The sequence below is a fragment of the Trichechus manatus genome, unplaced genomic scaffold, assembly GCF_000243295.1.
Source record: "Trichechus manatus latirostris isolate Lorelei unplaced genomic scaffold, TriManLat1.0 scaffold00142, whole genome shotgun sequence".
Classification (NCBI taxonomy): domain Eukaryota; kingdom Metazoa; phylum Chordata; class Mammalia; order Sirenia; family Trichechidae; genus Trichechus; species Trichechus manatus.
The window spans coordinates 3,324,144-3,396,232 of NW_004444078.1; the positions used below are offsets into that span (position 1 = coordinate 3,324,144).

Here is a 72,089-nt window from a genome sequence, read left to right on the forward strand (position 1 = left end):
TTCATTTGTTTCCAAAGTAGCAAAATAAATCAATTTTTCTTGTGATATTATAGGAAATGTATTAATATCTGGATGGCACAAATGATTAAGTGCTTGATTACTAGCCAAAAGGTTGGTGGTTCAAACTCACTCAGATGTGCCTCAGAAGAAAGGCTTGGTTATCTGCTTTTGAAAGAGCACAGCCTTGAAAATCCTCTGGAGCAGTTCTGTTCTGCACACACAGTGTTGTCATGAGTTGGAATCAACTTGATGACAACTAACAGCAGCAACATTGTTGTTGTTGCTGAGTGCCGTTGAATTGATTCCGACTTATAGTGACCCCTTGTGACAGAGTAGAACTGCCCCATCGAGCTTTCTAGGTTGTAATCTTTACAGGAGCAGATTGCCGGATCTTTCTCCTGCAGAGCCGTTGTGTGAGTTCTAACCGTCAACCTTTCAGTTAGCAGCTGAGTGCTAACTATTGCGCTGCCAGTGCATCTTACAGCAGCATTAAATGTATAAATTAAATTTTAGCCTTAAACAAAAATGTAGAGACAGAAACCCTTTGCCTAAAGCCGGCACCTTGAGTTTGGACTTCTAGTCTCCTAAAATGTGAGAAAATAAATTTGTTTGTTAAAACCATCCACTTGTTGTATTTCTGTTATAGCAGCACTGGATAACTAAGACAGATGACCTCTAAATTAAGGCAAAATGTACTCAACGTTGTACTTTGGCCCTTGTGGGTTTGCTTTGAATTTCTTCAGCTTCAAGTTGAACTTGCATATGAGCAATTGATGATCTGTTCCACGGTCGGCCTCTGGCTTTGCCTTGACTGACGATACTGAGCTTCTCACGGTCTCTTTCAACAAATGTAGTAGATTTGATTCCTGTGTAGTCCCTATGGAAAACTCCACAGGTATTGTCACTGATTATGTTGTTGACAAAAAAATATTTCCGATGAACAGGTCTTTGGTCTTGCAGAATTATATCACGTGATCTCCGGCATCATTCCTATCAACCAAGGCCATGTTTTCCAACTACCAATGCTTCTTCTTTGTTTCCAGCTTTCACATTCCAACCACCGGTAATTATCAATGCATCTTGACTGCGTGTTTGAACATGCGATCAGATTGCAGCAGTTTGTAAAAATCTTCAATTTCTTCATCTTTGGCATTCGTGGTTGGTGCATAAATTTGAAAAATAGTCCTATTAACTGGTCTTCCTTGTAGGGGGTAAGGATATTAATCTGTCACTGACAGCATTGTACTTCAGGATAGATCTTGAAATATTCTTTTTGATGATGAATACAGCACCATTCCTCTTCAATTTGTTGTTGCGAGCATAGTAGAACACATGATTGTAGGATTGAAAATGGCCGATACTAGTCCATTTCAGCTCACTAATGCCTAGGACATCAATCTTCAAGTGTTCCATTTCATTTTTGATGGCTTCGAATTTTCCTTGATTCATACTTTGTACATTCCACTTTCAGATTACTAATGGATGTTTATTGCTGTTACTTCTCATTTTGAATTTGTCACATCGGCAAATGAAGTTTCCAAAGGCTTTACTTCATTAAAGTTGACTCTACTTTGATAAGTTAATTCTTTCCCAGTCATATTTTGAGTGACTTCCAACTTGGGGAGCTCATCTTCCAGAACTATATTGGACAATATTCTATTATGATCCGTAGGGTTCTCACTGGCTAATTTTTGAAGTAGATCGACAGGCCTTTTTGCTAGTTTGTCTTAGTCTGAAAGCTCTGCTGAAACCTGTCCACTATGGGTGACCCTGCTGGTATTTGAAATACCAGTGGCATAGCTTCCACCATCATAGCAACATGCAAGCCATCACAGTATGACAAACTGACAGATGGGAAGTAGCAATCAATACATAATGAGCAACACGTATTTTGGGAATGGAATTCAAATTAAAAAATAATTTACAAATACTCTATCTTTTGGAATAATTCATACTTGGGGGGTGGAATTTATTAATTTTGATGTGTGTTGTTGTTGTTGTGTGCCATTGAGTCAATTCTAATTCATAGGGACCCTATAGGACAGAGCAGAACTGCCCCATAGAGTTTCCAAGGAGCAGACAGTGGATTTGAACCACCAGCCTTCTGGTTAGCAGCCTCAGCTCTTAACTACTACGCTACCAGGGCTCCAATTTTGATGTATAGGAAATCCAAAAGAGACACAATTTTCTATTCTGTTTTACACCTGTCATGAAATAAAGACATATATTTCCAACTTTTCCTTTTCCAACAGAAGACCTAATGTTATAAACTTCAAATATATATGTTTTGGGTTCAAAACAATCATTATTTTATGTTATGTATTGACCTGCGAAAGCAATACAATATACCTCTAGGCAAAGGGTCTTGCAAGACATACCATTTCTTGAATATATTATTGCATCTTGCCTTCTTTGGATTCCTCTTTGCGTGTTCCCTCTTTTTAGACAGGTAGGTTTACACCAGTTGTGAACTGGATCTCAGTGTCTATAGTAACAAGTAAGGATGTCTGGAAAATGTTGAAGTCCAAGTACTGAAGGCTGGCCTGGATTTGAGCAACAGAAGTAGAGGGGGCTCTTGAGTTGTAGCCCCCCAATTCCTTAGGTGCTAGAGGAATCAAATAGGTTTCAGGGACTCCTGAGAACTTAGGTTTCTTTCATTGAATATGGATGTTCCCTGGTGGTTCTGGGCCACCAAAGCCATAGAATTAACACATGTCCCCAGGGCTATTGATGGTTCTGGATATGAGTCTCTGGATAATGGCACACGATCTTTTCAGGTTTAGCTGAGCCCGGATACAACGCACAAAATTAAAGTCATACTGGCCTTAAACTTAAAGTGAATCAACGGACCTACTACATCACTCATTTTTACTTAATAACTCTTTCAATATAAACATTTCACTAATTCGGAAAAAAGTAAGAGACCAGGAGAAAGCTTAAAAGTTGTAATTATAATGAAGCCATCTGGGCCTGGATAAAACTAATAATTACAAATGAGAGATGGAAATTTTAGTCCTTAAAATATGTTAAGGTTTTAAAAAAAGTATTAGGAGTAATTTGCTGTGATTGGAAATGCTTTCAAGTATTTGGATGAAAGGCACCTTGGCAAATAAAAAGAATGAGTTCTTCAGTTAATAAGAATAGTAATTTGACACTTTTATATGAGGAGCTTCAATACATATTAGATATATTAAACATCCCAACACGCCATGTGAGGTTGCTTCTTTCCTAGATGACCACATGGACAGGAACTGACTCATAAAACTTCACAGAACAAGTTACCAACATAATTTGAATTTTAATCTGTGACTTATTCCTAGCCTGGGTAGCTACCCATGGTTATACACCTAGGAAGTGTAGATTCATTAGTCAACGTTTATTGAGTACTGACTATTGAGTATTGTACCAAGCACTATAGTAGGTGATGGGTTTCCAAAGATAAATAAAACCCAGTTTTTTTCTGCCGTCAAGAAGTTTACAGGCTTTCTATGTTCACCTAATTATCCTGCAGCTGCCCACATGATTATTCTGGAAGATGCAGCAGCCTCTTGGGTTTTACCCTGGCTCCAGCCTGGGAATTTGTCATGAAGTATGCCTCATCTGCTGCAAAAGACCTCCTTAAAGTGATAAAAAGCAAAGATGTCACTATGAGGGCTAAAGTGTGCCTGAGTCAAGCCATGGTATTTTCAATCACCTCATGTACATGTGAAAGCTGGACAACGAATAAAGAAGACCAAAGAATTGACACCTTTGAATTATGGTGCTCGTGATGAATATGAATATACCATGGACTGCCAGAAGAATAAACAAATCTGTCTTGGAAGAAGTACAGCCAGAGTGCTCCTTCGAAGTGAGGATGATGAGACTTTGTCTCACATACTTTGGACATGTTATCAGGAGGTACCAGTCCCTGGAGAACAAATCAAATGTGTTATCATGTCTCTTTCTAATTTTTTTCTTCTTTCAATTGAAATGATAAATATTTCTCTGCTCTTGAGCCAGTTGGTTCTTGCCACCTGGTATGCTCCTTAGATTGACTTCCTCTCATAAATTTATTTTATGTTTATTTCTGACTTTGAAGATCAAAGGTTCTTAGAAATCCTCTTCCTTTTTCTGTGAGATAAGTAATCCAGTAATCCTCCTGTTCATTTCCTTGTCTCCCAGACACATATTCCTTCATATGAGACTGGAAGAGACTTTAGAAATGAATACTTCTCACCTTTCATATTCCTTCACACCCTAACTTATTACTTGTTGTTTTTAGGTGCCGTTGAGTTTTATTTATTGCTAGGGATGCCTTATGTCTCTTCAGTTTCCAACAACACTGCTCATAAGAATTAGAGAAACAGCTGTCAACAGCAGTCCCAGGTAGTAATCCTTATTGCTCATCAAATTTTCGTATCATGTGTTGATACTGGACTATATCCATAGCCCAATTAAGATGATTTTTAAAATGATATTGTGGTTTTTCTTTGCCACAGTTCTCTATTAGCAGAGCTAATTAAAATATGATTATATGTTTACACGTGTCTCTGGAATGTGTTTTGGACTTATACTTTAATCTGGGTGTGTCATTCTGGCAATTTTCAATAGTTCTGATGGAATAATAAAGTTTTACCATGAAGTTCAGATCATAAAAGACAGAAGCTGCCAATTTTTCATGTCCTGGGCTTCTGCTTATCTCCTTGCTTTGTACTTCATGTTCAGGATGACCAGTATCTTCATTTGGTCTAGAGAAGCATCAGCCTAAGCAGAGATGATTTCCTCCATTTGTACCCAGATGAGTTGCTGTTGGTTTTACCCTTCCATGTGTGCTGAAATTGGGTAATTAAAATTTTTACCCTAAGTAGAGGTAATTATAAACCATTTTCTTCAGTTTTTGTTAGGCTCTAAGTAGACTATTGAGGGAGCAGTTAAACTAGAAAGATAATGTCATGAGTATGTGGAAAGAAAGAAGTTTATACCAAAAATAACAAGAACGGTTAACATTTATACATAATCTTCTCTAGCTAATCAAAAATTGATACTGTATTTGGAGTTGTTCATGTTTGACATTTAGAGAATTATGCAGTCACATTTATTCCTTAATACTGAATTTACTCCAGTGAAATTATCAAGCCCATCAACAAACCTTTCTCTACATTGTGTCTGTCTCGATACAGCTTACTTATTCCATTTAGAAAGTAAATCCACTGGACAATTTCTTCTGTTTTCACTAAGCCCACTAAATTCTTCCTTTTTGCTTCTCTGAACAAGACCTTGTGAGTATAGAAAGGAGAATAATCCTCATTGTTCATTTGTTGGCTTCTCAACCAACAATCATGCTTTACCAATCTCATTTTGAAGATAAGGTCACCAGCCACCCCTGGAATCTACATAGTAATGATACGTGGCTGTTTGGGTGAAGGGCCTCTTGTGACTTCATGTTTTTTGTTTGTTTATAAAGAACCCCTCATGGATGTAAAAAACTGGAGAACTTGCCTAAAATAGCCCCACATCCTATCTTAAACTCTCTAAGCACTTTCTTTTTCCAGGCAATATCCAGGTATTTTTCTCTCTATTTAAGAAGGAACAAAGCAAACACTTCTCTGTAGTGTCAAATTACTTTATGTCATACAAAAATATTATATAATAAAGCCTTTTTTTGGCAATTTTAAAATTTAATATTTATTATTCATTCATTTACTGAATGCCTTTTTGTGCCCAAACTGTCCCATTTGAAGATTCCAACTATTTTTACAATTGTTCTTTACATAGATAATGGGTTATAGCTCATATTGTAGTCTTATCTCTTTAGGATAAGACTTGTTGATTTCACGAAGAAGAATAGTCCTTAAATCATTGTTCTTCAACTACTTCCATTTATTTATTTATTATTATTAAAGGCAAATCATGCCTTTTAAAATCTTGTTGGATGTAGGGGCTTTAATGTTATTTCTGCATATGAAATTGTTCAGCATTCTAGTTGTAATGCTGAAATTTGTTTTAATTAGTAGATGTTGTTATTTTTCCCTTGATTACTAATGTATACTCAATATCAATGTCAATATTTTTTTTTTCAATATGCGATATTAATACTAAGCATGCATAACTGATAACCAAGATTTAATTAGTGTCCAAAAAACTTTTACTGTCATGTATTGACAGTAAGGAGAGTGGTAGAAATGAGCTGAGCGGCTTGCTGTAGCAGTCACAATCACTTTGTGTTTGATCCTGAAAAACATCAATGCTTGGGAGAAGTCAGATGTTATTTCTTTCTGGTCAAAGAAACTTAACTGTGATTAATTATAATCCTCAGATTTAATTTTTAAACAGTCAAAAAGCAAAGGGTCTTGTCGCTTGAGTTTGTGTCTTTCTTAAAAAGAAAGAAAGAAAAAAAAGCACCAACCAAAAATAAACGAACCAACTAACCAACCCACTGCCAGTCATGAATTTAAATTTAAAAAACTCAGTTGATGAACTGATTGTGTCAGGCTTTACTTCAAAAGTACACCCAGAAATTACATTCTCTTTACATAGATTCCAAGGATCTAACACCCAATAAATTGTAGCATGTGGGGCGGAGGGGAGGGGAGGAGTTCAAAAAACAGAGAGGAATAACAGATAAAAGAGAAAAAAATCAAATAACCAAACCTTCAGATTTTATATAATTTACTAACTAGGAAACTGTAACGGTGCCGCCCATCCTGTATTCTGTGGAATTGTTCCAATTCTACCAGGAAAATCTTACATCCTGTAAACTTCACTTTCATATCTGAATAAATGCTTAATATTTATTAGAGTACTAAAACAAGTTATTTTACGATGAGGGCTAGTTATATTACCACCTTGTTTTTGCCAGGCACATACTCTAAAAAATGTGGAAAACCCACTCACAGATAACTTTATTAAGACATCTTTAGTGGTTGCCTTTTACAGCATATAACATTTAAAAGTAAATGACCTTTAAAATTGCATTGATTAATGGTAGGGTTGCACAGTCAATTATTGTAACTGCTGTCAATAAGTTGTACACTTGTATAAAATTGAATTGGCAGAAGTTGTGTGATAGATATATTTATAACAATGACAAAAAAAAGAGTAGCTGCAACAAAAGAGTAGCTGCTGAGGCTGCTTATGTCCAAAAAACACCTCATGGAATTTAGTTCCTTGGTTTGGAGGTTTAGGGTCATTGTTTCATGGGACATCCAAGTTCATTGGCTTAATAACATGTTTAGTACTTCTGTTCTACCTCCTAGTTCGTTGTGTAGTACCTGGGGTCTTAAAAGCTTGCAAGCAGCCATTCAAGGCACAGCAATTGGTCTGTATTCACCTGGAGCAACAGAGGAAGAAAGGCAGTCGGGAATAGGCGGAGGATATGAAATGTGTGGCTAATTGCCTCCAACTGCAGTCCATTCCAGAGGAACTGAATGGTGCCTGGCTACCATTACTGGACAATTTGATCAAAGATTCCACAGAAGAATCCTGATGAGAACAGGGGAAAATGCAGAACAGAGTTTCAAATGCTCATGGACTCCAGACTTCCTAGAGCCGTGGAGGGTGGATGAACCCCTGAAACTATTGCCCTGAGATAATCTTTAAACCTTAAATGAGAAGTATACCCTGAAGTCTTCTTAAAACCCAACAATAGTTTAGCTTAACTAGTAAAAAAGGTCTGCCTTGAGCACTATGCTCTTTTAAGAACTATTTATATGGGATCAAATTGACAACAGTAACTCGAAAGATTAGATAAGAACCTTAGGGGGCAGTCAGTTTATGTTAATGATGGGGGAACAACTCAGAAAAAGAGAATAAGAATGGTTACACAATTCGAAGAATGTAATCAGTGTCACTAAATTGTACATGTAGAAACTGTTAAAAAAAATAAAAAAAGATAATGTGGCAGATTGTGATAAATGTAACTAATGTCACTGAACAATTTGTGTGGAAATTGTCAAATAGGAACTTAACTTGCTGTGTAAACGTTCACCAAAAACTCAATACAATATTATTTAAAAAAAAAGTAAAATGACCTTTAATTTTAATGTATTCATAATTTTTTTAAATGTGGAAATAAGATGAGTCATATTTATTCTGTATATGCCTATCTTTAAAAAGTATAAATATATATACTCAGACCCACCAGAAGCTCTGTGGGAGAAAAGACCAGACAATCTCCTTCCATAAAGATTACAGTCTAGGAAACCCTATGGAGCAATTCTACTTTGTCATATAGGGTTGCTATGAGTCACAGTTGACTTGACAGCACACAACAACAACATATATTTATGAGTCATGGGGAATCTATAAATTATGTTTTTTATCCTTTTATTCAAATTATAATCTTACGTATTCACTTTAAAAAATTACTGGAAACACTTTCTTCGAAGGAATTTTTATCTGAGACCTCTTACTATGACACAGGCAAATTTTAGTATTTTCAATATTTGATGTCCATCACCTAAAACAGTATATCTGAAAACTATGCAACATTAATCATACTAGTAATAGTTTGGAGAATCCACAGAGCAGTAAATCTCCTTTAAGTCATAGCTACCACATGGACTCCCACACATGTCTGTCAGTTTGTCATCCTGTGGGGGCTTGCGTGTTGCTGTGATGCTGGAAGCTATGCCACCGGTATTCAGATACCAGCAGGGTCACCCATAGCGGACAGGTTTCAGCCGAGCTTCAGACTAAGACAGGCTAGGAAGAAGGACCCGGCAGTCTACTTCTGAAAAGAATTAGCTAGAAAAAACCTTATGAATAGCACGGAACACTGTCTGATATAGTGCCCGAAGATAAGCCCCCCAGATTGGAAGGCACTCAAAAGACAATTGGGAAGAGCTGCCTCCTCAAAGTAGACTCGACCTTAATGACGTGGATGGAGTCAAGCTTTCGAGTCCTTCATTTGCTGATGTGGCAGGACTCAAAATGAGAAGAAACAGCTGCAAACATCTATTAATAATCAGAACGTGGAATGTACACAGTGGCTGCAACAATGGGCTCAAGCATAATAAGGACTATGAGCGTGGCGCAGGACGGGCAGTGTTTCGTTCAGTAGTACATTGGGTCGCTGTGAGTCAGAACCGACGCCATGGCACCTAACAACAGCCACCACATGGACTACTAGTTCTTAAAATTCTGTACTGCTTGATTTAACTGAAAACGGTATCCTGAGGCCAAGCTTGTGTTTTCATAAACAAGTACCTAAAAACCTATTGCCATGGAGTCGATTCCGACTCATAGAGACCCTATAGGACAGAGTAGAACTGCCCCCATGGGTTTTCCAAGGAGCGGCTGGTGGATTTGAACTGCCCACTTTTGCTTAGCAGCCAATCGCTTAACCACTTCACCACCAGGGCGCCCATAAATAAGCAGTTTAAATAAAACTTAAAAAGTTGGATTCACTTTTTTTGAGGGCTCTATAGTACTAGAGCTTGACTTCTAACCATTGGAATCCACCAGCCACTCCTTGGAAACCCTAGGCGGCAGTTCTACTCTGTCCTACAGGGTCACTATAAGTCAAAATCGACTTGATGGCAGCTAGTTTGGTTTGGTTTTGGTTATGGTACTAGAAGGATTCCTGGTGGCACAGTGGTTAAGCATTGGGCTGCTAGCCAAAAGGTCTGCAGTTCAAATCCACCAGCCACTCAGTTGAAACCCTGTGAGGCAGTTCCACTCTGTCCTATAGGGTCACTATGAGTCGGCATTGACTCAACGGCAATGGGTTTTGAGTTTTTGGTTTATGATACTAGAAAGCTGTTTGAATTTTTTACTTCTTATGATTTTTGTCTTTGTGGACATTGATTAGTAGGGCAAACACAAACTCAAGATATTCTTATGCTTACAATAGAAGAAACAAGTTTTCAAAATGAGTCCATCTCTTAATTTATTTCTATTTTTTAGAATAGATTTTCTTCCTTTTATGAAGGCAAAAACCCATTCAAATACACTTCTTTAGAAATGCTGGCAAAATCACAAACATTTTCTGATTAAAACTAAGAAGGATTATTGGTCTTTTTCCTTGAATGGCACTTAATTCAACATTTCCTCAGTTCTCCATTCAACTCTAGCAGTGGTAACTAAAAGCATCAATTCTATGTCTAGTTACAGCCAAAGAATATAGCAGAACACTGGGTTTTAACAATTCCTCCAGGTGATTCTGATGCCACACTAAAGTTTGAGAATGGCAAAAGCCATACCCCACCTCACTCCTTCCTTTCTAACAGAATCCCTATGCAGATATTATTTGGATATCCTATGATCTCAGGAAAAGTGTTTCTAGTTTCTGGCCTAGGAGCAAGCTTGACCCAATACTGGCCAATGAAGTCAAAGAGAAATTCCCTACCATCTCCTGAGGGATATTTCCCTCCCTGTTAAGAGAGTGGATGCTAAGAGAAGCTCTCTGCTCTGTACCTCTACCTACTCCTGTCTTTGAATATGGTTATGGAAGAACATGATGCTTGGGGCACCTGCAACAGTCTTGCAACCCTAAAATGTCCAAGAGAATCCAAGAGACTTTAAACTCTGATATCATAGAGCCACTAAGCCAATATACCAGCAACTGCTTTCTTCCAAACTGTAGGGGGAAATAAACTTCATTTGCTTAAGCCTGCTATTAGGTGAGTATTCTGTTACTTGCAGCTGAAAGCATTCCTAAATGATACAACCAGACATCTGTAACCTATAGCACGTTATCAAAAGTTATACGTGGGTTGATTTTCAATGGAATCCATTTGCTTATTCATTCAGTCAAAAGCATTACATTTCTTAACCAACTACTGTGTGGCTGGCACTGTGCTAGGCACCAGAGATACAGTATTAAGCAAGACTGACAAATCCTCCTGCAGTTTGGGTGAACCAGTCCCAACTATCCATCTCAATGGCTAATTATTCATCTCAATGGTTCTCCCCTCATTATTCTCACCCCTACTTTTAGGATAGATGGTCTGTCTGCATTTACCATACCATTTCCTGCTTGTGAAATCATTCAGGGGCTTGGCCAGTCAGTACCACTACCTCCTTAACAGATCAGAAGGAAGAGAGACACACAATTCTTCAAAGACTGTCAACTTCCAAATTCGAACTTTAGTTTGTAAGCGTGAAGATTTAAAAAGGAATGATTGAAGTCAATGAAATTATAAAGAATGGAGAGAGAGTGAACACGAACTTCTGGGCAGTCTAAATAGTGTTCTTTTCTGAAAGTCTAAAAAATAAATGTAAATAAGTAGATTTTTTTTTCAGATGAGGGGTGATAATGGGTTCAGTTTATAAAAAGCACAGACAGAAAATGTAGAGATCACTAAACAGTCTCTACCAATTTTTTAAGATGTTTGTCCCTAAATTCTGATGATGAAGTAATTAACATTTGAGAACTTACCATATACTAGGCACTACATTTGTGGCATCTCATTTAAGCCCCATATTAACTATGCAAAGAAATGTTACTGTCTCCATTTTACAGAAAAGGAAACTGAGGTTCAGAGGTAATCTCGTCACACAATAAGTGGTGAACTCTTAATCAAATTCAAGTTTGTCTGGAGTCAAACAGCTTATCCCTGTACTATGTTGTGCCACCTTCTTAAAAACGGAGGCAAACCATTATGAGCTTCTAGAAATTGCCCTTTGGTTCCAAAGTCAGAGTCTGAATCTTAGTTTGATGAACTGTCAGGCTGACTTTGTCTGGCATTTATAGTTTTGTTCTTGGGAATAGTTTAAAAACAGTATCAACTTAGCAGCAGCTAGCAAATAATATTTAAGTTCAAAGAGTCTGGACTAAATATCAGAAGGATCTTCTTCCCTCTTTTAATTCAAGACAAATGGATTCCAGTAGAGAAGTTTCCTTTCCCTCAGGAGGGTGACAGAGTTATGCAGGGACAATCTGAACAATATGTATACCCAGAGTTAACCTGGACAGGCATATAAAGATAAATTTATCAGAGATACTTTGACCAGTAGTCCTTTCAAACATACCCCAGAAATGGTTACTACTCCCTTGCTGGTTGAGCTGATGGTTTATATCTATGGCTGGACATTAATTACGTGGCTGAGCTGTTTTTCTACAGACATATTTCGCAGAGAACTAGAAGTGTTAGATATTTTGATCTTGCTTCTGTCTGAACACAACAGCTAGTTAATTGGACCAAAAGGCACAGTTAGGGCACTTATGGGACATTTGTACCATGGCACCTTTATATACTGTTATGGTTTGCAAAGCAGTTTGAGACAAATGGCATTGATAAGTCAGTGTCTGAAATATGCAAACAAGAGAAATAATAAAATTGCCATATACTTGTACTTTAAAAAATGTGAACAGTTTGAAAAGAGAAAAATGTGCCAGATTTTTTTCCTGGGGCAAGATAGCACAATCAAATAAAGCTAGAGTGATACCAATTTAATGTAATTCATGAAATTTTAGGGAGGGATTATTTCCTAAATATCTAATCACCAGCTCTGTATAAGCTTACAATAGATAGATGAATGCATTTAATTTGCTATGATTACAGTCTTGTTTGAGCTGGCCACCTGCTTGTAAAAGGAGACTTAAAAATGGTAATACAGAAGAGACTCCTGTGAGATAAACATGAATCTTCCCTAAACCATTTCACCCTTTAGCCTAGATGATCTACTCTATGAAGGGTTAACATGCAATTAATCATCATTCTACATCAGTCCACATTTACCTCAAAGGACAATAAATTGCACATAAAAAGGAAAAACAAATTAGACATGTCTACAAGTAATTGGTACTAAGAGAAACAACTAAATTCATTTAATGATATCCTACATTCTCATAAATAGATAATTGTAGTCTAGGTGTTTTTCATTTGTGTTTTTAAATTAGTTAAAACATTAATGTTTTCTAATGTGACTTCCTAAGACTGCATTATTATTTTTTTCAAAGGATAGATCCATCTTAATGCTGTGAAGAACGCAAAGTAGAGTACACAAAAAGCACACACCTCATGACCACAAGAAATGGGATCCTAAACTTGCCACAACACAGTAATTGGTCATTACTGCCTATCTGAAGGGAAGGAGTGGGGATCAAAAGGGGGAAACTCAGAGTTCAAGGATACTTTCACTGACATTGATAACCTCAAAAATAATTTTGCCTATAACTTCTGGCAACATATTTTTGGCAAGTCTATAGGTGTGTATAGAAACATCAGTCTTCATATGTAAATGCAATAATGGTCTTCAGGAAACAAAACTTCAAATATCCATTGTTACATTTCAGACAACAGATGGACTAAACAATTCAAAAGCTATCAAGTGCAGAAGCACCAAAGTAGTTACCAAACCATGGTCCCTTATCTGGTAATTTTTTTTTTCCAGTTTATGAATATTTGGATCCAATATATATAAATAAAGTACTCAGATAATAAACAAGGATCATATGTCGCCTTAATGAATATTTCAAAATTCCGCATATACAAGTATTATTACTCTTTTTGGTGGAACATTTTCTAAATATCAAAGATGATTCTAAAAATTTCTTCTAGTACCCACCAAACCAAACCCACTGCTGTAGAGTTGATTCTGACTCATAGCAACCCTATAGGACAGAGTAGAATTGCCCTATAGGGTTTCTAAGGAACAGCTGGCGAATTCAAACTGCTAACCTTTTGATTAGCAGCTCTTAACCACTGCACCAACAGGGCTCCTCTTCTAGTACACCAGTGTTAATTTCAGCATTATTCACAGAAGCCAAAGGTAGAAACAGCCCAAATGTCCATCAACAGATGAATGGATAAACAAAATGTGGTGTGTTTATATATATATATGTGCATTGGAGCATTATTTAGCCATGAAAAGAAATGAAGTTCTAATACATGCTATGGCATAGATGAACCTTGAAAAGATTATGCTATGTGTCATAAGCCAGACATAAAAGGACAGATATTGTATGATCTCACTTATGAAAAATCTAGAAGAGGCATAGAGACAGAAAGTAGATTAGTGGTTTACCTTGGGCTTGGGGGAAAGGGCAATGGGGAGTTAATGCTTAAGGGGTATAGAGTTTCTGTTTGAAGTAACTCTGATGAAGCGTTTTGGAAACAAACCGTGGTGATGGTTGCACAACCTTGTGGATATAATTAATGTCACTGAAATGTACACTTAAAAGTGGTTAAAATGGCAAATTTTTAGGCTATGTGTGTTTTACCACAATGAAAAAATGTATTTCTTCTGGTATCATAGAAAAACTCAGCCTCTTATACCTAATACTAAATCTGTAGCTAATTCTCCTTTATAAATAGTTTTAAAAAACAACCTCATAAATCATGTAAAATCTACCCTGACCATGTCCTTTCTTACAATTCTGTCTCTTATTTCCCTTTACAGTGCCAAGAAATTCCTTTTGACTATTTTTGAAATAACAGCATTTTTATAAAGTCCAACTTCCACGTTTTTTACACTGATTACAAAATTCAGCAGTAATTGGTAAAAAAGAAATCCAAACAAACTAAAAACCACCAAAATATTTTAATTTGACCCAGTTTTCCCTGTTTATACCTAAAAATATAAAATCGAGCTTTTTACCAACCCACCTAACATTATTTTATTCATCTTGTAGCCAAGCAGTGCTCTGAAAGGGGGCTGGACTATCCAGCATTGGGCAGCAGGCACCATATTGAAGTTGAAATTAAGTAGTTCCCCTCTCAGCTTCCTGCCCCACACCCCAGTTTTATGCTAGTCTCAACCATCAACACTAACTTAGTTCCAAAATTCTAGGGGCGCCTGAATCACTGTCATCTTTAAGGGAGCCAACAGGGAAAAAGGCCATATTTATGCTCATTGGAATCAAAAGTGTTGTCTCCGAGCTTATGAGGATGGTGAGAAGCAAAGCGACAAAGGGGAAAGAGCAAAGGATTTGCAGTCAGACAAGTTTAGGCTTGAATCTTGGCTCTGCTTCTCCCTACTTGAGTGACTTTCAGTCAATTATTTAACCTCTCTCAGCTCAGCTTCTTTATGTGTACAATGAGGATAATAACAGTATTACTTCATAGGGGTGTAGTGAAGAAGAAATGAGATAATATCTGATAAGAACCTTGCATAACATCTGGCACTTATATAGTGCTCAAATATAAGATGTCTTTTGTTATACATGTGGCTCAATGCAGATAACATGGCAAGGAAACATTTCTAGTAGTCATCCTTGGGAGCGACCTTCTTATTGTATTTTTAACTCTCATTAAATTCTGAAATAACTCATTCTAGTCAATATTTTCTAATTGCAACAGAGAGGAGGACTTTGTCCTGGACACATGATAAGGATCTTCTCTCTAATACCAGGGTCTTTCTTATCACACTACGTCTGTGTGAGAAGAAATTCAAGGAGTCAGGACTAGGGATCTCCTCTAATCAGGATTTATGCAGTTAGACACCCGTATCTTTTATTATGCTGCTCTCATAATTAACATGCTATTACAATTGGGCATTTTATGAGACTCAGTAAGGAAACATTCAGTAGTATGGAAGTAGCATTTATTGGCATGACAAAAAATAAACAGGTATACTCTTTTTTTTTTTCCATTGAACGCTCAAGTTTAATGGGTGCCAATCCTTGTACTAGTACTGCTAGTGCTGAAATTACTACTAGCAATACGAATATAACAGCATTTGTTCCAAATTCTGCATCCATTCCTTGCTGTAGTAAAAAAAAAAAAAAAAAAAGTAAAAGTTTTAGAATCTGAAATTGTTGCATCTTCAGACCCCATAAATAACAGAAATACAGATCTTGCTTTCTGGATTTTTTTTTTTTTTTTGATGTAAATTATTGGATTGAAAGAGGACCAAGTGATTGTTAGCATCACAGTTTCTGAATGATAAACAAACAAGGTTCTTTTTTTTTTTTAATTGTACTTCAGGTGAAGGCTCACAGAACAAATAGTTTCTTATGAAACAGTAGTACACACATTGTTTTATGACATTGGTTAATAACCCCACAACATGTCAACCCTCTCCCTTCTCAACCTTTCTTTTTTGGTGAAAATATACATAGCCAAAGATATACCATTTCAAAAATTTCTACATGCACAGTTCAGTGACATCGACTACATTCTTCCAATTGTGCTGCTATTGTCACTTTAGATGAAGGCTTACAGAACAAAATAGTTTCTCATTTAACAGTTAGTACACATGTTGCCCTATGACAATGGTTAACAACCTCACAACACATCAACAATATCCTTACTCAGCCTTGGGTGCTGAATCATCAGCTTTCCCAAACAGGTACTCTTGCACAAGAGACATGGACTATGTCCTAAACTAAACATTAAGGAACTCTGAAATTTTTACTCACAGCCCACAACGCAGTCTTCATGAGTAAGTGTATGGCCGGCTCAGTAGGAATCAGCTTCCAGGTGTTGCTTAGACAAAGATATGCTGTGTGGAGTGTCTAAGGCAGAAGATTGAGGATATGAGAACTTGTAAACAGGAGCCCTTTGCTTAGATGGGTAAAGTCCTATGTGCTCTGTTCTGTGAGGATCTTGCAAGCAAACTCTGCAGTTGGAAAGGGTTCCAAGAAGACCAGTTAAAATGATTAAATGCCTGAGAAATAGACCTTGTAAGAAAAGTCTAAATCATCCATCTCTGATTATATAGTCTGAGGAAAGCAAGGCCTAGCAAGGTCTTGAGAATGTGAATGGGATATTGTTGTGGCTAGTGTCTGTCTTCTGTGTTACTGAAGGGAGAATAAAAGACGATGGCCTCTAAATTATAACATGAGTTAGGTTAGACAGTAAAGAAATGTCCTATGGCAAAAGTTGACAGAAACGGAGACATTTATTAAATGGAATTTGTATGTATTTTCTGGTTGTAGATAGTGAAAACTATAAACAGTTCATTTATTTCCATGTTTTAGCTTATAGTCAGTGTGATGGACAACATCATCTTTTTGCTCTTTTCCCATTCCCTTTCTTTTTGGTTAAGGTATTGTATGACCACATTGGGCCCACATTTATTCCAATTAACACTATTACTGAAAAGTGATAAACTTTCCTTCTAGGAATAGATTTCTCTCTCTTTATTAAGGTAGAATTCAATTAACATAAATTCCACCATTTAAACCATTTTAAAGTATACAATTCTGTGCTTTTAGTACATTCACAATGTTGCACAACCATCACCACTGTCTAGTCCTAGAACATTTCACCATCCTAAAAGGAAACCCCTATCCATTAAGTTACTTCTTATTCCCCCCTCCGCCTGGTCCCTGGCAACCACTAATTGGTTTTCTATCTCTATAGGTTTGCCTTGGGAATATATTTCTTTTGGAACCTTCTGAATTCTGCATTTAATTTTCCAACTAGAAATTGTAGACTACTGAGTGTACTTGTGTGTGCATGCCTGTGTGTGTGTGTGGTGTGTGTGCGAGAGAGAGAGAAATAGGCAGAGTCAGAATTCCTGAGAAACTTTGCAAGGTTGAATCTATCTGAAATATTCAAACAAAATGAAGATCGGGGAAGATACTGATCTGTTATAAATGGCAAATATTTCTTGAAATAAGCCCTTAATATTGTGAAAGGCTGCTGAATGGAAATAGGGCTTCATAGCTCCTAAGTTAGGCTAATAAGTTTCACATCCAACAAAAGCTCTGTCCTAGATCTGAGTTCTTCCTGTCATAATTGGTGATAACCCTATTGCTTTTCTTTGGAGCAGTGTAATGGTGACCATTCTCTATTCTGTGTTTGTCCTGGTGAGTATATCAGATGGCAGAGGAAACTTAGGAAGCATGCTGGGTAAGTGAAGAAGCAATTTAAAAATAAAACAAAACTTTTATTTCTCAACCATAAGTACTTGTTATCAATTTTAAATTATTATTATATCTCTATATATATCTTCAAGGCATCTATTCTTTGGTAAACTGATGTAAAACTGACATGGCTTTCTTAGTTACGATTACACTGACAGGAAAGTTGTGTTTTTTGAGTTCTGGAAAAAATGTATATGACTTTTGAAAGAAGTTCTTATTTTTCAACTTGTCAAACGTTCCCTCAGAAGGAGGAATAGTCAGTTGGGTCTTGTGATGTAAGCAGTGCTTTGTAATTTAAAATGTCAAGGCCAGGAGATTTCTGTCATTTTGCACATATTTTGAGGATTTTTATTCAATTTCCATTTTCAATTCCTTTTCATTTCATGAGCTCCAACTAATATATCTTGACTTTTCCCGTTAATTAGGCTTTAGAATTCCCCCGCTAAAGCTCAAACACCTCACTAGTTTTGATCTTCTGGATCTTGCTCATTTTCCTTCCAAAGCATCTTCCCCATTTGCTTCACTGCAGTCTCATCTGTTCATTTCACCGTTCTCAGATTTGGCTCCTGGGAATTCCTTGGTAAAGAGACTCTATATCACCTTTTGAGGTATACACTAACTTAGGTATACACTGACTTAAGTCATACACTGTCTTATTCCCACAATCGTCAACCAGAAGTAAAATTTTTTAACCTACTGAGCCTCCTTTTAGCCACCTGGAATTTGGGGACAGCACAACTTTCCTTCTTGTAGCATGTAATAATTAATGTAAAGCATTTTGAGGTTCTTGTTGCTGAGAGACGCTGTGGCAAATGTGTAAGGTATCATTATCTCTTGTGCCTCGCTTGAGGACCTATCAGAATTCATCTCTAATAACAGATCCCTATAATGTGGAGAGGTATAATCTGCCAGTTCCCTCATTTTCGTGTGCTTTAGTTTACTTCTCAAAGACATGTGGACACATGACCCTATTCTCCAACCTCAAAAAACAAACCAAAATCTCTCTGTGAGCGAAGAAGGGAAAGGACTTGGGAGAGTTACGTGAAAAAATGGGAAAAAAAGAGTTCTTGAAAAGGAAAAAAGCAGTTAACAGCAGTAGCTAAACTGTAAATCCTCTATCTCTGCCCTCCAGACCACATCCCAACCGAATCCTGTAGCACCCCGCCCGTCGGTAGACCTATGGGGCTCCTGATTGAGAGACCAGATACAGGGCATATATTCAGGCGTGTTTCCTTCCACTCCTGGGTGTCAGTTTGGCCTGGTGCTCAGGGTATGGCATCTGGAGTGGGAGTTTCAATGCGTAGGATCTACTCCCGGGGTTTTAGTGAGATTGAGAAGGGTAAGGTAACCGGCCGGCAATAGAGGCTGGTAAGGCACTGCGGGAGGAAAGTAGAAAAGTCGTGGGAAGCCTAAGTCTAGTGTGTTTTACAGTCACTCACCTGCCCCTCTAGGAGGTCACCGAATGACTTTATCTGGACTGGGACAGACCTGGGACACAACTGGGACAACCGGTATGCCTGGTAACTCCTTGTCAGACACTGGGGCGTTTGGTGGGGAGGAGATGCCCCGAGGGAGGGAGAAAGAGAAGGTGAGAGGGTGTAGAGGGAGAAGGGAAGGGAGGATGGTGAAGGGAAATGCTTGGGATGCCTCCTCCTGCCTGCATCTCCAGGAAAATTTGGTGATCCGAGTTTTGACCTGGGGGTGGGTCATTGACTTTCTGCGGGACTTCACCTTTCCAAGGCTTTGTTTACGCCTGTCTAGCAGAGGGCTGGGCTCTGGTGTTTGCACCCCCTTCCTGCCCTTTGATTCTCTTTCTTTGAAGGAAGCCCTGCTATCCAGCCCAGGGAAGGAAAGGCTGCAGGTGGGCCGGAACTGAAAGGACAAGAAAATGGCCTCTGTGAAATGGATTATACTTGTGTATACATTAAAAATGATTTTTATTTAAAGAAAAAAAGGCGCTGCCAAGCCCGGGCTGGAGCCTTTGCACAGTGACCGTCCAGCGGCCGCCTCCTCGCTCAAACGCCCAGGTAGTGAATGCGAAGCGCTTCCTTTAAGCACCTGGCGCTTCGGTTTGCACATAATCTCTTCACGACGGCCCCGCGGGGTCCAAGCACCCTATTCCCCTTCCCAGCTTCCCCGCCTCCCCGAGGCCCCTCCGGCGGCTTCTCGGCGGGCCGGAAAACCCGGCGAGTGGAGTAGGCCAAAGCGAAGGCCCCCGCAGGCCGCGCCGGTCGTTTGTGGCCAGTCGGACGCTTGCGCAAGGAGTCTTCTAAGCAAGGGCGTGCAGAGCGGCGCAGCGCGCTGAGTCGGCTGGAGCCGGGCACTGCGCCGCGGGTACGCCCGCGTGGCCCCAAGGCGAGGGGCGGCCCCGAGTCGGCGGCCAGAAGGAGCTCCGCCCCCATCCCAGTATAAGTGCTGGGCTGGGCTTGCGGCAGCCTCGGCGTTGGTGGCGCGAGCTACTGTGCTCCGGGCATTTCTCGGACGGCTGTTAGCCCCCCACCCGCTTCCATAAGGCTTTTCCTTTCCAACTTCAGCTACAGTGTTGGCTAAGTTTGGAAAGAAGACAAAAAGATCCCCCCGTCCTTTTTTCTTTTATTTGTCGTAGCAGGCGTAGGGGTCTTTTTGCACAGGGCTGTTGTGTTTTTAGCGGTGCTGTCTTCTCTGTTCCTTGCACTCCTGTCAACAACAAGCACCTCGGAAGAGTAGCAGCATCAACAGTAGCAGCAGAAGAGCAAGCGGGGGGCGCCCGGTGTCATGACCAGGGCAAGAGATCAAAACCGCCGGGGAGGATGCTGTGGTGAGTTGTGTTGACCAAATCCGTGTGCTGGAAACACAGGTTGGGTTTTGGGGGCAGGCTCCACGGGTTTTGGGGGTAATGTGACTGAGCTGTTAACCAAAGTGCTTGTAGTTCGTTTGACTCATATTTCTTGGGGGTTGAGGAAGAAAGGTGTGGGAAAAGGTGTTTGCACACAGGCAAGAATGGAGTGGGTTGGGCGGTCTGGATTGTCTTGTGGTAAAAAAAAAAAAAAAAAAAAGTTAAAGAATGTTGAAACAAGAGCTTTCTTCACTTTACGTGAAGTGAGGCAGTTATTGACCAATAGGTAATGCTGAATTTAAGTGAGTAGTGGTAAAGTAAATACAATGCATCCATTCCTAGGTGTCTTGATAGGGTGTACATGACTTATCCCACAGCATAGTTTTTAATAATCACGGTTTAATAAAAACAAATGGTAAAGCATTCTAGCCTCAGCTCACTCAAGTGACTAAATATGCTTATTACTTTTCCCTCTGTATGTGCTTGCAGGATCCTTAGCAAACTACCTGACCTCTGCAAAATTCCTTCTCTACGTTAGCCATTCTCTATCTACCTGGGTAAGTGAGAATATACAGTAATTCTTACAACATATGTTGCACAATTTCATATTTCCTTTCATTCGGGCCAGTTGCAGTAAGCCAGCTTCCAGTTTTGTCATGCAGTTAAATAAATTATCCAATGAAATAACGAAAAAGTTATGTTCACCAAAGATACGTTCCTAGCGGTATTAATAAAAAAAATTCATATACATTGACAAATATCCGAAGACAGGATTAACAAGGACAGGGATATTTACACTGTTTATAAATTGTGTGCTGCATTACTAGGCTTGGTAAATGGTAATATCTACTACTAAGAATGGATGGATGCCTCCTACCTTCTTTTACTTTTTAAATTTATTTCTCTATTTTCTCCTTTTGTTAAAATTTAATTCTAGCATGCTGCACTGTGAAAATACAGAAGAATGGTGGAGCGACTTACGGTTATAGGCTAATAATAGTACTCAAAAATTAATTTAAATATAAATGACCCCAAGAGCAAATATCTGAGTGACAAAAATTTTAGACTTAAAAAATTCTATCTGATGTTAGCTATGTGTAGGGTATCTCAGGCTATCTTGAAAACTATCATCCAATGAACTAAATTGTCTTAAAATCAACTGATGGGTGGCTCTCCCACTGACTTCCTGTGTGGTCTTGGAAAAGTCTCATTGTTTCAGTAGGCCTGGGTTCCTTCATCAACCAAAAAACAACAAAAGAGAATAATTTTGGAAGGATGCTGGATGTGTATTTAATTATGATGATTAGAATCTTTAAAATTAAACAATTACTCTTATTGTTTAAAAGCAATAAATATGAATATATTCTGTTCGTGCCTCATATGTAATATTTAACTGAACCATAAGTAAGGAGAAAGAATTTTGAGAGAACATATTTTGAATGCTATTTTAAAAAAAATTGGAAACTTTTATTGGATTGTCCCTAAGATATGAATGCAAGCTATTGTATGAGGAAATCTGTACTCATGCCCTTGGAAAATTATTAAGTGAGGTTATCAGCTGTCTAAGAAATAGCAGTTCACAGATAGCTATTTAGAAATGTAAGCTCCTGTCTTCCCCGAGGCTTAGACAGGGATGACTCTGCAAATACATGTAAACAAAGTGGAACTGGTGTGAGTTTGTTTCTGTTCCAAATAGCCAAGGATTCTAAGTAGAAATCTAGTTAAACTACCTTTAATAAATCTAAACCAAGTTTGTTTTTCCCAGTTTAACTTACTAAATGTTAAGTATTAAGAGGAGTCCCTGGGTAGTACAAACATTTAAGTGCTCGGCTACTAACCAGAAGGTTAGCATTTTGAACCCATCCCAAGGTGCTTCCAAAAGGTCACAGCCATGAAAACCCTATAGAGCACAGTTTTACTTTGAAAACACATGGGGTCGCCATGAGTCAGAATCGACTCGACAGCAACTGGATGGTGACTGGTTAAATATTAAGAAGACCAATAACAGGTGGTTGAAATAGTATCTGGAATTCTCATCTCATGGTCAGGACCGAGCTCTTAGAAGAAGGTACCTCATTTCCAAATACTGATTAAGTTTAAGGTTTGATTTAATGGACATCAAGTTTGCCAAAATGAGTGCAACTGTGGGAGGTGTTTTTCACATGTTAATTAAAAGTCCCACAAGAAAAGTGACAAGTGCTTTTCCCAATCTTAGAGTAAAACTCTAATAAGAGAACGAAGAGTTCCTGTGGGAAAGGGGGGAAGAAAAACTATATATGGTTTAGCAGACTTCTGTTTCTCACTGCACAGGGGGGCAAAAGGAGCACTACTCTAACTCCAGGTAATCCCATCTTTGGGTTTTGTCTCTTGTTTAGCATTCTGCCTGATTTTTATAACAACAAAATATGTATGTTAATATATTTAAGTATACATATCTATCCGTGTATCCCCCTGGTGCCTCTGCTAAATCATGGTTTCCTACACATTGACCATAGGGATGTCCGGATGGAGGGTTATCTCAGGTTAGTTTTGTGTGGGATTGAATGATTTTATTTCTGACTTAATTTCTATCTGCCAGTGGATCAATACATTTTTACTGTGTGTTATTAGAATGTAGTGTAAGAAGTGGATCCTGTCATCAAGGAACTTATAATTTTGTATGGGCTTTAAAAAATTAATCATGAAAAGATAACTAACAGTGTAAGTCACTTAAAAAGGGGAGCCAGTTGCTTTATCTCAGGGATAAATCTTACATCATTATCCTGTGGACTGTCCCCGTTTGTACCGCAGATGTCTGCATGGCCCCAGCTCTCACTTTGTTAATGTCTTTGCTTACAGAGACCTTCTGTAATCTCTTCCCTATCCGTTCCTTCTTTATTTTTCCTCATAGCACTTACTACCATCTAACCTGTTAAGTGAGCCCCGGTGGTGCAATGGTTAAGAGCTCGGATGCTAACTGAAAGGTGGGAGATTCAAACTCAGCAGCCACGCCACAGGAGAAAGATGTGGCAGTCTGCTTCCATAAAGATTATATCCTTGAAAACCCAATGGGGAGAGGAGTGTGCTTCTTAGTTCAGTCAGATACATGAGACCAAATGGGCGGCTCCTGTCCAGAGGCAGGATGAGAAGGCAAGAAGGGACAGGAACTGGTCAAATGGACACAGGGAACCTGGGATGGAAAGGGGGAGTATGCTGTCACATTGTGGGGATTGCAAACTAATGTCACAAAACAATATGTGTATAAATTTTTGTATGAGAAATTAACTTGAGCTGTAAACTTTCACCTAAAGCACAATTAAAAAAAACAAAAAACAAAACTCCAGCTACACTGCTTGCTAGGGATGTCATCATGCCTCAATCTAATCATCTGTAAGATGGGAATAATAATAACACCACCTCACAGAGTTGTTGAGAGAGTTATATGAGAAAATGCAGCCTGGCACAGAGTAAACATTAAATAAATGTTAGCTATAGTAATATTAGTTGCAGTATAGGAGCCCTGGTGGCACAAGGGTTGGGCACTCCGCTGCTAGCCAAAGGATTTCTGGTTTGAACCTACACAGTGGCTGTGAAGGAGAAGGACCCTGGCAGTCTGGTCCCGTAGAAATTGCGGCCAAGAAGGCCCAATGGGGCAGTTTTACTCTGTCACATGGAGTAGCTATGAATCGCAGTGGACTCAATGGCACCTAACAACAGTAACAGTGGGGGTGGTATAATTAATTACACTGCTCTCCATTCATTCTCTCCCTTAACCTATATTATAAACCAGTTGAGAGATCAACACAGGAGTCAAACTGATGGCCATCTGTACATAATCCTAACAGAGGATTAAACCGCATGAGAGAAGTGGCTAGACTTGTGGCCACTGCTTTTTCTTCAGAATTCACCCCCACCACCCATCCCCCAGTTGCAGGCCTACCCTCTCCAGCAGCAAGAACGTGCCCAAGTGAGAAAAAAAACCAAAACCCTATGGGGCAGTTCTACCGTGTCCTGTCGGGTCTCTGTGAGTCAGAATCAACTCGAAGGCACACAACAACACAACCACTTGTTATAGATTTGTTTTTGGTCTCTGCTCACTGCAGCGTGAGCTGCATGAAAACATGGACATTTATTTTTGTTAACTGCTGAAACTCCAGTGCCTGCAACAGTATTGGGTACATAGTAACCTCTCTTATGAATATTTATCAAGTGGATTAATGACTGTGATCGTTCATTCATGGATATTAAGTAGACATTCTGCTCTCAGTCCAGTAAGGGTAGGTAGACATGTAAACAAATCGTCAAGGTAGGGTGACAGCCTGTGGGCAAGGCAGGAAATGGAAATAAGGAAGGAATGGGTCAGCTTGAGTTGCACTTGTTCAACATTTACTTAGATTCTACCTGATTCTTGGGCTGTTTGTGAGCTTAGAATCTGTTGCTTCTTTAGTTACCCCCTTTGGAAATTGGGGTAACAAGAGCAATTTTATCTCTTTCCCTCAAGGAGGTGGCAGGCTATACAAGGATAATCGAGAGAGAAAACTTTGATTTAATAGCACTTGTTTTGATGGCCTGCTCTAGAGGAATCTAAAACAAATTCTTTTGGAAAAAAGATAGGAGTAAGGAAAAAAAGAAAGAAGCAACTGTTTTAGAATACTATCTCTTATTCTTTATGTTAAGGAAGGAAATTCACTCACTGAAGCTATTTATTATTTTGGGCATTTATGTTTTTTTTTTCTTGGGAGCTGTTCAGAGGAATGGAGATTTGGATAAATTGCCTCCCCGCTTCCTATCTCATTCCATTCTAAAAAAATCTAGATTTGTTTTTATGTTAAAGATTGAGAAAAGAGCTTAATTTGCTATTTTTATTGACATCTCTATTAGCTTGTCTTTTTATTGGTTTCAAACAAATTGTATGTGTGTCATAGATTTTCTGTCAATTAGTATAATGATATTTGAATCTTATCCAATTCCTACTTAAAATTTAATTGCAAAAACTTCCTATCATTTATTTATCAAAGCAAATTGAAAAAATAAGCTGTCTTAGAGATATTAATCATGGTATTGATTAATCCTCAAACCTCTTGAATATTCGTGGAATAACTAATAACACTATAACAATATAGTTGGTAAATCACTTTAGGTTTTTGCAGCTCTTCTATATTTAGTTTATTTCACAACTGGGATGCACCGAACATCCACTCCTTTGCTGATTCCACAAATATTTGTTGTGCACCTACTCTGGTCGTGTTAAAAGCACTGTGCTGAGGGCTAGGAATGTAGCAAGTTCTAGAGCCCATTTTCCAGGCCATCAAGTGAGAACCAGTCTTTCAAACACGGTGCTAAGGGCTTCCAGTGTTTTTTGTTTATTTATTTGTTTTAATGTTTACTTGACCACATCCACCTGATCCTCCAAGGTCCTAATCTTATGTTAATTTTAAATTGTGGTTCAAAATTTTGCTTATAATCCTCTAAAACATGGTTTCTTGACCTTGGCACTATTGACATTTCGGGCTGGATAATTTTTTGTTGTAGGGGAGTGTCCTGTACATTGTAGGACGTTCACCAGCATCCCTGATCTCTATCCACTAGATGCAAATAGTACTCCCAGCCAGTTGTGACAACCTGAAATGTCTCCATGGACCAAATGATCCCTGGAGATGAAAATCACTCCTGGTTGAGAACTGCTAGTCTACACTAAGCTTATTTTACCTGAGTGCTGCTGTTGTTGTTGCTGTGTGCCATTGAATCGATTCTGTCTCATGGCAACCCTTATATAACAGAGTAGAACTACCCCATAGGGTTGCCTAGGCTGTCATCTTTATGGGAGCAGATCTCCAGGTCTTTTCTCCCGCAGAGCCACTGGTGGGTTTGAACTGCTGACCTTTCTGTTAGAAGCCGAGTGCTTAACCATTACACTGCCAGGGCTCCTTGCATGATTGCTAGCATGCATCAATATAAGTTTTGAATGCATAAGATCGTTGTATTGGCTTTATTAACTTTTTAAAATCGTTTGACATACTAAGATAATACTTTTCTTGTCATGTAGTAAATTTATCAGGAGGATGTTAACAGGTTTTGGAAAGAACTGGGAGTGTAAGAACTTCCACATAGGGTCAAATCTATAAAGAACCCAGTCTGGGAATTTAGTTTCCTATAGTGATTCCCAGGGATGACTTGTTAAAGAACATTATTGTCCTTTTTGGTGTTAGCTTCAGAGGCCAGGGATGGAGCCTAAAGTCTCTTAATAAGGTCCATATTGATTTCTTATATATTAATTTACCTGATTCATTTAAAAGCTTCTGTTAAACTCATATCAGATTTTTTGCAGTAATGAATTCCAAAATCCCCTACATGCTCTAGAGTCCATGTGAAAAAATAAGTCTTTTTTTTCCTTTCAAAACCCATCTGAATTAAAACATTACATTTAAATTAAATATTACATTTAAATTTATTTCTGATGTCTAGGTTCATGATGTGCTAGAATTTGCCTTTATTAAGTCCATCTCTCTAATCACTCTGCTGTTGGGTGACTTTGAAATTTATTCATGAAATAGAGCATAGATTTTAGAATGTTAAGAGGTAAATGAAACTTCAGAGATCATATAGTATATTCGTGTTTCTTTATAAATTGAGCATCTGGCTTTTTTCTTGACATTAAAGGCATACTAATGTTTGTGAACTATACTGTCATTTAGTTCTGGTTCAATAGCAAACAAGTTTATGCCTCTCACATTAGGATGGGCAAATTCCAGGCCCAAGTAGAAACCTGGCACACAAAGAAACAGGATTTGTCTCAAAAAACCTCCTTGGGTCAGGAAACTACATTTTTTTTCTAAAATGATAATGAGTTTGTGTGTGTTTCATTAATATCATGGCTTTCAAAATTTACTTAGTAATTGGACAAGAATATTTTCCACAGTGCCAGGATGAACAATTTTAACACCTGCCCAGTGTTCAACCCGTACAAGAATCGTTGACTTTGAAGGTCTCATGATGTAGCTGGAAAGTGCCCTTTTGATAAGGAAGCAACTTCCTGAGTACAATTGCCTAGAAAGTAAAAATATCTTATCAAAGCCTCTTGTTTTCTTATTCAAGGGAGATCGAATGTGGCACTTTGCAGTGTCTGTGTTTCTGGTAGAGCTCTATGGAAACAGCCTCCTCTTGACTGCAGTCTACGGGCTGGTGGTGGCAGGGTCTGTTTTGGTCCTGGGAGCCATCATTGGTGATTGGGTGGATAAGAATCCCAGACTTAAAGGTGAGTGTTGTTTGTTTCTAAAGGGACCAGTGCCTGAGTTACTTCTGTAATAGAAGAAAAAACAAACCAAGATCAACTGCTGTGGTTAATGCAGTGGGTGTCGTGTATGCCCCACCTTGAGGGATTGGGTGCTTGGTGTCAGGATCCCCACATTGAGGGTCCTGTAGCTCCTACAAAAAGTTGGGATGCCAGGACACTTGAGGTAATTATTTTTTTTTTTTTTTTGGTATCTGACTGTTCATAAATTCCAGATGTTAATGATTAACATCCTAGCACTTTCCTGGGAACCATGTCAAACATTAAAAGTTTGCTTAACTCTGGCTTCCTTTGTAAGCATGAGTACCTCTAGTGTGATGTTCCTAGGATGGCTTTAATATCCGTCCTCTGAGTTACTGTGTTTCATATAGTGGTGTCTGTGTCTGTGGTGGGGGGAGAATTGAAAACTAAATATAGATTCAAGGGAGAATATCTGAGCCTGGATCACAAACAGCTGAATTATAATTTCTTTTTAGGGAAAAAGGAGAAATAATAATATATTAACATTTATTCCAGAGCATTAATACTAAGATTATTTAGTTTTATACAGGAAAGAGAGAAAATGATTGAGCAATTTAATCATCCAGGGTATAGGGCAGTGTGGATAATTATTGAGAGCAACATTCTCCTGAATTGCCCAGTGGGTCATGCCAAGACCTGGCATGTCTGCCTTAGACATTGGGGAAAGACTGAGATAGTGTCAGTTTCTTTCGATGACTGCCCCTGGGTACAGAACAACCTGGATTATCAAATTCTAGGACTTGATAATTATTAGTAAAATGGTCAAAACAAACATTTTTTTCTGTTTTGAGAATGAGTAGACCAGAATGCATACAGAAAAATGTTCTGTATTCTAGAAAAAAAAATTCCTGGTTATTTAGATCATCATACATAGGAATCTTTAGCCTTGTGATTGTTGAGTATTATGATTGTAGCTGGAGCCCTGGTGGTGCTGTGGTTAAGCTCTCGGCTGCTAACCAGAGGGTCAGCAGTTTGAATCCACCAGCCACTCCTTGGAAACCCTATGGGGCAGTTCTGCTCTGTCTTGTAGGGTCACTATGAGTCACAATCGACTTGATGGCAATGAGTTTCAGGTGTTATGATTGTAGGTTAGGGAAAAATGCTGAGTTGGATGAAGAATGTGGTGGGATAGCAATCTCCCACTTGGTCTGTGTAATCAGCATATATGTCACCCTCCATAAGAAACTTCCCTTGGTGTTTCTAGGCTGAGTTAATCATTCCTCCCTCTCTGAGCCTACAAAGCTTTGTTAATACCTCTGCTATTGCACTTATACTGTTCTAACTCTGTTCACGTGCCTGTCTCCCACTCCTGGAAGCAAAGAACCTCATTCAGTTGATATTTAATCCTAGCACAATGAATGAATGCATGAATGAATGAATGAGTTATATGTTGGGATTTTATTTCAAACCATTTTCAGAAAGCAGTTTATCTTGAAGCTTTGTTATGATCTTTCAAGCCAGTGTGAGCTTTATCATCCTTGAAGACAAGACCTGTAATTATACTTTATGTATCCAATGCTCTGTATTTTTCAAAGTGCTTTCATAAGTATTTTATTTGAGCATTATAATGACCCTGTAAAATAAGAAGGGCAGGTATTACCATCCTCACTTTACAGTCACAGGCACTAAAGCACTGAAATATTAGGTATCTTTCCCTAGATCGTCTACCTAGTGACAGAGAAAAGACTGCCAGGTATCCTTACCTGGTGTTCTTATCTGTCCTCACTCCAGTGCTTTATCCATATGGCTGCCTCACTGTAAGAAAGCTCGCATTTCCTGCGAGGAGAGGTATAGCTTAGAATTTCTTAGCATATGGCGTTAGTATGTCAAAAGAAACACACTGCTGCTTTATTCTTGACAATGTTTTGTTTGTCTCTCCTATTTACGCATTCCATCATATCTTTTCAGATTCAGCTGGCCATGTAGGAGGTTATGGAGTCAATAATCTCCTCCTTAACCTTCTTCATAACCTCCTACATATTCTTGTTTTAGCTAGAGACGCACTGAAGCAACGAATAGACGAAAGATGGATCTTCTCTGTGTAGTAGTTCTGTTTATGTCAGTAAACTTTCCAGAGAGTAAACTAAATGAAAATCTAGTCATTATGAATGACTTCAACTGATAGACAAAAAGTTGTGGGTACTTCATCATTCTGTCTGCAAGTTTTACTGGTGTAGTGTCATCTGCTTGCTCATAGTGGGAATAGTTGAGGTAGTTGAGGCAGGATTTACTCCAGGAAAACCTTTTCTCTTGTAAGAATTATGCATATGCATTAAAGTAGTAGAACAGTGATGTGTGGATAAAAACAGCCCTACTGAGGAGTTTGGTATAGTGAACGCCTTGTTTCTCCCTCTTCGCAGTGGCCCAGACTTCACTGGTGGTACAGAATGTTTCGGTCACCCTGTGCGGAATCATCCTGATGATGGTTTTCTTACATAAAAACGAGCTTCTAACCATGTACCATGGATGGGTTCTTGTAAGTTTTCAATGACATACTTGATTTCAGAACATGGAACACCTGGTAGTGGTAAAAGATGAAAACCTTTGGAGGATAGTAGGTGTCTTTTTGCAAATGTGACTTTTAATATTGATGTTTGCATCTACTTTAATATCCCCTACAGTTTTTTTTCCTCATAACAGACAGGTACTTAGTATTATTTGAATTTAAATTTTGTCCTCTTGGTTTTTAATGACGTTTCTACAAATTTATTATAATTTAGCTGTTAGTTTTCAGCTCATTAGTATTAACCTGTAATTGGTTCACAATTTGTAAAAAATGTTATATATATGTCGTGATTGTGCTCCTCCAGTAGTAATTGGTATTTCTGTTTGAGGATGTTGACTTGATAGCTTCTCATGCATGCTATGATTCCATGGTACCTTGAAGGAGAAGAGGAGAGGGGTATGCTGGGATGGAAAACAATGGGGTTTGATGTCACTATTGAAACTTTCATGCCTATTTGGATTGGTAGTACAGAATTTCAAAACTAGAGAGGACATTAGAAATCTAGTCTAGTCCTTCATTTTATTGATTAAAAAACTAAGGCAAAGTAAGGTTAGTTGATTGCCCAGTGTCATGCATCTAAAAAGTTTTTCAGAGCTCCAATTTAAATACAGATCTTCTCATTTCCTCTTCAGTGTTCTTTTCAGAGGAGACATCTGTAGGAAAAATGTTTAAAACCGCCAGTGTGTTAACATTTTATGATAAACTGTATCACATAAATGTACACAGGTTATTATAATTTTTGTATTATGTATACTACAAATAATGTGGAATAGGAAGATATATGCCCTTTAACTTGACCAATGGTATTTATTGTTTCATGTGTACAAAGTAAAATGATTTCTTATAAATGAAATTAAAACCAAAATTTTATTATTATGTCACCAAAGACCATTTTAAATTACCTTGTACAGTGAGGTAGGTACAGTGTGGTAATATAACTGACATTTTAACTCAACTTTTTCTTGTAACTCCTCAGACTTCCTGCTATATCTTGATCATCACTATTGCAAATATTGCAAATTTGGCTAGTACCGCTACTACAATCACAATCCAAAGGGACTGGATAGTTGTTGTTGCAGGAGAAGACAGAAGCAAATTAGCAGGTAATTTGTTTTTCTCTTTCAGCCAAATTTCTAAATCAATAGAAATAAATAAGACTGTGACTTTTTTTTATGGTTCCAGATATTTTTTAAGAATAATGAGTTGAAAGTATTTTTCTTTTTCTTTACTACATTGTCAATTTCAGTACAAAGATTTATCTCACTTTTATAAAATTAATTTATAGGATAGCTAATTTCTTTTTTATTTTATGAAAACCTGGAAGATAGAAGAACACTCTTTTTCCACTCTCTTTTTTATTCTGTTAACTATTTCTAAATGTTTGCTTAATACTTAGAACATGAAAATCTGACATGGGATAAATACTGTATCAGTCATACAATGGATATTATTTTTCTCCAAGCCAAATGGAAACAACTTAATTCTAGGAGAGACTCTAGACTTTACTTTCTTCACTTTAAAGTTGTAATTTATAACCTTTATTACATTATGTATGAGCTAATAGAATAGGTGCTGTTACAAATACTAAAGAAATAGAAAACAGAATGCAATTTTTAAGATGCTTACGACCTTAGTTATCCATTGGAAACATACACAAATGGCCAAAGAAAGACTGAACAATGCTTACGAAGAAATATGTCCTATTATATCATTATTACTTGGGCTCACAATAACCTACCTCATTTTATATATTATACATGCCCCCCATAAAACACACAGGCACACACTGGATTGATAATTACACAAGGTGAAGGAGAAAGAGTACACTTAGCTACTGGTCAGACTAGCTGAATCAACTCTGCTGGTCAGTGAGATAATAGATATCATGGATATATTGCCCAATCATCCTGACAGACAATACCCTGATGACTTAAATGGCTTATCCCAGGACACAAAGGCAAGATTATATGCTGGGGTTACCAAGCAGCTTTGCTTGACTAGACCATGTGATTTAAAAAAAAGAAGAAAAAAGGTTGAAAGGAGGTGGTGAGAGAAAGGGAGCAAAGTTTGTGGAAGGTCTAGAACAAGCAGAATTTGCATGGGTCGTCACTTTGTGGTAGCAGTATTGTAACTGAGATAGAAATACACAGTGATTACAGTGGTTAAGCATTAGGCTGCTCACCAGAAGGTCGGCAGTTCAAATCCACTAGTTGCTCCTTAGAAACCTTATGGGGCAGTTCTACTCTGTCCTATAGGGTTTCTGTGAGTCGGAATCGACTCGATGGCAGTGGGTTTTTTGGGTTTTAGGGTAAATTTAGCACATGTGAGTCTGGACTGTAGGAGATTCTTTCTGGAGCTCGAGTAGTGATTCTCCTTGACTTTTCTTCCTTTGATCGTTTACTAATAAGGAATAATTCCTTATCTCTTTTTGTCTTATCGAACTATAAGAAAAGGCTTTGTCCTTTGTTTATTTACTTTCTCTTTTTAACATACTATTTTAAGTATGTAAAACATGTCCATGTTTTAAAATTCGAAACATAAAAAACCATGTTGTTAGGTGCCATCGAGTCGATTCCGACTCATAGCGACCCTATGTACAACAGAACAAAACACTGCCTGGTCCTGTGCCATCCTCATAATTGTTGCTATGTTTGAGACCATTGTGCAGCCAGTGTGTCAGTCCATCTCATGGAGAGTCTTCCTCTCTTTTGCTGACCCTCTACATTACCAAGCATGATGTCCTTCCTTCTCCACGGACTGGTCCCTCCTGATAACATGTCCAAAGTACATGAGATGAAGTCTTGCTATCCTTGCTTCTAAGGAGCATTCTGGCTGTACTTCTTCCAAGACAGATTTGTTTGTTCTTCTGGCAGTCCATGGTATATTCAGTATTGTTCGCCAACACCATAATTCAAAGGCATCAATTCTTCTTCGGTCTTCCTTATTCGTTTTCCAGCTTTCTCATGTATATAAGGCCATTGAAAATACCATGGCTTGGCTCACATGCGTCTTAGTCCTCAAGGTGACATCTTTGCTGTTTAACACTTAAAGTCTTTTGCAGCAGTTTTGCCCAATGCCTGTGTTGTTTGAATTCTTGACTGCTGCTTCCATGGGTGTTGATTTGGATCCGAGGAAAATGAAATCCTTGGCAACTTCAGTCTTTTCTCTGTTACCATAATGTTGCTTATTGGTCCAGTTGTGAAGTTTTTTTTTTTTTTTATGTTGAGGTGTAATCCATACTGAACGCTGTGGTCTTCGATCTTCATCAGTAAGTGTTTCTCACTTTCAGGGAGCAAGATTGTGTCATCTGTGTATTGCAGATTGTTAATGAGTCTTCCTCCAATCCTGATACCACATTCGTCATGTAGTCCAGCATGAAGGTTGAATAAGTAGGGTGAAAGGATACAACCCTGACACATTTCAAAAGCATAGATTTTGAAAATAGGTCCCATATGTGTTTGTTGGAATATATTTTGTGAAAAGTGTTGGCTTTTTAAAATATTTCCTCTCACTTATCTAAATTTCTTAACCGAACTCATTTTCGTTCCTCTAGTTTTTCAAAACATATATATCTTGATATATTTTCAAGAATAGCTCTACAAAGAGAATGTTACTCAGAATCTTTAACTTGTTCTCAATGGATAGATAGATACATAGATACATAGATAAATCCCATATAACTTTGTAAGGTCCCAGAACAAGAACAACAAAAAATTTGACTGGCCATCTCTCAGCTGTTCCTCTTTATATGATTATTATTGCAGCTTGGAAGAATCTAGGCCAACCTGTTGATTTTCTAACGTTCTAGAATTTCTCAAGCATAAGTCTGTTGAACTCTTGTCCATTGTAAGTTTTTAGCAAGTGGCGTTCTTCCACATCCAGGCAGGGGTGCAGGTTAGTATACAAGTGAAGGAAAACCTATGGGCTGTCTTTTCTGAAGTTTAACTTCAGAATTTGTGTTATTTAAAATCCATGCTTCAAAGCAAGATACAGAAACGTCTTTAGTTTAGGGGGTCAACAAGGATCTAACTATGAATTTTTGGTAAGGCAGAGTAAAAGTTGAGCCAAGAAAAAGGAGGAAACAAAGGGAAAATAGAAGAGAGAAGGGAAAAAATATACCCGGAAGTGACTTAAGCTGGTGCCGTGGGCACCTTTGACATTTTTGTACACAGACACACCTTCTCCAGTCAGGAATAATTTAGGTTTATGCAAGCTGATTTTTGAGGATTGCTGGAAAAGACTATTAGAAACCCCAAGCAGGGGATTGGACAACGGAAGGCTGAATCTTTGTGTGTTCTTAGTGCCATGTGTACATGTGTATAGGTGAAGAAGAAGAGGTGTATGCATAAAGAATAAAGCTGAATGAGCTGAAGGCTAACTGTTCCCATTGACTTTTGATATCCCAGTGTTTCTTGATTTCGAAGCAGGTTTTAAAGTTGGAAACTGTATCACTGAGGGTAAAGACCAGGAGAAATTTCCCTGAGAAGGTTAAAAAGTTTTAGAATTTCGGTGGCATCAGGCCAAAATACAGCTGTCACCATCCAGTTTAGAAAACCACAGAAAATATATTGTTTTTCGTATAAAGAAATACTGTTAAGTAATCTGTTAGCTAATTTGTTTAGGTATTTTATTTAGTGGTTTTTATTTTTTAAACATAGTCTTGTGTCATGACCCTTAGCCTCTCCAACCTGTTTAAACTCGCTTCCGTTTCCCAGCCTTTTAACTCCATCTGCTGCTTTACTTCCTTCCCTGTTGCCTTTGTGAATCACTCTTTATTAATAGCTTCTGAGGTTTTTCTTGCTTACTATTCTAAAACAAAATCTGCTACTAAACCAAGTATGGCAGATAAATTTCATGTTTGAATTCAATTGATTAAAAATTGTTTTTGTTTTTGTGTTATACAAGCCTATTAGGTGCTATTTTCTAAGCAAATATGTTTTTTAAATTGTTGTGATATTGAGATATCATATCCGTTTATAATGGCAAGGAGGCCTGGTGGCGCAGTGTTAAAGCCTGGGCTGCTAACTGAAAGGTCTGTGGTTCGAAACCACCTGCCGCCCCACGGGGGAAGGATGCGGCAGTCAGCTCCTGTAAAGAGTACAGCCTTGGAAACCCTACGGGGCGGTTCTACTCTGTCCTATTACAGGGTCACTGTGAGTCGGAATTGACTCGATGGCAATGAGTTTATAATGGCAAATAGTTACTTAATGTCATATTCTGGTCCACAACTGTAGCTGAAAACAGTTAACTTGGAATTATATGAGCACACATTTGTGTGCTATTATAAGAATTAATATAAATCTGTAGAGAGCATATATTTGAACATTCAGAAGACTGATTCTTCTCTGTCCTGTTACCAGTAAAATGATTAGGTTTTTTTTTTTTATTTAACTCATTCTGCTTTGGAAGAAAAAAAAGCTTTTTTTGCTGAAACTACATTTCTGCTGACTCCTAAGCATTATTAACTTCCAAAGTATGATGTTAAAGATAGAAATTCATGGCATTGAGAAGCTCCATATGCATTTGAAAATTCAGGTATAGAAATAGAGTAACAAATAGTTTTTACTAAAATACCTTTTTTTTTTGTTATTGTTCTGGACTTTAAGATTCAAGTGTATGTTTTCTTAATTTATTTTATCCAGTTATTTGGATCACTTCTGTACTTCCCTGTTAGCATGTAAGTTGGAACCTTATCAATGGGAGGCAGATGGAAGTTAGTGAAGCCTCTGAAAACTGGTCATGTGTAAAATCAGTGAAAATTGCCTTTGGCTCTCAAGTGAAAGGCGAAATATGTCAAAGTTCTCCTGTTATCAAGTAAGCATTATGTACAGCAGGACTAATTGGAAGGTAATTGAGGACCAGAAAGAATCAGAGAAAGAACAAAGGCAATTTTCTGTTACTTATTAGTCACGTACTACTTTTCCCTTAAGGGCTCCCTTAAAGACTTGCCTTTTTAATCTTCACTCTGCCCTGTGAAACAGAGAATGAGAAAGTATATCATTGTCTTGACTCCTCTCCTTCATTGTCTTCCGCCCCGACTCAGCTGTATATTTCCATGGTCATACCCTAGACTTGGTTATCACCAATAAATCCTCTCTTTCCATAATTTCAACTTTAGGCACCCATCTCTTGAACAAACACCTCCCATTTTTCCAGCTCAACCCTTCTTGTACTCCAATTCCAACAATCCTCCCACTTCATCAACATCTATAAGTATTTGATTCCAGTACCTTTCGCCGGTTCATGACCCCTCTCTTATCTCTGTTCCTTACCCTGCTTCAATGCACTTGCCTCCTCTACTTTTGTTATGTAAGACCTTGGTTAAATCCAATGCTCCACAGTTGAGCATGGCTGGTGAAAAGTACATATCCTTGCTTACTGCTCTTATTTAAAGTTAGTGATTGCTGGGTTCAAGTTGGCCCTTTCATGTTGCTGGGTGATCATACCATTTTCCCTGGTCCCTTCCTTCTCTCACTTTCCTAGACGACTGTCTCAATGTTTTCTTCTCTCTCCTCATACATTCGTTACCTCCTCCCACATCCTCACTTCTACTGAAGAACTTGCTTTCTATTTTATGAGAATATGGAAGAAATAAGAAGAGAACCTCCCAGTGCTCCTACTATCACATCTCTCTTCCTACCTGTACCTAAAGCCATATACGTTGCCCATATTCTTGTTACTGTTGCTATATTGTTTGTGCTCCTATCTAAGGACAACTGTTCTATTTGTGTAGTAGATTCAGATTTCATCTTTCTCATATATTGTATCATTCCCATCAGCATATAAACATCTATACCTTTGCCCTTTTAAAAAATCCCCATCTTTCCCACACTTCCCTGTCTATCAGCCCACTTCTTTGTTCTCCTTTTTAGCAAAACTTAGCAAAAAGAATTGTTTATGCTCGTTCTTTTCTGTGGTCAGGACGTTGCTTTTCATAAATCCAGGAGGAAAACATTCACACTGTGCTCTGGGGGGTGCCACTTACTTAAAATAGGATATAAATGGTGTCCCGTGGAGTTGTGCACTTAGTATCTTAAACAAGCTTCAGACAGGCATTTGCCCTTGCCACCCTACCAAAACTTCTGGAGGTGCCTGATATCCACCATGTGACCACATCTAGTGCTTCTCTCAGTGCTCATCTATCTTGACCTATCAGGAGCACATGACACAGTTGATTACTCCCTCCTCTTTGAAACACTGTCTCCACTTAGCTTCTAGGACACCACACTCTCCTGCATGTCTTCCTGTTTTCCTAGTTCCACCTCACCTTCTTGACCTCTGAACTTTGTTGTGACCTGGACTCATTCCTCAGACCTCTTCTCTTCTTGGTCTACATTCACTTCCTTGGTGATCCCTCCAGTCTCATTGTGTTAAAAATCAACAAGCCAGCAATTCACAAATCTGGCCTATACTTCTTCCCTAAACTTCAGGCTTACATACTCACTGCCTGTTTTCATGGCTTCTCAATTGTCAGTTGCTGTTGTTAGGTGCCGTTGAGTTTGTTCTGACTCATAGCTACCCTGTGTACAACAGAACAAAACATTGCCCTGTCTTGAGCCATCCTTACAATCGTTTTAGCCCATTGTTGCTGCCACTGTGTCAATCCATCTCGTCGAGTTTCTTCTTTTTTTGCTGACCTTCTACTTTACCAATCACGATATCCTTCTCTAGGCACTGTCCCTCCTGATAGCCTGTCCAAAGTATGTGAGATGAAGTCTCGCCATTCTCACTTCTAAGGAGCGTTCTAGCTGTACTTCTTCTAAGACAGATTTGTTTGTTCTTCTGGCAGTCCATGGTATATTCAGTATTCTTTGCCAACAGTATAATTCAAAGGTGTCAGTTCTTCTTCAGTCTTCCATATTCATTGTCCAGCTTTTGCATGCATATGATGCATATGAGGCGATTGAAAATACCATAGCTTGGGTCAGGTGCACCGTAGTCCTCAAAGTGACATTGATTATCAGTAGGCCATTCAAAATCACATGTCCAAAATCAAATGCTTGATTCTTCTGAAGTTTTCCCTTTTTCAGTAATGGCAACTCTGTACTTCCAGTTGCTTAGGCCAAAAACTTGAGACTCATCCTTTTTTCCTCTCTTTCTCTCACATCCCATATCTAATCTGTTAGCAAGTCCTCCTCATTCTACCTTTCCAGTACATCCTTGACCTATTTTTCCCCATTTCTATTGTTAAAAACCTGTTGCCGTCACTCCGATTCATAGCGACCCTATAGGACAGAGTAGGGCTGCCCCATGGGGTTTCCAAGGAGTGACTGGTGGATTCAAACTACTGATCTTTTGGTTAGCAGCCTAGCTCTTAACCACTGTACCCCCAGGGCTCCATTTCTATTGTTATTACTCATCATTTCCCACCTGTCTTCTTGCCTGTACCTCTGCCTACTGCTCCACTTCCATTTATCCCACCAGCTTTTCTCAACAGAATGAAACTTTTAAATTATAAGTCAGACTATACTACCTCTCTGTTCAAAACCTTCCAAAGATTTCCTGTCTCATTTGCGTAAAAGCCGAAGTCCATATAATAGTCCACAGACCCTATATAATTGCTCCATCTTCCCTTATTCTCTGACCTCATCTCTTCCTGTCTTCTCCCTCCCTCACTCATTTCTAGCTCTACTGCCTCCTTGCTGTTCCTCCAACACTCCAGGCATGCTTCTCCTGCCCTAGGACTTTGCCCTTCACTTGGTCTGTCTGAAGTTCTCTTTTGTTGATAACCACATGGCTCACTCTTTTGCCTTTTTCCTTGTCAGGTTTTGCTCTAATGTGCCCCTTTTCCAGTGAGTCCTTCCCTACCCCTTAAAACAAGAAATCCTCCTTTTCTTCTGAGCCCTTGCTGTTCTTTTCTGCTTAATTTTTTTTTGCCATAGCATTTAATGAACATCTGATATATGCTGTATATTTATATGCATGATGATTTATTATCTTTCTCTTCATACTAGAATGTAAACCCCATGAAGATAGGGACAAGTATTCTTTGTTTTTCTTCATAGTGCCTAGAACGTTGCCAGCTGTTAATAAGCATTCAATAAATATTTGTTGAATACCCCTGGACACCCTTTTGACTCAGTACTGAAGTCACTCCTGAGGTTCACCCTTCAGCCAAAGATTAGACAGACCCATAAAACAAACAATTATACATGTAGCTCAACCATATATATGAGACTAAATGGGCACACCAGCCCAGGGGCAAGGATGAGAAGGCAGGAGGGGACAGGAAAGCTGACAAATAGAAATGGGGAACCCAAGGTCAAGAAGAGAAGAATGTTGACACGTCACAGGGTAGGCAACCAGTATCACAAAACAGTATGAGTATTGTTTAATGAGAAACTAATTTGCTCTGTAGACCTTCATCTAAAGCACACACATATGCAAAAGAATGAGATTATATAATAAAAAAAATTTGTTGAATAAATGGATGAATGTAGAGTGACTTGTATTCATTTTAAAAGTTGGTGCTAGCCTAATTTATAAAATGCCAAGAAAACAGTGATTTTTAAGGCATTTTTAGTATGACTTGATCAAAACAATAAATGTTTTTCTAACAAAATGCTTTATCCCCAGAGTGCTTTTAGAAATTTACATAGTAGGAATCTACCCTCTTAGTTCATGTCCTTATGTTATATAAGTAGAGCAGTCTCTCTTTGATAGGTTTGCATAGTTATCTATCTCTTTCATCTGCCTCTGTAGATATGAATGCTACAATACGAAGGATTGACCAGTTAACCAACATCTTGGCCCCCATGGCTGTTGGCCAGATTATGACGTTTGGATCCCCAGTCATCGGATGTGGTTTCATTTCAGCATGGAATTTGATGTCCATGTGTGTGGAGTACTTTCTGCTCTGGAAAGTTTACCAGAAAACCCCTGCTCTAGCTGTGAAAGCTGCTTTTAAAGTAGAGGAAGCTGAATTGAAACAGCTGAATGTACACAAAGGTAAACTCAACAAGATGATCAGTCCTTTTATTCTGATGTTCAGACCTCAAATACTGGTGAAGACCAAAACTATTTTGAGTTTGCATCAGGTTTTATTACCACTGAAGACCTGTATTAGGCTAAATAGATCACTTTGGTGGATGAGGCAAAAGCCCAGGGTTTAGAGGATATGGGGAACAGCCCTGGGTTGAACCTGAAGGGACTGAATGGGACCCTGATCCTTTTCCTTAACGTTTGCTGTAAACACAGACGAGTGACTAGTTGAGGCATAGCAGGAAAAAGTTGAACCATAAGAGTGGGAAGAACAGTAGAAAAAGAGAACAAGAGAATTGCTAGGAATCTACGAAGGAGCAATTACATGGCCATTTGTTGGCCATTTGTAAGACAGTGAAAGGGAGTGAGGACATGAAGGTGGGCATTTACCAAGAAGAGAAGAGGAAGTTGGGCTTCTAGGCAAATAAAATCTTAACAAGGCCCCAGAAAATAAGATGCTGTGTTTTCCTAGACTTAATAATTTTTGTATTTTATCTGATGAGTTTTCCTGCCAGTTAACTTTTAGTGGGAGTATAATTTCTAAAAGAGAGAGGGAGAAGTAAACGAGGAAGGGGAAAGAGGGGAAGAAGAGAGAGAAAGAGAATATCAATCAATTGTATTTTATTTATTTAACATAAATGTTACTCGGAGATTGTACCTTGGCTGGAATTCTCAGATTATTAGTAAAAGAAAAGATATTTTTTAATGTAATAACCAAGGGTACACATGGGAAAAGGGGAAGAGGAGAAGAAAAAATGCCAAGTAAGATGATTAGCTTATTTTTTAATGCCCCCCAGCCCCCTAAAATGACGATATTTATTTATTAACAGATACTGAGCCAAAACCCCTGGAGGGAACTCGTCTAATGGGTGACAAAGACCCTGACATCCTTGAGCTTGAACACAAGCAAGAGCCCAGCTGTGCCTCGCAGATAGCTGAGCCCTTCCGTACCTTCCGAGATGGATGGGTCTCCTATTACAACCAGCCAATATTTCTGGCCGGCCTGGGTCTTGCTTTCCTCTATATGACTGTCCTGGGCTTCGACTGCATTACCACGGGGTACGCATATACTCAGGGGCTGAGTGGCTCCATCCTCAGTATTTTGATGGGAGCTTCAGCCATAACTGGAATAACAGGAACTGTGGCTTTTACTTGTCTCCGCCGAAAGTGTGGCCTGGTTCGGACTGGTCTGATCTCAGGGTTTGCACAGCTTTCCTGTTTGATCTTGTGTGTGATCTCCGTTTTCATGCCTGGAAGTCCCTTGGACTTGTCTGTTTCTCCTTTTGAAGATATCCGTTCTAGGTTCATTCAAATAGAGCCACTGCCCACAACTACAACTACAAAAATACCTGGAACCTTCTCTACAACTGAAATGCACGTGTCAAACGGGTCTAGTCCTGCTAATATTGCCATAGAGACGAGTCCTAAATCTGTGCCCATAATCTCTGTCAGTCTGCTCTTTGCAGGCGTCATTGCTGCTAGAATTGGTAAGAAATCTCTTTTTGTATATTAATGAACTAAAGTGTCATGTTAGCATGTGGGTATAGAAAATTCACTAATAAGTGACCTGAAATATTCCTTTTGATACTAATTTAAGCAAAATCCATTTATATTTCTGTACAATCTAATTTTTAGTTATGAAATTTTTATTTTACAGTTAAAAGAACTGTGTGTGTGTGGTGATATATACATATACTTTCTTAAAACATGTTTAGGGTTTGAAAATATTTTCTAAATGAACATCTTAGGTATTACTCTTATAATTTAATTCATTGTTAAAAAAAGATATTAGCTATGATAATTTTACTGTCATTTAGCAATTTAGAGTCTATATTGCTATAACGCTACCAAAAGAACTGTAATTCAGAGACTATTTCTATGGGATGAGGTAAAAAAGATAGTGTTTTTGGTTTAAAAAAAAGGCATAGTAGTTAAGGAAAAAAAAAAAATCCTTCAGAGGTCCTCTGTGGCTGATGTGTATTGTATACTTTGCCACACAAATGGATTTTATAGCTCTGAAAGGAAACTCAATGTAAAGTCTTCTTACAAAGCAATATTTAAGTAATCATTAACAGAGTACTGTCGAATTATCTCTGACCAAATTCTTTCTTGAAATGAAACCGTATTTATCTTGTGGTACAAAGCATGTTCCTTAATTTATCAAAGACATTAATATTGAAGGAAGACAGCTTTATTATAGAGGCTTTAGAACCCAAGCAGTAAATGTAATCATGGTTCAGTTTCCTCACTTTAACCATAGCTATCTATTAGTTCCATTTAGTTAAATCTTTCAAAATACTAGTACTTGTAACAGGATTTATTATGTTTCTGATTTTAGAGTTTTTCTTTTGTAATATAAATAATCACAGAAACACAGAATTTAAAAGTTTGGAGATTAGGGAGTAAAAAAATCATTTCTTGAAGCCATGAATAACCTGGGATTTATTAGTGAAAAATAATTCTCTAAGGTAAGGCTGTGGTTAAAAATATGTAAGTGACTTTAAGGCAGCAGAGGAGCCCTGGTGGCGCAGTGGTTAAAGTGTTCGACTGCTAACTGAAAGGTCAGCAATTTGAAACCACCAGTGGCTCCACAGGAGAAGGATGTGGCGGTCTGCTTCTGGCAAGATTTACAGCCTTGGAAACCCTATGGAGTCACTATGAGTCAGAATTGACTCGAAGGCAGTGGGTTTTGGTTAAAGCAACAGGGCCAAAATATGTATTTTGCACATGTCAACAGATTTATACCTATAAATCTGAAATGTATGGTTCTAAGTTAACATTCAATCTTTTAAAAAAATTTTTTTTTTAATAGGTCTTTGGTCTTTTGATTTAACTGTGACACAGCTGCTGCAAGAAAATGTGATTGAATCTGAAAGAGGCATTATTAATGGTGTCCAGAACTCTATGAACTATCTTCTTGATCTTCTGCATTTCATCATGGTCATCCTGGCTCCGAATCCTGAAGCTTTTGGCTTGCTCGTATTGATTTCAGTCTCCTTTGTGGCCATGGGCCATACTATGTATTTCCGATTTGCCCAAAAAACTCTGGGCAGCCGGCTCTTTGCTTGTGGTCCTGATGGAAAAGAAGTCACAAATGAAAATCAAACTAATACATCTGTTGTGTAAGACAGTTTAACTGTTGCTATCCCTGTTACTAGATTATGTAGAGCACATGTGCTTATTTTATACTTTAAAGTTCCTGTAAATTGTTGGTGTATCTCTCTAGTTTTACCACAGCTATGCCTTGAGGGCTAAGAGCTGTTTAATGAGAAACCTAAGTCAGCAGAAATGAGCTGGTTAATTTCCTTCCATTTAGACATGGAAAAATAATACGAAAAAGAAAAACTCAGTTTACCTATGGGAAATAAACTGGTAACACCAAGTTTCCCTATTTCTCATGAACATGAAATTTTACATAAAGGAGTATGTGAATTAAATTATTCTTTGGCAGATATTTATTATCTGTACTAGAATTCAGATATGTCAGTTTTCCCTAAAACTCACTCTTACTCAAGTAAGTTTATTTTTTGGTATCCTACTCTCATTTATGTTATAAAAACAAATTCTGCTCCAAGTATGAAGACTAATGTTTGATAACCAGTATTATCATTACTGATCCTATTGATCTTAAATGATTTGCATGTACATGGAAAAACTAAATACTTAGCTAGAATTCTTTAACAGGGCTTATGGCTTAACTTGAGGTAGCACCTTCATATTTTTATCCGCATATAGGGCAAAATATTTTAATAAGCATGTGTAGCAATGCCTAAAATGGCTATATGTAAGCTGCAGATAGAAGCAAAGCTGTAAAGTAGATTTATAACACAGTGGGTATATAAGAACTTCCCGTATGCCTATAGTTTTCGAATATAACATGCTAATAGTTTGGCCATAGAAACTAGAAGCTAGAAGTCACACAGAAGAGTGAGATCCAAATTTAATTCATGCCACCATCATTAATGATCTCCTCTAGCTTGAAAAAATAGGAGTAAGTCTTACGCCTGGTAAGTTAAACGTAGAAGGAAAGCCCACACTTGGATAGGTTTTATTTTATAAATCATTTGATTTACTTTTAACACACTCAGCATTTTTGCTTTTACTGTTTTGTATTCAGGAGTTACTTTTACATAGTTGTAGAGCAAGAATGTTCATAAATGTATTCCTTTCAAAAGTCTTTGAGAAGAATGGAAGAAAAAAAAGAAAAGAAACAACCTTTTGTATATATTTTTAAAAACTGTTTTACAAGCCATTTTGCAACATGCCCGTACCGATGTGGTACTTGCCTTAACTGTTTATGCACTTTCACAGAGACTGTAATACGTTGCTGTGAGCACTTTCTTTGTCCTTGAGGTTTAATCTTTTTCTTCTTTCTACAGTATGACATAATGATTTGCTACATTGTAAAATCTTTGGAAAATATTTCTATATAAAAATATTTTTAAAATCTTGATTTGTTTTTTCCTGAATTGTATTCCTCCTTATTTAATATTGCGTTTGTTACAGAACATCTGTTTTAGATAATGTTATGTTTTCTTCTTTGGGGCTACAGTTTCATAATAATTCACAATTTTTAGTATTATCTCTCTGCTCATATTTCTAGTTTTTAGTGGCCTGGATAAAAGTGTAGTGTATATGAGACCCATCACTCATTCTTTGACCTTGAAGAAGTCACTTTAAGCTCTCTGTGTTCTATTTTGTCTTCTGTAAGTTGGAGATGATACCATAAAAACAACCTTACCTACCTCACAACTTTCCTGATTGTATCAAATAAGATAACACACATGGAAGTACTTTGTGAAGTACAAGACTACTGCGGTAGTATTACTAGAGGTTGGATCTAGGTAATGAGTCCCCTCAGCAGGGTAGAGGCCTGCTGATACTCGAGAGAGAGTAGAGGCACATTTACTAAAGACTTGGTCTGTGACCTCACTATGATAGGTCCCGGGGAAGCAAATATGATTCAGACATAGTTGATTAAAGTCTCATTTCCCTCCAAAACTGGGATCTTGTGAACTTTTGGCGTCTCTACTGATCTGCCCATGACTTCCGAGCAGACAAGAGATGCCTCTGTGATGTTTGGCTCAGTCTTGAGTGGGTCATGTGCTCCCTCCCTCAAGGGTCAGCTGGGGTTGGAGATTCGCTCTGAGTGTTTACAGCTGTAACTGAAGGCCTGTGGTCTGGCAAAATGAGTAGAATCATATTCTCAGCCCCTAATATAGGCACTTTGCCAGACTGTAGGCCCAGAGAGAGAAAGAGAGGCCCTGTGTAAAAGGAAGGAGATGGAGTTGGAAAGTTAATTGGAATTTTTGTAGCTGCTGCCCTTATCTCTGCAGACTTCTCAAAGCAGAAAGTCAGAGTAGTGGAGGAGAATCACTGCTGGTCTAGACAGCCTTTGCTGTTTACTGCCCTAGAACATAGAAGTAGGGCAGGGGTAGGGGACGTGTGTGTCTGTGTTTGGGTATGTTTCTAAATAAACTCAAAAACACATTGCCATCAAGTTGATTCCTACTCATAGCGACCCCACCTAACAGAGTAGAACCGCCTTTTTTTGGTAAACTTTTATAGAAGCAGACTCTGCTACATGTTTCTCTCGCAGAGCAGTTGGTAGGTCCAAACTGCCAGCCTTTCATTTTGCAGCCAAGCACTTTAACCACTGTGCCACCAGAGCTCCTTCCATGTGTCTAAATAGAACCAAAAACCAACCCCTTGCCATCAAGGTAATTCCAACTCATAGTGACCCTATAGGACAGAGTAGAACTGCCCCATAGAGTTTCCAAGAAGCACCTGGTGGATTTGAACTGCCAACCTTTTGGTTAGCAGCTGTAGCTCTTAACCACTACACCACCAGGGTCTTATGTGTCTAAATAGGAGGCACAAATTTAAATACCTACAAGGTAATACCTACAGATATTACACACGAGTGAAGTGGATTAGATATAAGAAAATATTCTTTTATTTAATAAGTAATTGCATTTTACAAAAGTATCATTTACTTTGTTAAAAACAAGTTCATTGCGCTATTTCATGCTTTTCTCAATTCCGTGCAGGCTTCTTATTGTGGTTATCAAGTTGGTTCTTTTAGCACAGACACTTTGCACAGGAAAGTAGTCTTCATTTCCACGAAGAAATATGCCTACTCCCATTTTTCTTGAAACACATAGCTTGCTTGATCTACGTTTCACTGTCCGCTCCCCTGCTTTAAAAAAATTAGAGATAAAGGTATAATATAAATTACTTTCTTATTTACTATAAGACAAAAGCAGTGCAAGAGCTGTGCTGAGTGCACTTGGCACTGGAAGTCCTGTTGGGGAGGCAGTAGGGTGTGGTTGGGTCTACGGAGAGCTGGAGAGCGCACATCCAGAGAAAGGGGTAGCTGCAGGCAATTGCAGTTGCTGTGCAGGAATGTGGACACTGTGTTGTCAGATCTTTTAATTTTTCAAGGGAAGTTGGGAATCCAGACTTTTGTGTGAAATCTTCAAATTATTAAATGCTGGCAACTAGTTTGAAAATGTTAAAAACATTTTGCTGGCCAAAGCACATCTATGGGCTGCCAATGAGCCACCTAAATGGGCTGCCGTTTTTTGAGTTTTTTGCTAAAGGGATGATTTGTAAGCAGGAGAATGGTATTGAATAAAGCTAGTAGATGTAGGAGAAGAGGAGGTGTATATAGAAAAATTACAGAATCAGGAGAACAAGAAAGAACTGGGCAAACATTTTTGTGGTAAAAAATGTTAAGCTGGTAGACATCCTTTATTAGAGATCATTTAAGGTCCAATTACCTGTGCATTTAGTACCCGCCATATAATGTTAATGAAAATTCTGCCACATAGTTCCTTTATTACATGTGTGGGTTGCACTGTTGAGTTGTAGGATAAGGATGATTAAAAAAAAAAGTTTGAATTATACAGATAGTGCACTCCTATTTTAAAGAAAGTACAGAATTGTAAAGAGTCAAAATCCCCTCTTCCCTTCTCACTCCTCTAATCCTCAGAAGTATCCACTGTGAACACTTTAGGGGTGTATCTTTATAGACCATTGCTTTTTAATGATTTTTTAAAAATTCCTATTTATATAATTGGTTGGATCACCAAGATTATTATCGATCCCTATCTATATCTTCTGTCTACCTACCTACCTATCTATACAGACATAATTTTTCCCACAATTCTAAGGAGGATTAAAATAAAAACCATGTTTGCATTAAAACTGTGATACAGAAATTTAAAAAAACACATAGAACAGAGGGAAGTAGGTATAAAAATTACCTAGATTTACGCAGTTAAAATTAATATTTAATTATTGTGATTTATTGAGAATCTGTTCAGCCAAGACTGAGTTTCACCTTTTTCCTTCCAAATGATAAACTGTTTATAACTGAAGTTAAATGTTACTCCTTCTTTTATAATGTCTCCTTTCTTCTCTCTTGATCTACTTTTCAGAGTAATATTTGCTATCAGGACATTTCTATTTTACGAGATAGCAATTTAAAAATAACCTCATGACAGCACACATACATTTATCACGAACAAGTCTCGACTGGCTACATTTAGTCATACTTTAGAAGTTAAGTGATTTTTTTTTTTCCTTATATGAAGACTCGTTTACAGTTTCCAAGTCCGAAAGGGAGCAAGCATTTTATCTAAATGGACAAATGGGAGATCAAAGTACAAGTGCTTTTTTGCACATTCTTCACCCTGGACTCTGTGTGAGTTAGTATATATTTTTCTATTTGAACATTTTCCTTATTGCATTTTACTAGGAGAAAAGTGCACCACAAAGTGCCTGAAGTAATTATGTTCAAAATTATCTTAGGGAGCAGTTGTCCTTAAGTCACATATGCAGTTGCAGTGATGATAATAGCTAAGATTTCTATCGTGTACATTATAAATAACTTTTATGAAAAGAAAAAGAGAAGAATTCTCATCACTGTTTTGAATTCTGATAGCATTTCCTAGACCTCTAGGCCCTTAACTGCAAAAGAAAGCAAGGGAGAGAGTGACAGAGGGAGAAAAGGAGGGAAGAAGGAAGTCACAGCACCAGATTTTAGTCAAAAAATGGGTCAGTGGTGCACATGTGTTTATCAACCCTTTTTCCTCAAATATCACTGAAGTTACAGGAAAAGAGTTCCAAAAAACTTCAGTCTGTTCTTATGAAAACAGGGTAGGGTGGGATCATCAGCAGATCAAAGACCAATTTCTGGCATAAAGAAGGCAGGACATATTGACACATAAGCCCTATCACAAAAAGCTGTAGCATAGGTAAAGCCACCCTTCCTGGAGTAGCTCAGTTGACAGGTATGGAGAGCCAGGGAAGGAAGTGGGCAGAAGGATTGCATACAAAACAGCTGCTCCTTCCCACCCATGCAGCGTGTGTGTGCAGTGCAACTGATAGAGGTGACACTTGCAAATGCACAACTAAAGAAATCAATTAGTCTGGAGAGGGCTGATGCTCCTAGTGAGGGTGTGGGCACCCCAGGACAAAGCTCTTTTGTTCTGACATTGAGAGTGGAACCCTGATTGCCTTTATGCTCTCTACCCACATATCTTAAAGAAGCCTACCTATTGACAAGACTTGTCCACTTACATAGAAATTTTTCCAGCCAGAGTGATATCTATTGAGAAAAAACAACCTACTCAACAGCAGAGGAAATCCACATGTGCTACTTGAATTCAGCAACCTAGTCTTTCATAAATATGAAAAGATAACCAATAATAACCAGATATATGGGGAAGACCCAGTAGCATCAAATAGTAAGGCAAAGATGAATAATAAAAATAAAAGTGATGGGTCAAAAAAAAAAGATACTTCAGGGACAAAATTTTTTTGGTGAAAATTTTAGGTAATATCTCAGAGAGATTTAAGAAGGAATGGTATCTATAGAGTAAAGACATGGTGTTATGCAAAAAGAGAACAGGAGTGAAATTGAAAATATGATTGCCCAAAAAAATCCAATAAATAGGCTGGACTTAAAACTAAAGCAAAAAGATAAAAATATAGAAACTATGAGAGAAAAATAAGTGATCTGAGAGTTAAATCCAAGATATCTTTCTACTGAGAAATCAAATAAAAGTTAGCAGAAAAATGGAGGAGATGAATTGAGGGACGAGAAGGAGGAGGAAGTAAAGGATGATGAGGATGAAGTAGAAGAGAAAGTAGAAGATGAGGAGAAGGAGGAGGAGGAGAAGAAGAAAATTTCTCTGAGCTGAAGAAATTTAGTCCTGTGCTCGAACACAAACAGCTCTCTGAAACTGGTTTGCATGTTGCTGTGATTCTAGAAGCTATGCCACCAGTATTTCAAAGACCAGAAGGGTCACCCATGGTAGACAAGTTTCAGCAGAGCTTCTGGACTAAGACTTAGAAGAAGGACCTGGCAGTTACTTCTGAAAAAATTTGCTAGTGAAAACCTTATGAAGAGCAGCAGAACATTGATTGATATAGTGCCAGAAGATGAGTGTCTTGGGTTTGAAGGCACTCAAAATACGAGTGGGGAAGAGCTGCCTCCTTAAAGTAGAGTCAACCTTAATGACATGGATGGAGTCAAACTTTCGGGATTTTCATTTGCTAACGTGGCACAGCTCAAAATGAGAAGACGCAGTTGCAAACATCCATTAATAATCGGAACATGGAATGTATGAACTATGACTCTAGGAAAATTGGAAGTCATCAAAAATGAAATGGAACACATAAAGATTGATATCTTTAGGCATTAGTGAGCTGAAATGGACAGCTATTGGCCACTTTGAATCAGACAATCATATGGTCTACTATGCCAGGAATGACAAATTAAGGAGGAATGACATCACATTCATCATCAAAAAGATCATTTCAAGATCCATCCTGAAGTACAATGCCGTCAGTGATAGGATAATATCAATATGCCTATAAGGAAGACCAGATAATACGGCTATTATTCAAATTTACGCACCAACCACTAATGCCAAAGATGAGGAAATTGAAGATTTTCACCAAGTTCTGCAGTCTAAAATTGATCAAACATGCAATCAAGATGCACTGATAATTACTGGTGATTTGAATGCAAAAGCTGGAAACAAAGAAGAAGGATTTGTAGTTGGAGAACATGGCCTTGATGACAGAAACAATGCTGGAGACTGCAAGATAGACTTTTGTAAGACCAACGACTTCTTCACTGCAAATACCTTTTTTCAACAACATAAACGGCAAGTATACATGTGGACCTCACTGGATGGAAAACGCAGGAATCAAATCGACCTACATCTGTGGAAAGAGACCATGGAAAAGCTCAATATCATCAGTCAGAACAAGGCTAGGAGCCAACTGCAGAATGGACCATCAATTGCTCATATGCAAGTTCAAGTTGAAACTGAAGAAAATTACAAGTCTGTGAGAGTTAAAATACAACCTTGAGTATATCCACCTGAATTTGGAGACCATCTCAAGAATAGATTTGATGCACTGAACACTAATGACCAAAGACCAGATGAGTTGTGGGATGACATTAAGAACATCATACATGAAGAAAGCAAAAGGTCATTAAAAGACAAGAAAGAAAGAAAAGACCAAAATGGATGTCAGAAGAGTCTCTGAAACTCGCTCTTGAATATAGATAAGCTAAATCAAGTAGAAGAAATGAGGAAGTAAAAGAGCCAAACAGAAGATTTCAAAGGGCAGCTCAAGAAGACAAAGTAAAGTATTACAACAAAATGTACAAAGACCTGTGCAGCCCCTGTGGCACAGTAGTTAAGAGGTTTGGTGCTAACCAAAAAAAAAGAAAAAAAAAAAAGGGTTGGCAGTTTGAATCTACCTGCAGGTCCTTCGAAACCCTATGTGGCAGTTCTACCCTGTCCTATAGGATCACTATGAATCGGAATTACTCGATGGCAAAGGGTTTTTTGGTTTTATGGTGCAAAGACCTGGAGTTAGAAAACCAAAAGGGAAGAACACGGTTGACATTTCTCAAGCTGAAAGAACTGAAGAAAAAATTCAAACCTCGAGTTTCAATTTTGAAGGATTCTATGGCAAAAATATTGAACAATGCAGAAAGCATCAAAAGAAGATGGAAGGAATACACAGAGTCACTGTACCAAAAAGAATTGGTCGATGTTCAGCCATTTCAGGAGACAGCATATGATCCAGAACCAATGGTATTGAAGAAAGAAGTCCAAGCTGCATGAAGGCATTGGTGAAAAACAAGACTCCAGGAATTAATGGAATACCAACAGAGATGTTTCAACAAATGGACGCACCAATGGAGGTGCTCACTCGTCTGTGCCAAGAAATTTGGAAGACAGCTACCTGGCCAGTTGACTGGAAAGATCCATATTTGTGCCCATTCCAAAGAAAGTTGATCCAACAGAATGTGGAAGTTATTGAAAAATATCATTCATATCACAAGCAAGTAAAATTTTGCTGAAGATAATTAAAAAACGATTGCAGCAGTACATTGACAGGGAACTGCTAGAAATTCAAGCTGGATTCAGAAGAGGACATGAAACCAGGGATATCATGGCTGATGTCAGATGGATCCTGGCTGAAAGCAGAGAATACCAGAAAGATGTTTATCTGTATTCTACTGACTGTGCAAAGTCATTTGACTGTGTGGATCATAAGAATTTATGGATAACATTGCAAAGAATGGGAACTCCAGAACACTTACTTGTGCTCCTGAGGAAACTGTGCATAGACCAAGAAACAGTGTTTAAACAGAACAAGGTGATACTGTGTGGTTTAAAATCAGGAAAGATGTGACATTGTATCCTTTCACAATACTTATTCAATCTGTATGCTGAGCAAATAATCCTAGAAGCTGGACTACATGAAGAAGAACGAGGCATCAGGGTTGGAGGAACACTCATGAACAGCCTTGATATGCAGATGACACAACCTTGCTTGCTACAAGTGAAGAGGACCTGAAGCACTTTCTAATGAAGATCAAAGACCACAGCCTTCAGTATGAATTACACCTCAATATAAAGAAAACAAAAATCCTCATAACTGGACCGATAAGCAACATCGTGATAAATGGAGAAAAGATTGAAGTTGTCAAGGATTTCATTTTACTTGGATCCACAATCAATGCCCATGGAAGCAGCAGTTAAGAAATCAAATGACATATTGCACTGGACAAATGCTACAAAAAAACCTCTTTAAAGTGTTGAAAAGCAAAGATGTCGCTTTGCAGACCGGACCGAAACCATGGTGCGCCTGACCCAAGCTGTGATATTTTCAATCGCCTCATATGCATGCTGTCATGGTTTGAATTATGTCCCCCAAAAAATGTGTGTATCAATTTGGCTAGGCCATGATTCCTGGTATTGTGTGATTTTCCTGTATGTTGTAAACCTGCCTCTATGATGTTAATGAGGGAGGATGGGTGGCAGTTGTGTTAGTAAGGCAGGACCTGATCTACAAGACTGGATTGTGTCCTGAGGCAATCTCTTGAGATATAAAAGACAGAAGTGAGCAGTGAGACAGGGGGACCTCATACCATCAAGAAAGCAGTGCCGGGAGCAGAGTACGTTCTTTGAACTGGGGTCCCTGCGCCGAGAAGCTCCAGTCCAGGGGAACACTGAAGAGAAGAAGGCCGACAGAGAAAGCCTTCCCCTGGAGCTGACACCCTGAATTTGGACTTTTAGCCTACTTTGACTGTGAGGAAATAAACTTCTCTTCATTAAAACCATCCACTTGTGGTATTTCTGTTGTAGCAGCACTAGATAACTAAGACACATGCTAAAGATGGAAATGAACAAGGAAGACCAAAGGAGAATTGATATCTTTGAATTATGGTGCTGGCGAAGAATATTGAATATACCATGGACTCCCAGAATAACGAAGAAGTCTGTGTTAGAAGAAGTGCAGCCAGAATGCTCCTTGGAAGCAAAGACGGTGAGACTTTGTCTCATGTACTTTGGACATATTATCCAGAGGGACCAGTCTCTGGAGAAGGACATCGTGCTTGGTAAAGCAGAGGGTCAGTGAGAAAGAGGAAGACACTCAACGAGTTGGACTGACACAGTGGCTGCAACAATCGGCTCAAGCATAGCAAAAATTTCGAGGATGGTGCAGGACCAGGCAGTGTTTCTTTCTGTTGTACGTAGGGTTGCTATGGGTCAGAACCAAATTGATGGCACTTAACACCAACAACATACTTGTGGAAGTAATCTTGTTTGGAAATACTGTTTTCTTTGCCACGTTAATTAGATCATAGCTGAGTAGGGTGGGTTCTAAATCTAATCGCTTCTGAGTTTAAAAAGAGCTGTTTAGATACAGGGGGTGTGGGAGAAAGAGGGAGACAGATGCCATGTGAAGACTGTCTACAAGTCAAGGAACCAAGGAATGCCGAGGACTACATACAAGAAAGGAGTAGACATGGCCAAGACCCTAATAAAGACTTTTACCCTCCAGAACTGTGAGAAAATAAATTTTTATTCCTGAAATCCACCCACTAGTGATATTTCTGTTACAGCAGCACTGGAAAACTAAGACAAAGGGTAACCAATAAAAGAACTAAAAAGTATGGAATAACCAATGAAACCTGGGAGAAGGGTTTTGTTGGAGGGAGAATGCAGGAAGTACTGTGAGATGAATTACATGTCTTTCATAGTGAGGTATTGAAAGATATTTTCCAAGGTTGCTAAGTCAGGAAATAAAGATGTATTAGTAGTGCTGAGAATTAGATATAGCTGATTTAATATTGGCTACTCTAGCTGATTCTAATAGTTACCTAAGTTTTTATCCATACATTCATGAACAAGCTAATTCTTCTCAAATATAATTCTTTTTTTTTAAATTGTGCTTTAAGTGAAAGTTTACAGTTCAAGTCAGTGTCTCATACAAAAATTTATACACACTTTGCTATGTGACCCTAGCTGCTCTGCCTGTAATGTGACAGCACACTTCTCCTTCCCACCCTGGATTTCTCCTGTCCATTCAACCAGCTCCTGTCCCTATCTGCTTTCTCATCTTGCCTCCAGACGGGAGCTGCCCATTTAGTCTCGTGTATCCACTTGAGCTAAGAAGCACTCTCTTAGCAAGTATCATTTTATGTCCCATAGTCCAGTCTAATCTTTCTCTGAAGAGTTGGCTTTGGGAATCGTTTCAGTTCTGGGCTAATGGAGAGGCCAGGGACCATGTCTTCCTTGGTCCCTTCAGCCTCAGTCAAACCATTAAGTCTGGTGTTTTTACTAGAATTTAAGTTCTGCACCCTACTTTTCTCCTGCTCTGTCAGGGACTCTCTGTTGTGTTCCCTGTCACGGTGGTCATTGGTGGTAGCCGGGCACCATCTAGTTCTTCTGGTCTCAGGCTGATGGAGTCTCTGGTTTATGTGGCCCTTTCTGTCTCTTGTGCTAATATTTTCCTTGTGTCTTTGGTGTTCTTCATTTTCCTTTGCTCCAGGTGGGTTGGGACCAATTGATATATCTTAGACGGCCACTCGCTAGCTTTTAAGACCCCAGATGCCACTCACCAAAGTGGGATGCAGAACATTTTCCTAATAAACTTTGTTATGCCAATTGACCTAGATATCCCCTAAAACCACGGTTCCCAGACCACCACCCCTGCTACTCTGTCCCTCAAAGTGTTTGGTTGTATTCAGGAAACTTCTTAGCTTTTGGTTTAGTCCAGTTGTGCCGACTTCCCCTGTAGTGTGTGTTGTCCTTCCTTTCACCTAAGATAATTCTTATCTACTATCTAGTTAGTGAATATCCATCTTCCTTCCTCCGCACCCTCGTAACCATAAAAGATTTTTTTTCTTCTGTGTTTAAACCATTTCTTGAGTTCTTATAATAGTGGTCCCATACATTATTTGTCCTTTTGCGACTAAGTTCACTCAGCATAATGCCTTCCAGATTCCTCCATGTTATGAGATGTTTCATAGACTCATCATTGTTCTTGATTGTTGTGTGGTATTCCATTGTGTGAATATATCATAATTTGTTTATCCATTTGTCTGTCGATGGGCACCTATGTTGTTTCCATCTTTTTGCTATTGTGAACAGTGCTGCAATGAACATGGGTGTGCATATATCTATTCGTGTGACAGCTCTTATTTCTCTAGGTTATATTCCAAGGAGTGGGATTGCTGGATCGTATGGTACTTCTATTTCTAGCTTTTAAAGGAAGCACTAAATTGATTTCCAAAGTGATTGTACCACTTTATATTCCTACCAATGGTGTATAAGTGTTCCAGTCTCTCCACAACCTCTCCAGCATTTATTATTTGTTTTTTGGATTAATGCTAGCCTTCTTGCAGTGAGATGGTTTCTCACTGTAGTCTTGACTTGCATTTCTCTAATGGCTAATGATTGTGAGCATTTCCTCATGTGTCTGTTAGCCACCTGAATGTCTTCTTGGCAAAGTGCCTGTTCATATCCTTTGCCCATTTTTAAATTGGGGTTATTTGTCTTTTTGTTGTTGAGGTTTTGCAGTATCTTGTAGATTTTAGAGATTAGATGCTGATAGGATTTGTTTTAGCCAAATTTTTTTTCCCAGTCTGTAGGTTGTCTTTTGACTCTTTTGGTGAAGTCTTTTGATGAGCATAAGTGTTTGATTTTTAGGACCTCCCAGTTATCTAGTCTCTCTTCTGGTGTTTGTGCATTGTTACTTATGGTTTGTATTGTGTTTATGCCGTGTGTTAGGTCTCCTAGCATTGTCCCTATTTTTTCTTCCGTGATCTTTATCGTTTTCAATTTTATATTTAGGTCTTTGATCCATTTTGAGTCAGTTTTTGTGCATGGTGTGAGGTATGGGTAGTTTCATATTTTTGCTAATGGATATCCAGTTATGCCAGCACCATTTGTTAAAGAAACTGTCTTTTCCCCAATTAACAGACTTCAGGCCTTTGTCTAATATCAGCTGCTCATAGGTGGATGAATTTACATCTGAATTCTCAATTCTGTTCCATCAGTCTATGTATCTGTTGTTGTACCAGTACCAGGCTGTTTTGACTACTGTGGCAGTATAATAGGTTCTAAAATCAGGTAGTGTGAGGCCTCCCACTTTGTTCTTCTTCTTCAGTAATGCTTTACTTATCTGAGGCCTCTTCCCTTTCCACATGAAGTTGGTGGTTTGTTTCTCCATCTCGTTAAAAAATGCTGTTGGAATTTTGATTGGGATTGCACTGTATCTGTAGATCGGTTTGGGTAGAATTGATATTTTCACAATGTTGAGTCTTCCTACCCATGAACAAGGTAGGTTTTTCCCCTTATGTAGATCTCTTTTGGTTTCTTGCAGTCGTGTCTTGTAGTTTTCTTTGTGTAGGTCTTTTACATCTCTGGTTAGACTTCATCCTAAGTATTTTATCTCCTTGGGGGCTATTGTAAATGGTATTGATTTGGTAATTTCCTCTTCGAGGTTCTCTTTGTTGGTGTAAAGGAATCCAACTGATTTTTGTATATTTATCTTGTATCCTGAAACTTTGCTAAATCTTCTATTAGTTCCAGTAGTTTTCTTGTGGGTTATTTGGGGTTTTCTGTGTGTAAGATCATATCATCTGCAAATAGAGATACTTTGACTTCTTCCTTACCAATTTGGTTGCCTTTTATTTCTTTTTCTAGCCTTAGTGCTCTGGCTAGGACCTCCAGCACAATGTTGAATAAGAGTCGTGATAAAGGGCATTCTTGTCTGGTTCCAGTTCTCAAGAGGAATGCTTTCCGACTTTCTCCATATAGGATGGTGTTAGCTGTTGGCTTTGTATAAATGCTCTTAATTATGTTGACGAATTTCTCTTCTGTTCCTATTTTGCTGATAGTTTTTATCATGAATGGGTGTTGGACTTTGTCAAATGCCTTTTCTGTATCAATTGATAACATCGTGTGGTTCTTGTGTTTTGTTTTATCAAATACAATTCTTAATGAACCCAACAATTGAGTTATTGAGAGAAAAACTTATACTGTTCATCTGGAAATATACGTTTAGGAAGGAATAGCCAGACTTTTTCAAAAGTCTATTATTGTGATATGTTAATGATGATTGAATTGACTAAATATATAACAGATTCCCTTCTTTTGAAAATGAAAACTATATTTGTGTAGTGTGGATGGAAATGATTGTGTGGTCTTAGAACTATATCTAAGTCAATTTCAGTGTTTATAATATAAGCATATGCCATAATGTGTCATAATATTCTGCTTTCCATCATATGCAATTTTGTGTTGACTGTAACTTGTAGGTTATTTGCATCTGGTACTTCTTTTTCACTATTCTCATTTCTAATTATCCTTTCTTTCTTTAATATTCTGTCTCTTTTCTTTTCCTGGCAGTGTTTCATTCACACACCCCAATTTTTTATATTTTTTAAAACTTTAGACCTTTGATTTTAAATAAGTCCTCAGTAATGCATACAAGCCTTAAAAACAGTTTTATGCAATATGTTAAGTTCAAAATGGTGACACGTGCTTAACATAATGTGTTGTAGAAATGCTAAGTTTAATTTCCAAAATATTAAGTACATAAACTTCAGAGTGACACAAACTGACCTGACACTGTCAACGAACATTTATGAGTCACAGCGTTCATGTGATCATTAAAAGCTGGTGTTTTCATTGGCTGGAGGAGTATATGAAAACCACACTCACCAAAACACAGAGAGACAAGCCTAATTTAGATGAGGTCGCTACCTGAAGAACTAAGAATAGAAACAATGCAAAGTGATTATCTCTAGTTGGTGTAACTAGGGGTAAAAGCTGTTACTTTTCATTTAATACTGTTCTGTTCAATTTTTTTTTTAAGCAGCCATAGCACCAACACCACAAAGTTAACACCATCCCCTAAAATATGTTGATGAATATATTAACATTCTGGATATGGACTTTAAGTCCTTCAGCTTTTAACCAATTTCACATAGAGGGCTCTTCTTCACTCTTGGGGTACCTGATGTATTATCTAGTTCCCTTTTCGTGTATTTTACATTTCATGCTAATATCTAATTGTAGATCCTAAGTAGAAACCATTTCTATCTGTAATTCATATTTGTTACTGTAGTTTAAAAGCACTAACCTCAGGACATAATTGGGATCTGACTAAAGGAAAGCCTCACATGGTGAAGTTAACAGACTGGTAAGAGCTTATTGTGAAACACACTTGAATGTGGCTCAGTGCCAAAAAACATTGTTTTTCCATATCAAAACAGAGACAGAGTTCACTGGAAAATTTGAAGTTGAAATGAGGCATGCCTACAGCAGAGCCCTCGAGCAAACACTCTTTCAGCTATTCCTCACAACTACAGTCACTGCAAGCAATCACCTGTTGCTGAGTAAATTACTAACATTTCAAGTTTGCAAATGCAGAAAGGGAGAGTTCCAGAAAAGCAGGCATGTTCTTAGTATCAAATCATTGTCAGTCATTGTCGAGACCAGACTTAAAAAGCAGCATTCCCATGAAGGATCGTGAATCATCTTAGTTAATTGATTGAGACTCTACATCTTATTCGAATGTACACAAATCCATAAGAAAAGAGGTCGTTACTTTGCATTTTCCCCACAGTTTATTTACCCCATTAAAACCATTGGAACAACACATCTTAATCTCATAAAGGTCAAACCTTTTGTTCATTACAATGTCTCACCTTACGGGAGGTTCATTTGAATTGTAAAATAGTTTGAGACATTGAGTGTCTGCTATGTGCCAGTCACTGAGCTTGGCACAGGGAAAACAAAATAAACAGGAGGCTGGGAATATTCAAGACCTGACCATTTAGTGGGGAAGGGAAACATATACTAATAAATATCTGTACATTGTAACATGGATGTTCTGTGGTTGAGATGTGCATAGGGTGCTATGGGAGGTCAGAGGGCAACATTTAGAACAACCTGGGGTTAGGGAAGGTTTCCCGGAGAAGATGATGCTTCAGTTGTTTCTGTTCTGTTCCTTTGTTTACTGGTGTTTTCTCATTAAAAAAATTCAGAATAATACATGAAAATATAAATCAGAGAGTAAAACGCAACCTGCATCTCTTTACCCAGAGCTAATCACGGTTGACGGTTTGGTGAATACCCTTCCAGGTATGTGTGTGTGCACACAATTTTATTTAAATGTGGCCATACTCTACATGCTGTTCAGTATTGTCTAGCAGCTTTTCTAGAGGAGCGAAACCGGTGAAGCATAATATAAATATATATAGCATATAAAAATATATACAAAGAATGTTACTTCAGGGAAATGGTTCATGCAATTGTAGGGGCTGGCAAGTCTAAAATCAGTAGGTCAGGCAACAGGCTGAAGGACTCTGCTGGCTGGCTCATGGGATTGCAAGGGCTGGAGAATTCAAAACCTGCACGCCCCTCAGGTGGCAGGCTGAAGACTTCTGCAGGCTTATGTCCCAAGAACCAGAGGTCAGGTGATGAGAAGAGTACAGGGTTGAGAGAGAGAGAGAGAGAGAGCTTTGGCAGAACACCCACTTATATACTAGAGGCAGCGCACATCCCCAAGGAAACTCCCCTTTCAACTGATTGGCTGCTTACATCAGATCACGAAATGGAAGGTGATTACATAGTGTCTGCCAGATCACTGGAAATCATAGCCTAGCCAAGTTGGCACATAACATTAACCAGCACGAATATCTTGATATATATTTTTTCATTCAACAGTATATCCTGGACATTACTCTAGATCAATGAATTTAAAACTATAACACAATTTTTTATGGCTATATAGTATTCCATTATATTTTGTGCTTTAATTTGTTTAGGTAGTCCCTTATCAAAAGACAGGTTATTTCCAAATATTTTGCTGTTTTATATAATGCTGCAATTAACATCATTGTATATATAGCTTTAGGTACTTGGGAGATGATTGATCACAGATAAATCCTGGAACAACTGCTAGGCTGAAAGTTACACACATTTAAAATTTTGATTCACAAATAACAAACTTCCTTCTAAAACATTTATCCTAATTTAGATCCCCTTGTTCTGCTACACCTTTGTCAACAGTGAATTTTGTCAATCTACCGGTAGTCCCGTAGAGCTGACACCCTGAATTCAGACTTCTAGCCTCCTAAACTGTGAGAAAATAAATTTCTGTTTGTTAAAGGCATCCACTTTTGGAATTTTTGTTATAGCAGCACCGGATAACTAAGACAACTGGATTTATAAATATAGTCATAATAAAAGGTAATAATAATGAAAACTAAAAAAAAGAATGATGTATTCAACTTATATCAGAACCGAAGGAACTCTATAGTAAGTTGGAGACTACCTGTGTTATGACTGCCAATCTTACCGATGAAAAATTACATCTTTTTATTTTAATGTGCCTTATTTTAAGCAAGTTTAAACATCTTTTCTCATATTTTTGCCTATTTTTATTTCTTATTTTAATTATTTGTGCATGTTTTTCATTGGCATGTTTATCTTCATCAAATTGCTTTGTAAAAGATCTTTGTACGCTGGGAATATTAGTGCTTGTCTGTCATAAACACTGTGATTATTATTTCACCTCTGTTTATTTTACTTTATGGTTTAAAAACGTTTTTGAGTTAAAAATGTTTCTATTTTGATTTTGACTTTTGTATAGGCTTTAGAGAGACTTTTCCACATCAGTATTTTTGAAAGCAACTGTTTTTCCTCTGGCACATTTATAGTTTTATTTTTTATATTTAAATATCTAAGCTATCCAGAATTGGTTGTGATATAAAAAGCTAAGTAAAATTCTGCTAGTATCTATGCTGAATGCTGTTTTCCCTTGCTGTATAGAATAGTTATTAAGGGAATAGGTCTCAGAGTTAGGCTGTCTGGGTCCACTTCCTAACTAACTGGATAAACCTGAGCAATTTACTTCACCTCTTTCTGTTGCTGTTTGTAAAATGGGGGCAATAATAGAACCTATCTCTTGTGGTTGTTGTGAGTAGTGAATATGTTAGCATATGTAAAGGGCTTAGAAGAATACCCGGCATGTAATAACAGCTCAGTAAAGAGTATTTGTTACTAGATACTAAATTCAAATGTATGTTGCTGTTGTTGGGTGCTGTCAAGTCGGTTCTGACTCATAGCGAGTGACCCTATGTACAACAGAATGAAACACTGCCCATCCTCATGATGATTGTTATGCTTGAGCTCATTGTTGCAGCCACTGTGTCAATCCATTTCGTTGAAGTTCTTCCTCTTTTTCACTGACCCTCCACTTTACCAAGCATGATGTCCTTCTCCAGAGACTGGTCCTAACTGATATGTCCAAAGTATGTGAGACGAAGTCTCGCCATCCTCGCTTCTAAGGAGCATTCTGGCTGTAGTTCTTCCAAGACAGATTTGTTCTTTCTTTAGGCAGTCCATGGTATATTTAATATTCTCTGCCAACACCATAACTCAAAGGTGTCAATTCTTTTTCAGTCTTCCTTATTCACTGCATGCATATGAGGTGATTGAAAACACCATGACTTGGGTCAGGCTTACCTTAGGCCTTAAAGTGTTATCGTTGCTTTTTAACGCTTTAAAGAGGTCTTTTGTAGCAGATCTGCCCAGTGCAATGCATCGTTTGATTTCTTGACTGCTGCTCCCGTAGGTGTTGATTGTGGATCCAAGTAAAGTGAAATCCTTGACAAGTTCAAATTCAAATGTATATGTGGGACTATTTCTGGACTCTATTCTGTTGCACTTACTGGAATCTAGAAATTCATGGGGTCAATACCAATAAAGCTAATTATTATACCTTTATAACATATGTGTGGACAAATTTCTTTCTTAGTTTTTCTTTTTCAGAATTTTTCTGATTCTTCTAACATATTTAGATGAAATTCAGAATCATTTTGTCAGTTCCTGACAAGAACTGAGATTTTGATAGTCCTTGTAGGGAATAGATCCTTTTAGGAAGATCTGATTTCTTCATAATTTTGAATTTTCTTTTCCATTAACTAGGTTTGTCTTTCCATTTATTCAAGTCTTTCTTTGTGTTACTTAATAAAGGTTTAGAATTTTCTTCATATAGGTCCCTCTCATTTCTTGATGCTGAATATCTGAGCTGAATCTTGAAGGATATCTAGTTTACAGAAGTGAGCTAGACAAGGGGGAAAATTGTCTAGTAGTGTCTCTTTAGCTGCTAGAAATCATAGTTATGCTTGGATCAGTTTTAGTTCTATAAATAATGTTGTTTAGTTAACTCACATGAGATATAAGCAGTGAAATGAACTGAAAAAAAAAAAAAAAAAATGTGGTCTTTCCTGAAAAGAAGTGGAATGGAGCTGGCAGCCAGCATAAGAAATATTTATGCAGCTGTTGCCTGAACTAGTCCAAGAAAACTTCTAGAGACTATTAATAATATAAATGTTCAAGTAAAATACAAAGTCCAATACGTTTTCAATCTAAGTGCATGAACAGAGGAATTTGACTATGGGTAGACGTGTGTTTGTGGGTGTTTTGAACGGAGCTGGACCTAGGTAAGTCTGTGAAGTAGTTCCAGTTTTCCTTCATTTGCCATTTGATCTTGTTTTCAGCCCAACCCACCTTAACCTCAGAACTGTGGACTTGGAATACCATTGCTGGGGTTTAATCTCCTGCCTAGATACTTGCATTCTGTGCCCTGTTTGAGCTAACACTAAACAGAGGCCTCTCTCAAATGTCTAGTCATGAATAGCTGGTCATAGTCAATCTGTGCTTCGCCAAGTGATGAAATAAACAAAATACCTCCCCCCAACACACAGACTGTACCTCAAAGCACTTTTATTCAGAATTTCCCTTCAGATGTCAGAATTTTAAAGAGATTTATGATCCTCCACTCCATGGCTTTTTACTGCGATTCTCTACATCACCTAGGAGTATAGTTTTGTACCCTACCCTCCTCCGCCCCCAGCCCTTAAAAAATATTCTTTATGTTTGGGTAAGGGAATTCATTTCATTCTCAAGGCACGCCTACAACCCAACTGGTGGAAAAATAATAATTAGGCTGTTGCTTTTCTCTGTCCTACCAGCCTGATTAATGTTACATCTCCCATGAGACAACCAGGAAGACAAATATTTTCCAGTATTGTCCTGGCAGCTTCATTAATAAAGTAGTTTCTTTTATTATTCATCATGGCCTTACAGAAAATTCTAAAAAGGACAGTTAAATAGAGTAAAAGAATTTCTAAAAAAGAAAAAAACTCATTAACTTATGCAAAAAACTACAGAACAAAAAATGTTCTAAAATTAGATGGTGATGGTTGCACAACTCTGTGGATATACTAAAAACCAGTGAATTGTACACTTTAAATGAATGAAGTGTATTGTATGTAAATTGTATCTCAAATAAAGCTGTTTTCATAAAGCCATAGAAATCTAGATACCTTAGTGTCAAAAAAATAAGAAACGTAGTTATTGGTTAGCTTAATTTGAAGGAGTAACTGATTGCTATGAATAATAATAGCTAAAGTAGATTGATTACCTTCCTTGGGCTAGGTAGTCCATGTACAGTCTCATTTAATATTCACAATAAACTTATGAGGAGAAGGTAGAATAAATAAGCCTTTGGCTTTAAAGAATACAGAGTTTGGAAGAATCCATTTCTGGTGAAGGGAACCATGTTAGAAAAAAAGAAGAGGGCGTGAAGAGCATGATGCTTTAAAAAAAAAAGCAAGTAGTCTACTTTGGCTAAAGAAGGAAATACTGTACAGCTGTGGCAGGAGATAAGGGGAGCCAGAGGGATCTGTCCATAGTACAGAGGTCACAAATGCCAGTTCGAGATGTCTTGGTGATAAATTTATAGACAACAGGGGAACCAATTAGATTTTTTCAGCTGAGCATCTGGAAGGTTAAAGTGGAAGAAGCAGATATAGTTTAGAATGGAGCAGAGAGAAGCTGAGATAACAGGAAGGGATATAACCCACCCAGGTGAAAAGTAATGAGGGCTTTGGACTAGGACTACAAGATAGCGAAAGACAATTTACATATCAGAGGTAGAGACAACAGGATTTCTAGAAAGGCTGGGTGTAAGAGAACAAAGGGAGATGATATGTATGATCACCACAAGGTTCTGAGCATGGTTGAGTACAAGAATAATAAATTAACAGAAGCAACGTAATGGAGAGGAGAAGATGGCACAGAGAGGAGGATGATATGATGCATTCAGGTTTAGTTTTGCTGAGTTTCAGGGGCAGACAACCAGAAGTTTTGGTTTGTAGTTAGAAAGAGAGGTCAAGCCTAGAAATGTCAAAGTAGGAATCAGCTGTGTAATCATTGGCGACAAGGAGTAAATGCAGTTGCATTTGTCATGTACGGTCACAAGGGAGAGCAAGAAAAGAGGATAGAACTGGAGTATAATTTAGGGGAAAGTCTACACGTAGTGACTGGAAAGAGAAGTGTGATATACTGAAGATGGCAGAGTGAGAATAAGGCAGGAGGGGAATCAGAAACGAAGAGGCAATCATGTGAGTTAAGAAGTTTGAAGGAGGAATGCCAAAAATGGCTAAGGTTACATGGTGATGGGGAGAAGGTCACTTGAGTTGTTGTACCAAAAACCTACCCCCAAGCAAAGCTTTCTCCATTCTAAGAAATAGCCTTAACTATCTTAGCTGAAATTTCAGCTCTCATTCTTTTTAGTTCTTAAAATAAAGCCTAAGAATTGTGACTCTGTCCATTTCCAGTTCTTGGAAATTGATCTCTAGTAAAATCTGAATTACAATGTCTGAATATTGGCAAAATTTTCTATAGCTTTTACCCTGATAAAGGCCCATCATTTATAAATATGTGACCTCCCTCCAAAGGCCGAGAACAGAAAGGATGACATATGCACTACATAGAAGAGAAAAACATTAGTTTACAAATTTTCTCTTTCTCTTTTTCCTTTAGCCTGATTTTCCAGAAGATGAAAAATTGGTACTAAATATAGGTTTTGTCAGGAGTCCCTGGGTGGTGCAAACAGTTAAACACTTAACTACTAGCCAAAAGGCTGGAGGTTCGAACCCACCCAGAGGCGCCTTAGAAGACAGGTCTGGTGATCTGCTTCTGAAAGGTCACAGCCTTGAAAACCCTGTGGAGCAGTTCTACTTTGCACTCATGGGGTTACCATGAGTTGGAATGGACTCAAGGGCAACTAACAACAACAACATGGCTTTGGTCAAAAAAACAAGTAGACCAACAATGTATTTCCCCAGGAGCTGCCACGTTGAAATCTCCTGTACCACACAGAGAAAAGAGTGGCTTAGTTTACTCTTCAAAAACTGTCTTTATGTAAGTGGTTAAAACTGCTTCATTTTCCAAATCTGCCATATTTTCCAAATCCAATTCATTTCCCAGAGACAGTAGTTCTTTGACTAGAGTTTACACTGAGAGAGAACAGCAAGTTTTGGAGACTAAATCTCAGCCATTACTAAGGACTACTTACCCTTCTAAACCAATCCAATAATAGAACTGGCCTGTCCACAATGATTGGCAGTTGCTCAGCTGAGCCATCAGAAGTGTTATAAAAATAAAGCCAGGTGAAGTTGCCTGTTAACAAGTGAAGGCTCTGAATAAGTGTTTTTAACAGAGGAAGTGATTATGATTTCTGGAAATGTAATGCTGGTGCTGCCTTTTGATATTCAATGTTATTGGAAAAAAATTTCCAACTGACATTTTGTAAAGTGGCCTTTTGTACAACTTTAGACATTTACAGCTCATCATGGTTGTGCTTGGCTTGGCAGAAGAATCTCCCTACACAGTGGAAACATTTTTTAGTAGTCAGGTGGCTGAGGAGGTGGTTTCCATGGCAAAGATACTTTGTTTTTGGTACCCTTTAAGTACATTCAGCATTATACATTTCTTTTTACAAGGTCTTTAGAAGTTGTTCTGTGGCTAAAGCTTTTTCTCTCCAGAAAGAACAACCCAGATACTGGATAGCATACTCAGGGTTTAAAATATGATATTATAAAACATTAGATAACTTCGTCACCGGCAAACATGGCTAAAATCTAATTGATGCTCCTCTTTCTGAAATTAAAAAAGTCAGGACTTTTAAGTGATCATTATCTGCAGAATAATTATTTATGTACAAGTAACCTATGAAATAATACTGTCAAAGCAAACCTGCATGAACCCAGAACATGGTGCCTCACTGGTGACACTTATCATGGTGATCTTGTCCCTCCTTCCAACTTGCCTGTGGACATACTCTTCTCTCAGGTTCATTCCAATTCTCCGTTCAATGCTTTTTAGAGATGAAGATAAAACTAGTAGTTTTACCTGGACAGATTTTTAAACTTCGAATTGCTGTCCAATAAGGCAACTGTCCAAGTCAGTAAACCGGCAGGGGAAGAATAGCATGACCAGCTGTGATGATTGAGTATTGAGAGAAGCAGGTCAGCCATAAATAACAACAGCCAACTTGAAGATAACCCACACTTGGCTCTTTGGGAATAAGAAGGACAGTAAGGACGGTAGACCGCATTCTCCTTCTAAAAGGGGCAGCTGCTATTCAGCCAATTTCTGCCATGGAAAGGAGGCCAATCCTGGGAAGACCTCCTGATTGTCCAAAAGAAGCCAGAAAGAGATTTTTTTGCATGTTACATCTTCTGGTATTCAAATGTTGGAAACTATATTAGCTCCCTATTGCTGTTGTAACAAATTACCACAGACTGCGTGGTTCAAATAACACAAATTTATAATCACAGCCTTGCTGGTCAGAAGTTTGAAATGAGCTCAGGAGTTCCAAGGGGGAATCTTTTCCTTGCCCTTTCCAACTTCTAAAGGGCTCCTGAATTTTTTGGTTTGCGGTCACTTCCTGTATCTTTAAAGCCATCAGCATAGCATCTTGAAATCTGTCTTTGATGAAAACAGGACAAAAATACTAAGTGCTAGAGATGGAAACAGGCATGTTTGGAAAGAACTGTTACAGATTTGTTGTAGAACTGTTTCTCAAAATAGCATATGTTGAAATTCTAAGCCCTGCACTTGTGAATGTGGCCCTGTTTGGAAATAATGGTTTTTATTTTGTTATATTAATAAGGTCATACCCGGGTAGGGTGGGTCCTAAACCCATTTCCTTCTGAGTGGTGTCTTATAAAAAGTGGAAACAGACATGGAGAGGAGAGATCATATGGGGAACCATCTACAAGCCAAGCAACACTCGGGGCTGCCAACAAGGAAGGATCTTCTCCTACAGCCAATGTCCTGATTTGGACTCCTAGCCTCTAAAACTATGAGATGATAAATTTTTCTTCCTTAAGTTCCAAAAAAAAGAAAGAAAAATCTTTCTCTGACTCTTACCTCTTGCTTTTGTCATCACATCTCCTCTTACTCCTACTCTCCTGCCTCCCTCTTTCCCTTATTAGGACCCTTGTGATTACATTGGTCCTACTTGGATAATCTAGGATAATTCCCCATCTCAAAATCCTTAATGTAATCACATCTGCAAAGTCTTCTTTGCTTTATAAAGTAATATATTCGCAGATTCTGGGGATTAGGATGTGGACATCTTTGGGGGACTACTATTCTGTTTACCACAGAAGCTGATTCAATTTTTTTAAAATTTCAGGACCAGATAAAACCTGTCAGTAGGCCATTGTTTCTTAAATTCTGGTTATACCATCTCTGAGAGTGAATGTTCTTCAGAGATGTGTGTATCTTCCTCAACAGTTGTTCACTGGATATCTGAAGAAAGAGGAAAGTCTGCAGCTCACGTTCATAGGAAGCTCTCAGAGGGGACCTGGACATGACGCAGCCACATCCACTCTGGATTCTTTGTATAATGGAGAATTCCAGTGTTTAGTGGAGCACCTCAGGCATTTATTCTAGACGGAATGACTTGGGGGTAATGAACAGTGAGGGAAGGGCAATCATTGTGATTAAAAGTGGGATTTTCTAAAGTCGGACATTCGCATGCCAGAGATTACAAGAAAGATACAGATCTCAGGATGGGCAACAGGGTATGAAGTCTGAGTGAGTCCATTTGGAACTTCTGAAAGGGCTTAAACTTGTTAGATGCTTTGCCCCTGGATTATTTATATTAAACTAAATTACTCTCTTCTTTGCCCAGTGTTTTCAGTCAGTTCAGCAATTTGGTAGACTATATACCCCTACAGCTTTGTGGGGTGACACTACGGAGAACAAATGGGCAGAGCAGAGAAGAGAAGAATGGTCTGTCTCTTCTGCTGGCCCCATGAGAAGGAGTGGCAGTTTCTATCAAAGAGGACTATGATTGCAAGTTCTAGATGATTCCCAGCTGCAAAGTTAGCTATGCTGGATGCCAGAGCTTAAAGAAATGGGGAGGACAACTCCTGGGTGTATAGGTCAGGAAAGATGTAGGAGATAAAGCTTGTCCTGAATACACCAGAGGCAGATGTCTCAGTGCTGGGAGGTGAGGAGGTGGAAGAGGTGAAAGAGTGAAGCTGACACAGGTTACAATCGCTTGTAACATTTTATGTGCCTGCTAAGATAACTCTGTACGAATCAGAAATCTGCCTTTGCCTTTGACTAACACTTTTGGTAAGAAGAAAATCCTGGTGATCTACTTCCAAAAAATCAGCCAGTGAAAACCCTATGGATCACAATGGTCTGATCCCATGATGCATGGGGTCTCCATGAGTCAGGGGCTGACTTGACACAAATGCCAACAGTTTTGCAAGTTTTACATATTGGCTTTCCAATAATATTTCAGTGGAATTTAGGAGACATCAGAGTGAATACTAGTTCATATCATTATAGTCCATTTCAAATATCAGCAGAATAATTTTTCATTCACATCTAACAGAGCTGTTGTCTGTGGCCTCTTTCAGATCATGGTTTCCTCTTTAGTTCCTGCAACTTGAAGAGTTCTGAACTTTTCCCTAGGGAGAATCTTGGGCCTAGATGCAATCTGGCACAATGAATGTGATATTTTGTGTCCTTTTAACAACAATCTGATAAATCAGGTTGCTTTTCAGCTTTGTTGGCAGCTTGTATGGATCTGGCAAAGACAGAATTATGGCACAATGATTGAGCAATCTTTTCACAATGATTTATGATGTGCCTAGGTCAAAGCTGAAGCAGATCAGGTGGATTGGATTAGAATAGTGCCTGCTTGGAGTTTCCTTGTCTACTAGCAAGAAGACTTCTTTCCAGCTTTTTCCTAAGTATTAGACTTTTTACTAAGAATATGTGTACACACAATACAAAAACAATCTGAGGAAAGACACTGTTGTAACCCCAACACCTTGCTCAGTGTGGACACTAGGTATGCCCTCAGCGAAGGAATAATGTATAAGTGGAGTCCAGCCTTGGTTATGTCAAGTAGCATCTGTGTCACCTTGGGCAAATTACTTAATCTGCTAAATAAGGGAATAACATCTACCTCATGAGAGTCTTATAAGGACTAAACGAAGTAATGAATGTGAAGGTACTCAAATTCTGAAGTGTTACATAAATGTAATGATTTATAATTATATGTGATTTAAATCAGATTTTACCCTTTTTTGTGTGGTGTTTTCTTTAGGGGAAAATACTAATAATCTCATTGATTAACTGGTCTAGGGGCTTTCTAAATGATTATAATACTTACTTATCTAAGGGCATCTTAGCTGACTAAGCTGGGTGGGGCCCGGATACTATTAGTTAAAACAAAAACAAGGGTTTGAACTTTCATTCTTGAAAAAAGTTAGAACCAAGTCCACATCCATATTGAATATAACATGTGACACAAAGTAGAAAAAACTCATAAATATCCCCTAGAGTCTCAGTCAGAGGAAGAAGTTTGGGATCCTTTTTATACACTGGTGATTACGCATACATAAAGGGGATGAAAGGATTGCTCTAATTAATCCTGTTAAAGATATTATGGGAAAACTCCCCCTTAATTGGTTTAATTGATTTAATTGGTTTAATTGATTTAATTGGTTTGAAGGAAACAAGCTGATGAGATATTTTAGAAGGAGAAGCAGATTTGTTCACTGACCAAATATTGCCCACACACAAAGGTACTGGTTTACTGGTTGCTGAATACAACCTGAACACCTCAAGTTTCAGCTGTTTATGAACTAGAACAATGGAGTTGTATAAAACTCCTCTGACTTGTTACAAAGTCGGTGAATTGCAGGCTGCCTGAGTAATGGACCCTCTGAGTTTGGTGGACCTTAGGCCAGCAACCTCAGAAGTATAGGACTTGTAATTTTTCTGAAGTATTCACCTCCTAACACAATTTTGGTTTCTTTGTGAGTTTTTTTTACAATTAATTCACATTCTTTTCAAGTCACACATCTCTACCTGTTATTAAATTGGTAACTTGAAACATTTGATTTAATGTTTTGTGTTTTCTCATCTTATCCTGTTCGTATCAGGAGAGAGCTGGTTTTGTATCCTCTGGGCAAAGAAGAGATAAGCCTCCTTGGTGCCAGGCTGACCTCGGGAGTTCCTCACACTGCATGGAGCATAGTCTGCTGCTGCATCCTTCCTTATGTAGCCTGAGATACGGTGGTAATAACAGTTAGTGAAGTGCTTGGCTGCAGTTCTCTTCCCTAGTGTTAGAGTAGAAGCTAAGTGGAAGAGCTAAGGAAGAGCACATGTTTTGGAGTTCAGAAATAATGATCTTGAATCCCAGTTTGCCATTTTTTCCTACGTGAACATTACTGTGTCATTTAATCTCATCATTCTTATTGTTGTTGTTAGGTGTCATCAAGTCAGTTTAGACTCATAGCAACCCCATGAACTGCCCCATAGGGTTTTCTAGACTGTAATCTTTATGGGAGCAGACTGCCAGGTCTTTCTTCCCTGGAGCTGCTGGGTGGGTTGAACTGCCAACCCTTTGGTTAGCAGCCAAGTGCTTAACCTTTGTGCCACCATGGCTCCTTCTTCATTATAATAGGTCCTTGAAATACTCAAGGGATAATCTTGAGACATAGAAATCTTTAAATGTAAGAATACTATTGGAGCACCTCTGGAGCGCTATAGAAGACAGGAGAGGTGAGAACAGCAAACTCAAATGGAAATAGAAATGCTTGACAACAATCCCACCTTACTCACTAGTTAATGACTTGCTCTATTACCTCAGCCTCCAACTGGGCATAAGCTTCAAATGAATGCTTTAGCAAAATTGCAAGTCCTACATATCTGAGGTTGCTGGCAAGTAACATAAACCGCCAATATTAAACCTTCACATGACATGAGTCTACTGTAATACCTACTTCATAGGTTTGGTGTGACCATGAAAAAAATGTAACAGAGTTGAAAGATTTAGAACATGGTATAACCAATAAATGTGAGTGAGACTCCTTCCTTCCAGAATAATGTTTGTTGAATGAGTGAAGGAATATTGGTAAGAATTTGCCTCCGGGGTCTGGGATTTATGGTGAGTGGAGAAGGATCGAAGTGTTATTTTTGCTTTTCATCATAAGTCCTGTTTGCTCTGTTACTATGTGCTTGTATTATATTGATTTATATATATACTTTTTTAAATTAAGTGACTTCTAAGAACAATTACAAAGAATGAGACACATTTTTCATCTGCCAAGTGTCATGAGGTTAAGCATAAAATCATTAAAAATACATTTTCCTTTCTGTATCTTTTAGTAAGATTTAAAAAGAGGTACCACTTCTGTGTCTTCTCTTAGCTGCAATAAATGGTGGGGACAAAATGAGTAGATTTCCAAAGGTACGTGCTGGAAATGAAACACAGCAAGAAGTTTGTAGGGTACCTTATTGGAAAAGCTTGGGCATAGATCATTTGAACAAAACATGCTTTTATTTCCAGTTGTTTACCTGTGCTTAGGCAGCAGTGTTTAGGAAAGTGAGCTAACATTTACTGAGTGCTTATTTTGTATAAAGCATTTTGCATATGATAACTCACTTAACCCAGTTAACAGCCTTATGAAACTGGAATTAATTTTCATATTTTATAGACAAGGAATCTAAAGATTAGACGCATG

At 38.2% G+C, this 72,089-nt stretch overlaps 1 protein-coding gene across 2 annotated transcripts; it reads left to right on the forward strand.

The window, feature by feature from the left end:
• The first annotated feature begins 20,183 nt into the window (after window positions 1-20,183).
• Window positions 20,184-44,786, forward strand: SLC40A1 (solute carrier family 40 member 1). 2 transcript variants are annotated; one of them, XM_004385589.3, is made up of 8 exons: window positions 20,184-20,537; window positions 21,045-21,112; window positions 27,630-27,789; window positions 30,207-30,322; window positions 31,329-31,455; window positions 40,055-40,300; window positions 41,164-41,820; window positions 43,146-44,786. In XM_004385589.3, exons 1-8 carry the CDS (start codon window positions 20,495-20,497, stop codon window positions 43,457-43,459), a joined length of 1,731 nt encoding a protein of 576 aa, XP_004385646.1. In that variant the 5' UTR covers window positions 20,184-20,494; the 3' UTR covers window positions 43,460-44,786. The 2 variants fall into 2 exon arrangements, with proteins under 2 accessions (XP_004385646.1, XP_023595661.1); XM_023739893.1 differs by having other exon boundaries at window positions 20,198-20,537; window positions 27,609-27,789.
• The last annotated feature ends 27,303 nt before the right edge of the window (window positions 44,787-72,089 follow it).

What these genes read in the sequence shown, in the direction of transcription:
- SLC40A1 (XM_023739893.1), top strand. Translation starts at nt 20,495, where the DNA reads ATGACCAGGGCAAGAGATCAAAACCGCCGGGGAGGATGCTGTG. An exon ending in TAAGAATCCCAGACTTAAAG is followed by an intron (nt 27,790 to 30,206) that starts GTGAGTGTTGTT and finishes CCCTCTTCGCAG; the next exon opens with TGGCCCAGACTTCACTGGTG. An exon ending in AGACAGAAGCAAATTAGCAG is followed by an intron (nt 31,456 to 40,054) that starts GTAATTTGTTTT and finishes CTGCCTCTGTAG; the next exon opens with ATATGAATGCTACAATACGA.